The sequence below is a fragment of the Phalacrocorax aristotelis genome, chromosome 7 (assembly GCF_949628215.1).
Source record: "Phalacrocorax aristotelis chromosome 7, bGulAri2.1, whole genome shotgun sequence".
NCBI lineage: Eukaryota > Metazoa > Chordata > Aves > Suliformes > Phalacrocoracidae > Phalacrocorax > Phalacrocorax aristotelis.
In genome coordinates, this window is record NC_134282.1 from 43041810 (window position 1) to 43102757 (window position 60948).

A 60948-nucleotide genomic window follows, 5' to 3' on the forward strand; every position below is an offset into this window, starting at 1 on the left:
TCTCCTTATCACTCGGAGTGCCAAATTAATAACTGGTTTCAACTATCATGATGCATAAAAGCATTTATTTTGGCTACTATAACAATCCAATAAAAAATAATTTTAAAAAATCACACTTGCCAATGCTATCAATATATAATTTCGTTGTTGTCATTGTTCTATATATCACTCCACTCAGCAGCACAAATTTGGTTCAGTTTCTCTATTCTTTCTTGCTGATAACGTCCCTGAAGCGTCATTCTTAGAAATGCACAAACACATAAACACACCAGAGTTTTGCTTTAAACTGTACCCCCAGATCTTAGGCAAAGTCAATAGGATTGCTGCTGGCTAGCACTAGTCTTAGAAAGCCAAAGTGAGCCAGAACTACATTCTCTGCGGGAAATGTAGTTTTATCAAAAGTCTAAACATTTTGCAAGAATAGTTCAGTGAGTGAACTCCCTTGACAAATATCAAAGCAAGAAATGTTTATATTATTTTGTTCCAGTGATTTGATTTTCAGTTGTACCAAAACTGTAAGATTACATTTATGATTTTACATCAGTAAAATGAAAATACCGAATGTCTCAAAAATTATTTTTCATTCAGTGAAAAACCTTAGAACTGATGGGAGAGGGCCAGAGAGAGGAAGGGTCTGATACAGAATGAAAACACATTTAGCAGTGTGAGATTTTCCCAGGGGGTTGTATTTCCAGGCAGCCATATCCAGACCATTGAAACAGGATGAAATACTGCATGCTTATTGCTATTCTAAACATGTAAGGAAAATTTCATAAAAACTTCTCATGTTGCCAACTTTCTTAGGCAAAGCAACACTCTTGACTCATCTGTAAAGTGTTTATATTAAATGGCTAAAACTGTGAGAAAGAAACGTGTTCTTTAATCTCTGTATCATTTTATAACCTGAAAAGAATAAAAAGAATGAAGCAACTTGCCAGTCTAAAAGTGTTAAGGCTCTGAATGTCCTTTCTCATTGTCAGCTGAAGCATCATTTTCCACTTTTCAGGTCTTTAACTTCCTATTCCAATACCCTGACAGTTTTTCTCCTAATCCATTAATGCCAAAATAACGGCAATTGTTAAAGCCAAGCATGTTTTGTACCAGATGTCATTTGACATAGTTCGGTTATTTTTCATTCTCCTGTGCACTGCAATGGAAGGTGCAATGGAAGGTCAGCCAGCCTCTACAGCTCTGCTCCCTGCTGGACACTTCCTGCACTCGCACAGCTATGGACAAAGCACAGCTCACATGCAATTCTTGGTCTCAGCACAAATCATTACGCTGAAACAGAGGCAAGAGACCTGCACTGGATCTGGAAGAAGGCAGCAGAGCCAAGCCAGGAGATGAAGTAGCCGAGGAGAAAGGCAGCAGAAAGTGCAGGGAACATCTAGAGGGGAAGGTACCACCTCAAACCCCTTACTGCTTTTTCCACCCATGCACCTCCTGGCTTGGTGGCACTCCGAGTCCCGTATGAGCTCATGTGACAGAGTGGCTGCCTGCCCCACTACCTCTCCCTGCATCTTAGTCCTAGGTGAAAGAAAAAGTGGAAAATGAAGAAAGCGAGTGACTCTAAAGAGAGAGCGACCACTGAGTACTTTTGGTTCAGGCAAGCCTGGGAGGCTATTCCAGACCCGCCAGACACGGGGAATCAGGCCTAGCTGGATGAGGAGCAATACTCAGGAGCAGCGTGTAACATCCCTCTTCTGCAGGGCACCTTCTATCCTAGCCAGTCTATCAACCACAGCACCCTCTTGCCTGCCACCTTCTCCGAGTGGCTCTGCAACAGTGGATCAACTGGGCACCTCCCACTGCATTTACAAGTCTCAAATAAGGATGGCAATGGGGGCAAGGAGAAAGGAAAAAAGTTTAAAACGTTTGAGAACCAGAGTCTTACTGGTTTCTACAACAACTAAGTAAATCCTGAATTAAATGTTTTCCAAATACTGCTTAAGCACACTTTTTTTTGTATCTCTGAGGATGATTTCATGAATGGCTTGAAAACACCTTGAAAGCATAAAACACTAAGCATTGTTCTTTTTATAACACATTTTGAAAAATTGACAAGGCTCATATTAATCTAATAAATGGCAGCTGTCCAGCCTGATAGCTTCATAATGGGTATCTTGGCCTTTCAAGAGTCTTTTTTTTAAATCCTCAGATAGAATATATATGCAATTGCATGTGAACTATCAGCCTCAGGAAGGAGGAGGTTCTATATCACGTTTTGCTGCTAGCAAGCTGCTTCTCCTAATGAATGCACCAATCTTCATCCTTCCCATTATGACTTTTCAGAGGAGTATTTGTGACAGCAGGCATGAAGAATCACATATGCTTTTGTGTGTATATTGTTCCCCCAGAGTTTTGGGAGAAGTTACAATATAGAAAGAAAAAAATATGAGATTTCTTCTTCAGATAAATAGAGAGAAATATGAGTATTAACAGATACCCATCAATGTAGCCCCAGTAATAGTAATCGGACGAGTTCCACTTGCACACCCTATGAAACAACTTTCACAAGCTAAGTACAGGCTTCAAGACACAAAATTTCACAGTCTTTAATAGTACAAAAAGTCAACTTCAGTTCCTCTTTTAGATGAGTTCTCCTGTGGTGTACTTGTAGCACTGCTCTGACAGATGATTTGAACAAGTCTGTATCATAGAGATTAGGGATTTTTCAGACTTCGTTTCATATGATTGCTCAAAATAATCACGATTTACTTCATTCATACTCCAAGCTTGACAGTCAATAATTTTGACAGTCATCGTACTATCAGCTAATCGTCACTGCCAAACTTCAGCATCACACACGTGAAAATATGGGTGTTCATATGGAGAGGACTAGACGCTCCACACTAGGCTGAAGGCTTTGCTGATCTGCACATGTATTCCTCACTGCAGTGTACTGCAATAATCTAGGTAGAAGCCACTGCAGGGACAAGCATGAAAGCTGTGTGAAGAACAGAGGTTTGGTTTCATGAAAGGTTCTGAGCTTCCAAACCTTTGGCTTTCTGCCAAATCTGAATGGAAATGTATGAAAGTTTCCCATAGAATTATTACAACTCAATCTACATGTCTATTTTTCACTTCAGTTATATACTGTACATACACAAAAAAAAGCTTTAAAATGAAAAGCTGCTTCCCATTTAGAAGAAGGCAGGATAAAAAAAACAGAGAGAAAAAAAAAGTTTCAATCCCCAAAAGGTAAAACGGGGATGACATCACCAGAATTTTCTCTAATTTTCTTCCAAAACAATGTCCCTAATCAACCTAATTTGGCAAGACATGTTGGTTCATATGAAGCACCGCGGGGAAACATGCTTCCGTCAGAGTTTTGGACTAGCTTTGGCAGGCCTACTACTCCCCAGAAAGAAGAGCTGATACACTTACTGTAATGAACACTGTGGCTGTTGGTTACTGGAAAGAAGCAGCCATGAGAGCTACATAAACTCAGGCGAGCAAAAAGAGATTAAAGCAAGACCCTTTATCTAGAAGTTCAGCCCAGACATGATCGTTGGCTGTGCAGCCCTCCTGCTCCACAGGGAGCTTCCAACCACTGAATCAGAAGAAAAGCAAAGTTGTTGGCCAGGATGCTGCGCAGTATTCACAAATGCTGTAACACAAAGGTGTCTCTTAAAGGAATAACCACCGAGTGCAACCTCAAAACCTAGTATTTTTAAGCCCTTATCTACTTAGTAACGGACTACAGCCTCTGGTACTTTACGAGCAATCTGTTATCATTTTACACATCAGATATACAACAGTCCAATTTAGTTACTGTGTCCCACTTCCCCATGTGAGGTAAAGGGTCTAAGACAAACTTCACAAAGGTCTTTGTCCTTTCACTCAAATACCAGCTTTATAGAAACTGCTGCTACTACAAAAGCAAGTCAGACTGGCATCAACAGAAGAAAAAGATATCTCCCTTTAGGATGTTGCTCCCAGGCTCTCCTCACAAAAAAACTATTTCTTCTAAAGGCTTCCTCTTGGGATGAAACAAGTCCAGAGTTTTGTCCCCTGTAGGCTGGCATTTACAGCAAAAGCAGAGGAGCTCATATGAGGAGTCCTCTGATTCCAAAAGAACAGTTGCAGTACTGTCAGCACAGCACATGTGACTTCGCATGTGTCTAAGTAAGAAGGGAGCAACAGATGTGAAGAGCAGATCACTGCAATAGGGAAAGGATCCTGTTTCTAGTCTGAATGCAGCTTGCCCTCTGTCTCAACACTCCTTGATTTTGGTTTCTAACATCACAGGCTAAATCAATTTCCCCCCTTCTGGGCCAGAGCTGGAAGCAAACCTTAAGTAAAATGTCTTTGTCATAAAGGATATTACTCCCTGCAGTGCCAGATGGGTCCACAGACATGCAATTTATCCACTATCAGGAGGTGAATATGGGGTTAGCAAAAACATTTTCTCACTACTCTCTTAAGCCTTTTTTGCTTTTGCTATCCCAGCCTAAGGTTCATGATTTCAGACTTTTCCCATATTGCAAGAATTAAAATCCTGAGCAAGTATACAGGACAGGAAGGGAGGAACAACACATGCTGAAGAATATTAATCTGAATTAGCTTTCAAAATTGAATCATTAAACAGAGCCCCTCTGCAAACATTCTCAAAAGTAAAGTATTAACATACTTGCAAAGAGAACTCAATCAAATTATAAACACTTTAATTCTGAATAAGTAATTAACTAGATTTGCAGGACCTAAACAGCCCATAACTAGCAGCAGGCAAACTGGTGAGAGAGCATCCCGGGGAAGTGGGGGAGGCTTCTCTACACACAGGGAGGGAGACTTTGTTTAGGAAATGGTATGGATGCACATGCAAGGGGTCTGCACCACTCAGAACCTGTCCAGAGGAATCTGGCAGCTTTAGGATCACAGCCATATGCCTCTAGAGAGAACAGAGCAGATGCTGACTGCAAACTGTCCCCTGGTAGCCAGTGGCTTGGGCTGAAATAGCAAACAGACATAATTTCATCCACGTATGGGGAGGAAGGAAAAAAAAACCAACAAAAAACAAACAGGTCAGTCCAGCCAACATCACAGATTTGTGACCCAATCTTTGAGGCACACAAACTGGCTGTAGCCTCTTCTTTGGACAATTTAGAAAGAGAGAGGGAGTTTGCAGAACTTCATGACAGCTAGGAAGAAGTAATTTAAAATCAGATCTCTGATTAAATGCGGCCTCTTCCTTAGCTGCACAACTCCGTCTCTGTTGATAGAGTAAACACAATTCCTTTGCTGGAGTTTGTGTTGTCCAAGTCAAGGGTTTATTATTTTCCAGAATTTGCAGAAGACAGAACACTCATACATAGGGAAGCATGAAGTCTCAGCAGTACCAAGGAACCTGAGCTCTCATCTGCACACAGGAAGAAACTGCACTGAATACTTGATGATATCAAGAACTGGAAAGAAAAAGAGGGAAGAGACTTTCCTTGGACTCCCACTACTGCAACAGGAATACATCATCTATACTGCTCCTACCCCACCTCACCCTTCTAGCTCCTGAGAGCCGAGCAGCTTAACACCTTTCCCAAGCAGGAAGGTAACAGTCTTTGTTGTCTAGAGAATCTAGAAAATTATGGGGATAAAGTAAAACTATTATTTGGTTTCAAAACTGCCACACTTATGGTAATACCAGCAGAGGTACCATGGGAAGACACTGATGGGTCAGACTTAGATTCTGCCCACACCTGGAAGATGTCTCTGCATGTCTAAGGAGCAGATCTGTTGCTGTTAGAGAAAACACACACCCTGTACAGGAAAATAGCACTCATCTGAATAAAACTCCTGCTCCTCATTGGCAGAAAAAATGCTTTTACTCCAGTTATATTCTCACTGTTTTCCTGCAATTTTGGAAGAGCAGTAGAGATTTGGTGCACATCCTGTTTAAGCCCCATTGCTTGCAAGTAGTCAGAATAACATCAGAAATCTCCTGACTACCCCACTCCAGTTTTCCCCAGCCATTACATGACACTAATTAAATGCAGGGCCACATGCTTCAGCCTTCCCTTCCCCATCACAAGAAAATATACTGCTCACACACAATAACATGGTAAGGGGGAAGGACAGCAGAAAGGAGATGGCGAGGAGCAGGCTACCCCAGCTAAAGAACCACTTATTTTGCCTACAGACCTCTTCCAAATTATCCTGGGAAGCTGGCCAGATTAATTACCCTGGTAGACCACACACAGCCCATGGATAAGCAGCCTTTGCCTTGAAAAATTGACTTGAATTACGACACTCTCTTGAAAGCACTGTCAAAGGTGCCAGCCTTGAAGAATAACGCTGCACACACTATCTTCATTCAGCTGCTATGTTTTGAGTTGTACAAGTTTAGGATGCAGACTCTTGTATTACATTAGCAGACTGCTGTTGTAGATGGGGTGCAGAGCTGTAGGAGGGGAATTACAAAACTCACCAGATCCTAGCCTGCTGGCTGGATGACTTCCAGAATAGAGAGTCTGTTTTAATCACAGTCACATGTATGCATTTTCCACCATACTTCAAATCTCCCTGCCAGGTTCACTTTTTATGAATGAGTAAGGTATTTAAAACAGCAAGAATCCTGCTTTCACAAGGTCCAGAAATGGAAGAATTCTTGTGAATCTCAAATCCTGCCAGGTAAAAGAAGCCAAGGGACCACACAATGCACACTGGATGGGGGCTGAGATTACTGTTAACTTGACAAACTCCTGGGGAGCCAGGATTTTGTCAGTCACGCGCTTCAGTGTTCTTTTCTGGAAGCATCCTTTGAATATCATGCAGAAAGGACTATAATTTGACTACAATGCAAAGCTGTGCTTTCTTTGGGTACCCAAAGTGCTAAATGACCTTGCAAGTATCCAAAGCAGCACAGCTGTACTACCTCCCAAGTGCCTTACTAAGGTAGTGATCCTGTTTTTCTACAACCACATAGCCTATGGGCACCATCTGATTCAGTACAGGTCGGAGCTGCTTCAAAGTGGACCTCCCTGCTCCAACCCTTTGTCCTTATATTATAGTTTCCAGAACACCACATATAGCCCTGTGTGAAACACATGGATATGGATTAGTTTGATCTAAAAGTGAATTGTTCTAAGGTTCTGGACTCTGAAACGGAGTGGCTACATTCCCTTACACCAGCTCTGCTGCAGGAAGGCAACCTCTAGCAGAGGGACAGTAGTAAATCACTGCAGGGCAGTGACATCTAAATTGCTGCAGGTATTTGTTCAGGCACACAGAAGCTGTAGCAGTCAGCCTTGTGTCAGTGAACAGTAACCGGTCTGATGACTCAGTAGTGGCACTTCAGGCCACAGATGGAGACTGAATCCAGCTACCCTGAGAAAGAGAAGTATTAAACAAAATCAGGGAAATTTAAGGTCCAAGAAACAGTGTGGATGAGAGGAGGAGATTTAGTCCAAGGCACTAACCTGCAAGTCTGCCATTATTAAAAGGACTTAAATGTCTTCCAAGGTTGCCGCCTTAGACATGGAAGAGGATTGCTGCTGGGGACATATGGAGCACTTTCCATCTTTATTTTCCACACCTTTCAGGAATGTTTTTCCATTGTCTAACTGAATTCAATTTCAAAAAGTACTGGACAGTCTAGCATAAGCTTGATATACTTAGTTTAGTTCTCGATAATTGCCTTAGCAGTTGATTGTACAGTAGTCAAATAAATCCAGAAAGAAGTTATCTCAGTAAGAAATTGTTTGCAGCAAACCAATGAGTAAAACTTTAAATCAATGTTTGTAATACTTTTCTCACTGCTGGTGAAATTGCGGGCACCTTAATTAAGACTATCTTGTTAAAAGCTGAGGAAAATCCTCTATCAGAGAGGAGGATTGAAGGTGGGTGGAAGAAAGAACATGATATATGAGAAAGGCAGTACTGGCTTTTTGGCTACCTAGTATCAGAGGATACCAGGTGGTTCAGTGGAACAAATAGAAATTTCCTAGGAAAAGGAAGTTTCATTTTCTAAAGACAAAAAAACTTTATCCCATGCCAGAAACTTCCTCCAAGAAAGTCTGCCTTAACAAAACTGCAAAAGCAGTGAAAGCCCCTACTGTCTTCCTGACAGGGCAATGAACATCTTAAGTCATCGAGCAGTCACCAGAAAACAGTCACCGCAGTGACTCTCAACTCTCAGCATTTGAGTTAAAATAGCCCCCTTCCATCTGAAAACTTGAGTCAAGGTTGACAAAAGCTAGCCAAAAGGCTCCACAAATACAGAACCACTCTGGAATAAGAGGAAGAAAACAAAACAAAACAAATCAAGCCAAAAATCACCAGGTCAAAACCACAATACAGAGGCCAAACTAAGCAAGACGAGGCTCAGCCTCAACCCTGACAACAGTCAGGCATGACCACTATCAACACAACACACCTTGAACAATTAACTGAAGCATCTGGCATCAACCCACCACTCAAGTAGTCCGCTTTCACTTATCTTGAGTGGAAGATCCAGAAGTGATGAAAATATGAGAGTCTTGAACTTCCAGCCACAGACAAGATGAAGAAACCCAGTAAAGGCACAACTGAGTACAACAGTTCTAAAATAAGCTGAAGATCTGGGATTACATGATTTGTTGTTGCACATCCTTTTAACAATGTAATAAACCTTTATATTCAGAAGTCATAATCAAATAAAAGCCATTTTCTTTATATATATATATAGAGAGAGAGACAAATCTCTCTGATGTGGGATAATTTAGAAATAACAAAGGCAGACACATATGCAAGAAATTCTATTAGAAAATGCACCTTAACATAACTAAGAAATACACAAAATATGAATCTGGCCGTGCAACATACAGCTTCAGCGTTCCTCACAAAGCTCTGAAGAGCTTGACCACCAACTCCTCTGTATCACATTGCAGGCTTAAGGCCTATTTTAAAAATCTCTAAACAAAACAGCCTGTAGTATAAACCCAACCAGAACCAAAATGGAACCAAATTCGGGTTTGAATAGTACAAGTACTTTTTTAGGCAGAAAAAAGGGCAAGGCTCAGTTACTCATTCAGACATGAGATATATCACTACAAATTAATGGTGAGATGAAGTGAAAACCTTTGATAGATAGATAGATAGATAGATAGATAGATAGATAGATAGATAGATAGATTTTTAAAATATATATATATATATATATATATCACCTCTGAACTCTAGGATTGTAATCTCACAGTTAACGCCTGAATCCACATTTGTTGTTTGAAACCACCTCCAGTTCCACACTGTCTGGAGGGCGTAAAGCTATCTGAGCTGGTTTCAGAAATTAACACCAGCAGTGAGAACAACTAGTCCCTAAACTGCTTAGCTAATCTCTTGTTTCCTGCCTTTCCCCCCCCTCATTCTCTCAAATCTGGGGTTCAGAGGATGCAAATGAATCATTTAACAGGCTTCAGTGCTGTTTTCTCCACATCACATTAAAACAGCAGTGTGTCAAGAACTTAAAAAGAAATGTTGTGCAACAGAAAAAGGATGTTTATGCTCTGTTGCTACAAGACTTTCTGTCCAGTTCAGAATAATTTCCAAATATTAAAATATTTGATAGAGCATTAGAGTTTATTTGAAAAAAAAGCCAATGTTTATGAAACATTGCAGATTCAGCTGATGTTTTGAAACAAAATTACTATGTGTTTATAGCACTCAGTATGTAGCATTTCAGAGGGACAATTTGAAACATGCAAGAGAAAACAGCCCAGCACTTACGTTACTAAGCTCAATGCCAAGCACGCATGGGTTGTGAATTTAAAAAAAAAAAAAGAAAACCCACAAAACCAAAAACACCACACATAATACAAAAGCTTTAGAGCTACTTTCCCCTCCTTGAATACTCAAGTCTTCTTGACTTCAGAGCAGTTCAGGGTTTTTCAAACTCAGGTAAGACCTTGTAACAGAGACTGTTTCCTCAAATATACACAACTACTACATAGGTAACTAAGTGCACTGGTAACACTTTGGCCTTTTGCTCAACTTTACAAAAGAAGGAAACTTGTCCATATGTCTACTGTAAATATTTATATAAGATGCACATTCTGCAGGCAACAGAAACCAAACCAATAATAAGGAGCTTGAGCCCTAAAAATCAATGGGCCCTGACGCCATCCACCCGAGGGTGTTGAGAGACCTGGCTGACATCATCGCAAGGCCACCCTCCATAATCTTCAAGAAGTCATGGAGAACGGGGGATGTCCCAGAGGACTGGAGGAAGACAAATGTTACCCCTATCTACAAGAAAGGCTCAAGGGAGGATCCGGGTAACTATAGGCCCATCAGCCTTACTTCAATCCCTGGGAAAGTTATGGAATGAATCCTCCTGGGAGCCCTCACAAGTCAAATGAAGCACATGATTGGGAAAAGCCAACATGGCTTCACTAAAGGCAGATCGTGCTTGACAAACCTGGTGGCCTTCTATGACAGGGTGACTTGCCTGGTTGACTTGGGGCAGGCAGTGGACGTTGTCTACCTGGACTTCTCCAAGGCCTCTGATATGGTCCCCCACAGTCTCCTCCTGGAGAAATCAATGCGTTATGGCCTAGACGAGTGGTCTGTGCAGTGGGTGGGGAACTGGCTGACCGGTCGCACCCAAAGGTGGTGGTAAATGGTTCTTTTTCAAAGTGGCAACCTGTCACAAGTGGGGTCCCCCAGGGATTGATATTGGACCCAATGTTATTCACTATCTTTATAAGTGATCTGGATAACAGGATCAAGCGTAGCCTGATGAAGTTTGCTGATGACACCAAGTTGAGTGGGGAAGTAGACACTTCAGAAGGGAAAGCTGGTCCGCAGGGAGATCTGGATAGGCTAGAAGAGTGGGCCAACAAGAACCTTATGAAGTTCAGCAAGGACAAGCGTAAGGTTTTGCACTTGGGAAAACACAATCCAGGAGTGCAGCACAGACTGGGATCCACCTGGCTGGAGAGCAGCTCTGTGGAAAGGGACCTGGGGGTCCTGGTGGACAGAAAGCTCAACATGAGTGAACAGTGTTCTGCTGTGGCCAAGAAGGCCAACAGGGTGCTGGATTGCATCAAAAAGGGCATCGCCAGCAGAGATAAAGAAGTCATTATCCGCTCTACTCAGCGCTTGTCAGGCCACACCTGGAGTACTGTGGACAGTTCTGGTCCCCGCTATACAAAAAGGATGTGGACAGGCTGGAAGGGGTCCAGAGAAGGGCCACCAAGATGATCAAAGGACTGGGAAGCCTGCCATATGAGGATAGGCTGGGAGAACTGGGTTTGTTCAGCCTTGAGAAAGGGAGGCTCAGAGGGGATCTCATCACCACCACGTACCAGTACTTAAGGGGTAGCTACAAAGAAGATGAAGACTCCCTTTTTACAAGGAGTCACGTGGAGAGGACAAGGGGAATGGACACAAGTTGCTCTTGGGGAGATTCTGATTGGACACCAGAGGAAAATTTTTCACAGTGAGGACAGTCACCCATTGGAATAATCTCCCCAGGGAAGTGGTTGACTCGGCCACGTTGGACACTTTTAAGATTTGGCTGGACAGGGTGCTGGGCCATCTTGTCTAGCCTGTGCTCTTCCTAGAAAGGTTGGACTAGATGATCGCAGAGGTCCCTTCCAACCTCTGATTCTGTGATTCTGTGATAATTCTGTAATATGCCAGAATATGCCTTCACCAAGGCTGCATACACCTTCAAAGCACAATTCTGAGAATACAGTGTTTTTGATAGATTTAAAGATACCAACAGCCATTCAACTATTACAATTTATATTACAATGGAAAAGAAATGCAAATAAAGCAAAAGAATTACTTACCAATACTACTGACTGCTTCTGCCTTAAAAATGAATTACCTTTAGGAACCAGAAAGGGTATTAGGCAAGTTCTGGCATGTATCTACTGCACTGGCCAACTGGGAACTGACAACACTTAGTCATCCACATCAAAAGCAGAATGCATTTTTTCCCAAAGGTAAAGGCCACCATTTAAACAAACTACAGTCACATTTTAGGTAACAGTACCGCTGCTGCTATTTCTGTCATGGTTTTTAATCAGTTCTTAGCCACTTACATCTATAAGGAATTCATAGGTGATAGCAAGCGATGCTCTCCTGGACACGTAATTAACAAAGCCCTGATCCATCAAAGTTGCAAATACAGGTTGTCCAGAGTAGAGAGTGAGAGTGTATGAGGGAGGAAGGGAGGGAGGGGGGGAGGGAGGAAGAGATAGAATGAATTATAAATGCATCTAATTTGGCTATAATATAAACTGCACTTGTGGACTGAGAAGAGTCAATGGCCCACAGTGTGTAAACTGTCACCAAATTGCATTTTGCTAATAATTCAGCCAAAGTGCCACCTACCCAGGTAACTATGCTGACTCTGTTTAGATATCAGTTAAACAGCTACAGCTTGTTTTTGCTTACTATGGCTTCTCTTAAAATTTTGACAGCTGACTGAATGTTCTGGTAGTTTTTGGCCAAATTATTGAAAGGCTTCAATTTAATCTTAAAGCCTGCAGATAGGTATGTAATAATATTATGTTAGTAAATAACCAGTGCTTTCAAGGCCAACAGAAGAAAGGGATCAAAAAATTGTACAAACCAAAAGTATAAAGAAAAGTCTTAAGCAGACACAAGTTCTGATTTATTTCAAATTGATGCTCAACACTGTTGGTCAAATAAATGTTGTTTTGCTTTCATTTCTGCCATTCATTTTGATATCCTGAGGTATTGTCACCAGCAGGAGGAAAACATTAGTTGTGATGGAACATTTGCTTTCTGAGAGTTCTTAAATTCCCCAAATGTCCTCACTGCATATTTGGGTATGCAATGGTAGAGATATACCTGGAGCAAACAGAAACCTCAGAAAAACATCATCTCTTTTATATGCACAACCTTACCGTCCATTCAAACAAGCTAGTTACCCAAGAACAAAATATTTAAGAGTATCTGACAGTGATTGTTTCTCTTTCAAACAGAGTATTATGGTAGTAAGTATCATTTACAGACATAGATAAATTGCTAGATCCACAATGACCTAGAAACTTAAGTATTCTATTAACAGAGTAGAGTATGTCCCTTCAAAACTTGATATATATATCAGAGCATGGTTCTTTCTGCTGCAAATACACAGTACCTATCACTTCAGTTAAAGGTGGATGTTCTCATGTCAGTCTGATGTACGCATGTAGTATAAGATTCCTAAGATTCCACACAACAGAGGACCGCAGTATTCCCACACTAGTCAGCTTATAAATCGTATTATTGTTCAAGATAACAACAACAAAAAAAAGACTTTGCTATTTCTATTAATCCAATATGGTTAAAAAGTCTGATTTTTTTTTTTTACTACTTAGGCAAAAAAATGGAATAACTACAAATGATCATAAGCACAGCTGCTGATTAATAATCACTCTGCTTGCTCCTGAGATTTGCCTACAGTTGGATACGGCTCCCAGGCACCTGGATCTCCACTGGCATCTCCACTTTGAGATTAGGAACTAAAGGTCACCAGGATTTGGCTTGTAAAATTTTCTCTCAAATATTTTAATTTTACAGCATATCAAATTCAGTGCAGGAGAAGAAAACCAAAGTAAGGTACTTGAATGCACAATTCTGATCATCTTTTTTATTCACTATGTACATTTTATCTCTATAAAAATATAAATTTAGAAGTGTGTGTATCTATATAGGTGTATCTATCATCAATATTGGTATGGAACTGAGAACGTAATTTTTTCCTTAAAACTGTTAACAATAATTAAATATCATTTACACATTGCACTTGTATGCACTCTGGTAGGGGATGCAGAATGAGACAGCATGTGACAGCAGCACGCTCTAGGGAGACAGGGTTACTCCACTAATAAATCCACCTGGACTTCAACAGATGCCATCTCCTGTCAAAGCTGTTAGAAATCACTTGATCATTTGCTCCTGTTTTGTTTGCCATGTACAGCATAATCAAGAAAATTACTTCTCAAATAACACTTATCTTTAGACATTACAATTTTTTACCCTTACATAGAACATTGACACTGTCCTCATTTTAGAGTCCACAGATATGGGAGGGAATTGCTAAACTCATCCAGCTGGGCATTAGTAGAGCCAACTAACTATGCTCCTGGGTCCCACACAGCAACGGTCCATTTGTTTATCACAGTGCTCTCGGTGCTTTGCGTGGTCACTGTCTCCAGGTAGCTGTGAAGTGTTCACCTGCACACATGTACGGATTCACACAGCACATACAGCTGTGTAGCAGCTGTATAACAAAACACACAAGGAAGCAGTGTGGTGAGCTGCCAAAAGTCAAGGAGAAAACAGATCTGCTCAGGAATAAAAAAACAGAGAATACACATGCCTGGAGCAAACACTGAATGGCTACTACATAGCACTGCTTTAGAGACCCACTTCCCACCATTCATTTACCAAGTGAAGGCTGCTAATAGCACAGACCCTAGAAATCACAGCAGATGTAGAAGAGTTACAAAGAATGTATGAATTCTTTTTCGCCCCCCTCCAAGTCATCACAAACCTCCAATATAGAAAACTCTTCCCATCTCATGAAAGTATACCAATTATGGTTACAGAAACATTCACTATACACTGTTGCTTCACCTGTCCTAAGCCTCTACTCCCACCACTGGATTTTAAAGACATGCTTGGCATGTCTGCTTAAAAAGATCTGGCTGAAGATCTTACACTCATTCTGCATGAGTACCAGCTGAACAGAAATTGCAGCCGCAGCACTCAGCTAAGCATGAGTCATGCCCATCACACTGAGAGCTTGCTGCATTGAAAAGGACAACATGGCAAAAATCTTGGACCTTTAAGACAACAAATACTAATCATCAGCTGACACCAGCAAGTCCTGCTTTCTAGCAAAGTGTTTTCATTTCTGTACATGTCATCTCAAGAATCATTATATTTTTAATTGCTTCATACATTGCAATGATGGTGCCCAGGACCCTTATACTGAACTTGTAAATCACTGGTCCTGCTATGCAGTAACATCATGAGGAGACATTGCTAACTATCGCTAAACACTACCCACAGTCCACCTGTCAGACAGAAAACATTTCAATTTTTTATATGAAGCAAGAACAAATTTATTGAGAAAAAAAGGAAACTGTAGAATGTTATTGCTTCCATAATCATTTTCTGTTATCGGATTCTTTCCTGTTTGCATGCACAACTGCCTGTAAATGTCAACGGGAATTACATACCAATGACTTGGGGAGAGGGGGAAAACAACCTTCACTAACCTTCCCAAAAGCTTTTAAAATATCCCTTTTTTCCCTTAGTTTTGGATAATCTGTGTGGACATAAGCTATCTGAAAATAGCTGTGGCCTTTAAACTCTCAAAATATAAGCTGGTATGTATTTCCTTCTAGCAAAGGATACTACTTCATTCAACTAGTTTTTAGACCAATGTACATTGATGCCAGCAAATATTACAAAGAGGGCAGATGATGCAGTCAGTGACATTAATGGGCATTAGGGAATTGTACAATATGAGGAAAGAACAACCGCTCTATGATCAACAGATTGCACCTAACCACAAACACCTGGATAAGAGATTCTCTCAACCCTGGGAAAACGATCACAAAAAACCCTCCAAACCCACCAAACAAACAAAAAAAAAGAGCAAAGAACAGGGCAGCTGTTCTACACATGTACTAGACTCAGCTTGATTTATCACAAGATGCCAGAGGAAGGTGGCATCAAAAACACGTAAAAACATAGTCAGAAATGGAGGGTAGTTGGCCTGTGTTGCACAGATGCACAAGGTGTCATGCACTAGTTGTGCAAGATAAAAATTTGCACAGGACACTCTGAAAGAGCATGCAGCTCAGATGATACACTAAGGACATCCACATCACTGGGAAAATTATTCCCCAGCAGGTACCATTTCAGATTGACAACATAGCCAACTATACATGTCTCTCAGAGTTAAAGATAAATCTAACTTCTCAATTCCAATAAAAATTGCACTGTTTTCTATCCCTGTGATGGATATGGGTTTCACATGGGTCCAGCACTCTACAGGACGTGACAAAGTGGGAAATAACTCTATCACTTTATGAATATTTTGCACAACTCTGCTTGACTGTTTGAGACAGATAGCTTGCTGTAGGCAAGATCAAAGAGGGGTGTAGGAGGAGTCTGACAGGAAAGAAAACTTACCGAGATAAGGAGCATCCCAACAAAAATTCAAACTACAACAGACAGGATGTTCATAGAATCACAGAATGGAGGGGTTGGAAGGGACCTCTGGAGATCATCTCGTCCAACCCCCCTGCTTGAGCAGGCACACCCAGAGCAGGGGGCACAGGAACATGTCCAGGCAGGGTTTGAATGTCTCCAAGGAAGGAGACTCCACACCCTCCCTGGGCAGCCTGTTCCACTGCTCTGTCACCCTCACAGGAAAGAAGTTGTTTCTCATGTTTAGGTGGAACTTCCTGTGTTCCAGCTTGTGCCCATTGCCCCTTGTCCTGTCATTGGGCTCTAATGAAAAGAGTCTAGTCCCATCGCCCTGACACCCACCCTTTAGATATTTATAAGTATTTATAAGATCCCCCCTCACTCTTCTCTTCTCTAGGCTGAACAAAGCCAAGTCTTTCAGCCTTTCCTCATAAGGGAGATTCTCCTGTCCCCTGATCATCTTGGTAGCTCTCTGCTGGACTTGCTCGAGCAATTCCCCGTCCTTCTTAAACTGGGGGGCCCAAAACTGGACACACTACTCCAAATGCAGTCTCACTAGGGCAAAGTAGAGGGGACAGATCACCTCTCTCAATCTGCTGGCCACACTCCTTTTACTGCATGCCAGGATAACATTGGCTGCCTTCTTGGCCACAAGGGCACATTGCTGGCTCAGGGTCACCTTGCTGTCCACCAGTACTCCCAAGTCCCTCTCAGCAGAGCCACATTCCAGTAGGTCAGCCCCCAACCTGTACTGGTGCATGGGGTTGTGCAGGACCTTGCACTTGCTTTTGTTGAATTTAACGATGTTCCCCTTGGCCCAGCTCTCCAGCCTGTCCAGGTCTCGCTGAATGGCAGCACAGCCTTCTGGCATATCAGCCACTCCTCCCAGCTTGGTATCATCAGTGAACTTGCTGAGGTTACACTCTATCCCATCATCCAGGTCACTGATGAATATATTGAACAGGACTGGACCCAACACAGACCCCTGGGGAACACCGCTAGTTACCAGCCTCCATCCAGACTCTGCTCCATTGATCACAACCCTCTGAATTCTGTTGTTGAGCCAGTTCTCTATCCACCTCCCTGTCCACTCATCCAACCCACAACTCCTTAGCTTGTCTATGAGGATGCTATGGGAGACACTGTCAAATGCCTTACTGAAGTCAAGATAGACAACATCCACTGCTCTCCCTTCGTCAACCCAGCCAGTCACACCATCGTAGATGACTATCAGGTTGGTCAAGTATGATCCTCCCTTGGTGAATCCATGCTGACTACTTCTGATAACCTTCTTTTCCTCTACATGCCTGGAGATGACCTCCAGGATGAACTGCTCCATCACCTTTCCAGGGATGGAGGCGAGGCTGACTGGCCTATAGTTTCCCAGGTCCTCCTTCTTGCCCTTTTTGAGGATTGGCATGACATTTACTTTCCTCCAGTCCTCAGGCACCTCTCCTGTCCTCCACGACCTTTCAAAGACAATGGAGATTGGCTCAGCAAGAACATCCGCAAGCTCCCTCAGCACTCATGGGTGCATCCCATCAGGGCCCATGGATTTGCGAGGATCCAGTTTACATAGGTGGTCTCTGACCCAGTCCTCCTCAGCCAAGGGGGAGTCCTCCTTTCTCCAGATTACCTCTCTCTCCTGTAGGGGCTGAGATGCCTGAGGGCCAGCCTTAGCAGTAAAGACTGAAGCAAAGAAGGCATTCAGTAACTCTGTCTTCTCTGCATCCCGCGTCACTAGGGCCCCTTTCCTTGTTCAGCAGTGGGCCCACTGTATCCCCAGCCTTTCTTTTACTGCTGATGTATTTAAAGAAGCCCTTCTTGTTATCTTTGACATGCATTGCCAGATTTAATTCCAAGTGGGCCTTGGCCTTCCTCATCACATCTCTGCATACCCTGACAACATTTCTGTATTCCTCCCAAGTGGCCAGTCCCTTTTTCCGCATACTGTGAACCTCCCTTTTCCATTTGAGTTTCTCTAGAAGCTCTTTGCTCATCCATGCAGGTCTCCTGGCTCCTCTGCCTGACTTCTTCCTCCTAGGGACACACCAATCTTGAGCTCAGAGGAAGTGGTCCTTGAATATTGACCAGCTCTCTTGGACTCCTCTGCCTTCCAGAGCCCTATCCCATGGGATTCCTCCAAGCAGGTCTCTGAAGAGGCCAAAGTTGGCCCTCTTGAAATCCAAGGTTGTAACCCGACTTATAGCCCTGCTTCTACCACGCAGTATTCTGAACTCGACCATCTCATGGTCACTGCAGCCAAGGCTACCCCCAACTCTCAGATCCTCAGCCAGCCCTTCCTTTTTTGTTAGTATAAGGTAGAGCAGCACATCTTACCTCATTGGCTCCTCCACCACTTGCATCAAAAAATTTTCCTCAGTGCTCTGCAGGAACCTTCTGGATCATCCGTGGCTCACCATGTTGCTTTTCCAACAAATATCAGGCTGGTAAAAGTCCCCCATGAGGACCAGGGCCTGCAATTGTGAGGCTACTTCCAGCTGTCTGTAGAAGGCTTCATCAACTTCCTCTTCCTGATCAGGTGGCCTGTAGCAAACACCTACAACTGTGTTGCTCATATTTGGCTGTCCCTTAATTTTTACCCACAAGCTCTCAACTTGTTCTCCTTCACTCAAAGGGAGAGCTCAATGCATTCCAGTTGCTCCCTCACATAAAGAGCAACTCGCCCACTTCACCTTGCTGGTCTATCTTTCCTAAAAGCCTGTAGCCATCCATGACCACATTCCAGTCATGCGAGCTATCCCACCATGTCTCTGTGATTGCAATCAGATCGTGGCCCTGCGACCACACACAGACCTCTAGTTCCTCCTGTTTATTCCCCATGCTGCATGCATCGGTGTACAGGCATTTCAGAAAGGTACTTGAGCATACAGGTTTCCTGGAGGGGTGCACGAGGATCCACTATAGCCATACACACCCTTGAGGTGGTTGGTCTCCTGGTTGTCATCTCATGAGGCAGCTAAGGCACCTTTGTCACTGCTCTGGTTGTCCCGCCTTATTCCCCATTGTATGTCATGGCATTAGCATTGCCACTTTGGCCCCCACTCCCTAAGTCCCTCAGTTTAAAGCCCCCCTCACCAAGTTGGCCAGCCTGCTGCCAAAGATTCCCTTACCCCTTCCAGACAGGTGGATTCCATCCCCCCCTTTGCAGGCTATGGTTGCTGAGGAATGTCCCATTGTCATAAAAGCCAAAACCCTCACATCGACACCAGCCACGTAACCAGGAGTTGATTTGAATTATTCGCCTATTTCTAGTCACCCATTTTTCTCCAACAGGTAATATGGAGGAGGAGAAGACTTGGGCACCAGTATTTTTCACTTGCTTCCCTAGGGCTTTATAGTCTTCCTTAGTTCTGCCCAGGCTCTGGCTTGCAGTGTCATTTGTGCCCACATGGAAGAGTAGCAGTGGATAGTAATCTGTGCTCTTGACAAGTTGTGGCACCCTCTCAGTGATGTCTCGGATCTTAGCTCCAGCAAGGGAGCAAACCTCTCGTGACTCCCTGTCAGGTCAGCAAATGGACGCCTCAGTGCCTTTTAACAACGGGTCACCCACTATGAGCACTCGTCTCTTTTTACTCTGTGCAGCTGGTACAGTTACAGTTGCACCTTGCAGACCTTGCTCATGAAGGCTGTTAGCTGTGAAGAAACCACCTGCCTGCAACCAGCAGTTACATGGATGCTTTTCCAAAGCTAAAGGAAGAGATACAAGATAAAAAAACAAACATAACAAAACATTGTTCTGTTAAAGGAAGGGATGAGCAAGGCCAACACTCTGACACTTTCAGAGCATGCAGTAGTCAGCAACCAATCCAAACTACAATGGCTGGAGTCAGCTGGCATGCAAACACCACAGAGAAAGGTCAAAGATGCAGTAAATGCAGAGGGGCCTTTTCTTTGGTTACTTTTTACTATTGGGTGAAGAAACAAATTAATGTTTTAGGCTTTGCATGGGTAAATCACTTTGCTTACCCTACTGGGAACGACTGCTCTAGCAACAGATGGCAACGCACCTAGGCAGATGAGAACGGTAGTCTTTAATAGAATGCAAGAGTGTATTAGCACTACAGACAGCATCATAACAAACATTAGCAACCAGGCTTGAGACCCAGAGGCGGTCCAGCCATGCAGAGAAGAGCTCAGCCACAGTCAGCTAATGTGAAATACTGCACTCACATGCACCAAGGCTAGACTGTGCAAGCCAGTCCAACCCACAGCATCTCCCATGAGCCAGGCAGGAACAAAACCACGGTTTAGGCACCCAGTTGAATCCTTGTAACTCTCCATATGAGCTGTCTTGGAAAGGGGAGAGCAACATTAATCTCATTTCTTACCCATTTCTAAGGAGGTGCAAGAAGCATACAGGTATTAACTGCTCTCTTCCCTACCTGCTTGCCTTCTTCAATGAAAAAAACTTTATGCAATGACCACTTCATGCCTCCCTTAGCACAGAAATAATATGATGACTGTTATCTGACCAACAGGATTAGTCAAACACATCCTAGAAACCTCTAGAGTACTCCGTGCAGTGCAGACAGATGCTGCCCAGGACAGTCAAATGTTTAGCCAGTTCTCTTTGTATGCAAATTTTATAAAACGAAGTGTTCTTTTTCCCCAAAAATATGTATAAGAAGTTTTATTGGAATGTGCTTCCTTGTCATGTACCTCCCTTAACATGCTCTTTGCTGCTGGGCCCAGGGCCAGAATGGTTCTGCTTTCCAGATTCCAATCTCATTTTTCTCTGTATGAATATCGGAGTGAGCAGGTTGGCAAAGGACACCACAGTGAAACACTCTTTAGAAGGAATGAAGGTCAAAACGTTGCATGGCAGCAGTTTTCTGCTCTGCCAGCAGTAACAAAAACAATATAACATGTTCTGCATAGCTAACGATTGCAGTTTATATTCACATACTCACATTTGGAAACACTGTCCTGGTAATTTGATGAACAACACATGCAGCTCCTCTCAATGAACTATGCTTTGAAAGCTGTCTTCTCTGAACAGCTGGAGGAACACTGGTCTCCCAGTCCTCAGGCAGACCATAAAACATACGACTTACTGACAGCCTAAAAAAAGCTCTTTTGCGGTACTACACAACAGAGCCAGCTTCTTACGAGCCACTGCCAGCCCCATGTTGCAGGGAGACTTTTATGCTGTCAACTTAATAATGCAATAAAAGGCAGAGGAGAGCTTTAGTTATAAGTATCAAAATATAAAATTCTACCACAGATAGTGCTGGGAAGATAAAGCCTCTTCTCACAGACTAGAAGTGACAGCTTTGCATTAGAAAGCGGCAGTAGATATTCAAAAGCTCCAGGAAAACCTGTAGTAAAGGCACCAAAAATCAAAGTGCAGCTGCTCTTTTTACTGTTTAAATCATTATATATTAGCAACAAATCTTGTTGTTGGCCAACACTCAGAAGTGGCATATGGCCAATAAAAGGTTCAGTGGAGTTTTCCATCTGTCACTGAAATCAGCTATGGCTCCAGCTCATACATAGTAAGTTTAGTGTCATAATTATTTGTGTACTAGATGTCAACCATTCAGTCTAACATAATCATCTGACTACGCAATTTGCTAAATATACTGCCCAAGCAAAGCACTACATAACCACATAACTGAAATGCATGACATGCATTTATAGCATATAATGTTAGCACTAACAAGAGGTAAGCATGTGGACAGAGGGTGCTGTCTTGCCACAATAGATTATGCAAATAGAAGCACACTAATGTATCCTCTTGATATGTAACAGAGATAGTAAGAGGCAACCATGATCTTATTAAAATCAAACGCATGCAAGATAGCAAGTCACTGAGTGGTCACCATATCTTTTTTTGTACTCCTGCTTGTTCATTACAAATACTAAGCATATGGATTTACTTTGCTGTCTTCACTGTCCTGCCAGCACAAGAAGGCTGATAGATTAAGCTTTAAAGTACTTTGTTTCTCTATAGGTTCAGGAAATACCTTAGCAAGAGCATTGTCTGAGGTTTTAAAAATTATTTCTACAGCATTTTCCATTAGTTTTTAGCAACTATGGAAACAGAAATGGTATTCTTTTTCTCCCTCCCCCACAGTACTCTGGTGCTATGAATCCTGCACTGACAGGTCTTCAGGGCTGTATTTAGATCTGGATTTTCCAGACACTGGGATTTATATTTCAATCAGCCAAGAGTCACAGTCTGCTTGGCCCCAGATTTGGGTGCAGGAACAAGCATATTTCTATCTTCTAGTTCAGTCAGAAAAATCTGTAACATTCCCAAATGCAGAATGTTAACCAAGGGAGGGGGGAAAAAGCGTTCTAAACTGTGCTGAAAGTCAAAAGCAAGAACATTTTTGTTTGTGCAACTTTGCAACAGTAGTCTTCCTCTTCCCTAAGTCTCACTGCTCTGCATCTGCTCCAAGAGAGCTGCCAAAGTAGTTTAGAGCTACTGGACCCAACCTGTGGCTGGCTTTTAATGTTTAGAACCCGGGAATCCGAGAGCACAGTAAAGACGGATGCAGGAATTCACTGAAACTTTTTATAATATTTAATAATCCCCTTGTGGTTTGGTCAAAGCTGGCACAACTTCACAGCAATAAGCTGATTTGCACAGAAATGGGCTCATGGCTCCAACAGATGATAGCAGTTCAAACGAACAATTTTTTGCTGTGAACAAGGTCCTATCCGTAGTGCTGTTTTGCTCATCAGAACACGAAGGAGAGTAAAAGCAGATTTTCTTTAAAAAAAACCAACAACAAAAAACCCACCTCAAATAATGACAATAACTTAAGTGCTCAACTCAGATGCCTAAACATTAGTTATCTTGACTAGCAGTGGATCCTTAGAGTACCCAAGACACTCATGTGAGGCTAGCAGACATAGCAGGACCTATTTCAGGGCAGCAGGTGGAAAGCAGGTAGGATATCCTCAAGTATCCAAAGGTCAAACATCCACAGTTATGGAACTGGACTGGAGTCTATAACACATTCAAATTCTTGGACAGCAGATATCCCATTAAGCAGATCCAAAATTGAATATCTCAAGGACAATCAAATTGAACATTTAAAAAACCTGTTTAAATGTGCATATTTTTCCTTATTGCTTCTGTAAAATTGAATGAAATATTTAAATCAGAAAGCATATGAAAAAGCATTTCCAAGCAGGGCTTTTAAAAGCCTTGAGTCTATATTGCCAATTGTTTGTCCTGTCTTGAAGATTAGAGATTGTGCAAGGTATCTTACTGAGAGCATCACCTCATTAGACAGGCACGAGATTAAACTAGAAAAAACTTCAAGGATGTCCTTCAGGAGGAGACAACTTTAAACAGATCCCAGAAAGGAACTGAATACACAGTTCATGCTGCAAGGACAGTGTCCCTCACCTTGAATTAGGGGGCTCTTCAGAACTAGGAACTGTTAAACTGAGTAGAAGAATCAGAGTGGGCACACTCAATGGTCGCTTCAAGAGAAAAGGGTGGGGAGAGCAGGAAATGACCAGACACTTTATTTACATAAAACATACATAAACACACCAATCCCCTACAGAATGAAAATAAGCATAGTAGGGAGTTAAGAAAGAAAAAAAAAAAACGGTAGCAGTTTCCACTACCTAGAAAATGACCAGTCTGGGACAGCTGAGTATTGCCAAATACTCTTCTACACTTCATTCATTAGCAGAATTCACGTCAGTGTCCCTAAATTTCAAGGGAGCACAGATGTACACATTCAAGTCTTCTCTAGGAGACACTAGTTCCTCCTTCATGCTGACCAGAGGATTGTATTTGATCTCTCAAAGTTTTCACAGGAAAACACAAGAACCCACCTAAAGCCACTCCTTGATTCCAAGTGATTTTGCCTTGTCTTCAGTGGGCATAAACACCAGAAAAGCACAATGAGAGGCTCCACACAATATTAGCCAAGCCCAATCCGAGCTCTTCAAACACTAACAAATAAAAATCTATTTCCAGCTAATGGAAATTATGTAGTTGGGGAAAGTGTGGAGACAGTTCACAAAGACGAAGCTGTCACCACTGCTTCTCCTCAAACAGATGGGAAAATATGGTGGAAAAAGCACCTGTCCATTTAACTACAAACTTCTCAGTGTAGCAGATGAAATTCAGCAGAAATGGACTTCAGAAAAGAAAATACTAGATTTACATTTATCATGATGTCTGAACCAGCTATTCTCATTCAGGTTGAGAGTGCAGAGGATCACTGGTGGACGTAACAGATTACAGTCAAAGCATCTGAAAGCAAATCCACTGGATTCACCAGTTGTCACCCACAGAGTGTCCATTCCATCTCTAGCTGACCCGCTTCTTTATTTCCCCACCATTTTTAAATCCCTGCTGGTGGTTTACAGCCTGTTATGCTGAATCAGCTATTCATTCAGCCAAGCTCTAGCTGAGAAATCTTTGGTTTGATCGGAATGTCTAAAAATGACCCAGGTAAGCTGGAAGTTGTCTATAAAAATGTTTATCAGTAAACCAGTCAGTACTGAAACAGCTTTCTTGGAAAGCAGGAAAAGGACAGCAGCTGGAGACCTGGCTGCCATTTCCATCACCGGCTTACAGGAAGAACTCACGTAAACTTGCATATACTCTGCATATTGTCTCCATGGTTCCTGATTATGTCTATTAGTGGCAACTGACCACAATGAAATGATGTTTCTAGTGGCCAGGGAACAGATGCATAAGCTAAAAGCTTTTAAAATGGATGAGAAAACCCTAAATCATAGAGAGTTTATGATATGTGAGAATATGAGAAAACAGTTTTAGTGACATAAGGATATAATAATTGTTCTGTCCTAAGGGGAAAAAGTTTCAGCTCTATCACATCAGTTCCTCTGTCAGCACAGCATGCTTCTGGTGAAAGATACAGTATTATCTATATATTCTGTGCTAGCAATTAAGACATCAATATGTTCATTTTTTAAGGTCTGATAAAAACTTAAGAGTTGCCTTAGAATATTAAAAACATTATGTTTCAGCATATACAGCAATGACAGAATTACTATTAAATATGTGAGGTTTCAAATATTCTCCATTTCACAGTGGAGCTTTTTAAAGTTAGCATTGTGAAGAAATAATCAGTAGTAACTCACCAGCAGTTTATGTGAGCTTGGGAGAATCTAAGTCCTCTGACAATACACAAACTGCATTTCTGGTGATGAGATACCTCGTGAAGAAGCAGTAGGGGACTGCACCAAAGCTCTCTGAAGAGACACATTCTCAGAGTTTGCAGGAATTTTATGCTTCAGTTGTCTGTACTGCTCAGTTTGAGCAGTACTAGTTCTGTCATCTCCTCAACAGAAGCATAGAATTGATTGTGTTTCTTCATCTTCACGTAAAGGGTACAGTGTTTCCAGAGGAAAGGCAGGCATCTGCACACATGTATAACTTGCACATTAGTCTGGATATAATTTACATGAAATCTACCCAAAGTATAAACTGGGAGAACCAATTTGTCAAGAAGTTCCAGCTGAATTTCAGCTGGTTTTCATAAAGTCCAGGTTCACAGAGCTATCTATCTAGACTATCTCTTTGGCACACAGCTGCTCAGCTATGTTTTACCAGAAGTTTCTGCTCCTCAGTTTGTTGCCCCCCCTCTTCATTGCAGAGGGCACGGTAGGCTTATGCTTCACTGTCCAGCAGGGCTGCCACAAATGCCCCTGCTCCAGCTCCTGAGAAAACTGTTCTCCACTCCCCCCTTTTCCCCTCTTCGGCAAAAGCACAGCCAAAAAGCAACCAACCTGTTTTTTTCCCTGCTGGCCTCACCCCTAAGGCTGCACAGGAGTGAGGGGTGGAAGAGAGAATTTCCAGGAGCATATCACAACATGCACAAAGTAACAAAAGGTTAGTATCACAGATTCTGCACCAAACCCTGAAGGTACTTTAAAATGCAAGGAGTCTCCTCTAGACTGATGCAGAGTAACATAAACCAACATACACAAGTAGTATTTTGCAACACATGGTCTTTTAGCAATCTATTTCTGAAACAGAGGAACATCCTCAAATCCACACCACTTATTACATTTTAAATAACATTAGTACATGCCGATGTTATCTGGTGAAACAACTTGGAAGCCTATAAGATAGAATTAAATGTGTCTCTTCTCTAGTATGTCAATAATAATTATTTTTCTAATGCTTGTTCAGTTACAGGAATACATGAAAAGAAGCAATTGCATTGGAGAAAACATGATTTGATGATGCTTATATACAGACAGGTATGTACTGAGAGTTTGTTTTATCTCCTGAGATATCACTGAGGTTACAGAACTTGCAGACAATAACCATAAGAATACTATAATCATACGAATAATAATTTCCATTTTATTTATGTAGAATGTAAATTCCTAAGTACTTGCAAACTCAAGGTCACCTGAAAGTTGCCATAGCACCTAGACTGTTTCATTAGCAACACAATAAAAAACAACAGCAAAACTTTATCAAAACCAGCAGACTCACTGAAACCGCAGAGGCTGTGCATAGAGCCTTCAATACACATCTTGGTCTCCAAACGGGTTCAAGAGAAGTACACACACCAAAAGGATGGCAGGCAGCAGATGAAGCCAAGCCTCAAGACAGCCAGAGTGAGAGCTAACACACAAAAAAAAAAGTCTTAGAAAATAGGGACTTGAAAGAGTGGGAAAAACAAGCGTATACTCCAGTGTAAGTACAAGCACAAGTGTTTGTTGAAGTCTCTGTGTCAACAGGAAGAGGAAAGAAAACAAGTGGAAGCAAAAGTCAGTGAGAGGGACCAGAACTCCTTGGTGCACAAAACTGGCAGAAAAAGACAGGCTTTGCAGTTGTAGGCAAGGAAGCAGTTTTCTGCTTTAATTCCCCTCTGTCCACAGAAACAAGACCTTGCATAGTTGAGGGTGGGGGGAGGGGAAGAAAACAAGTTTTTATCAAAGAAATATGTGACTCACTCATTGTCAGTATCTACTCTCCAATATGTTTTGTGGTGTATTTACCTGCCCCACTGACACAACAGTGTATTGAAGAGGTGGATGTGTATTTGGTCTATACAAAAACTGCTGGAAGGATGGAACAGAGCAATCTCAAGTGATCATGGTGCAACATTACTGTCATCCATAAGACTACCATCAAAAACCTCAACATTTTGCTCCATTCTTTGGCCATCCTGCATGCAAACACCTGATTTGTGTGCTTGAAGCATGCTGGGTATATCTGCAGAGCATCCACAATTTTCTATCCTTTTTAGACTATGTGCAGCCTTCTGAGTTTCACAGCCCTAAGATGTTCTAAAGGCACGGGGTATATTGAAATACCAGATAAGCACTATACAAAGAAGCTTCTCTGCAGCATTACTGACTAGCAACAGCTCTGCTCTCCTGGTGTACATATAGGTGTATTCATATATAGGTGTATCTAGCCTTTGCGGCAAGATTTTCTGATGTGATCAGTCTAGACAGTCAACCACCATCAGACATTCAGTCTCATGATACCATGAGCACTGACATTTACGACACATTCCAATTGTTTTAAATGAGGACTTTCAATTAAAAGAAAGCAGCTAATGTAGAGGAACATTCAAATACTACTGGAGAAGTTCTTACTGACTTAAAAATAGTTAACCTGGGACACGTTTCATTCTGAGACATTTCTTCGATGTCCTGGACAGATGATCAAACCACCCAGTGAGCAAGCTAAGACCATGAAAACAACTGTAAAGCTTCATCAAAGAGAGAGCAGATGAAGTGAAAGAGGTCTGTGGGCCCAAAGATGGGAGGCACAATTTTGCACATTTGAATTACTGGGAAAATCATAGACTCATTAAGGTTGGAAAAGACCTCTAGGATCATCAAGTCCAACCACCAACCCAGCGCTACCATGCCTCCTAAACCATGCCCTGAAGTGCCATGCCTACACATTTTTTGAACACCTCCAGGGATGGTGACTCCACCACGTCTCTGGGCAGCCTGTTCCAATCCCCAGGCAACAAAATGAACAGATTCAATCTTCTCCAACTAAAAATAGTACATTTTCCTTTCAGCAGGCACTCACTTGAGAACAACCAAGCAAAAAGTCCTGCAAGGAGTTTCTAGCTTTTTTGACATTGTGCGTAGCCCTAAGTCAAGCTATACCTTTGTCAGGCTACGATCCACACTATCACAAGGAGTGACTTTACTCCACAGCTTACATGAAAAATATTCCACAACTACAGTCCCCACACAAAAAAAGGCAGCCTCAAACAACTCCCCACCCTCACTTACCTCCCCCTTGACTACATAATTTGAACGCTTCCATTGTCTGCCTGACAAAAAGAACTTCACCACTCACTCTTAGTGACTGAAATACAGCTGGAGGCAGCCAGACAGCACAACTGAAAAGCTAGAAGTTTCCTGCATTTAGCCTGCAGATGCATTAACACTGAAGTCTAATTACAGACCACTTTCACTGTTCACAACTTCACAGCTTAGAGTCAATAAAAACCATTCACCACACATGCAAGGTCAGAACACAAATGCCAAGAGTCCTAGAATAAATTTGACTCACACAGGCTTGTGCTGGCTACCACATGCCATTCCTTTACAGCTCAGCAGCTTTCCTGGTTGTCACCAGGGATTGCAGTTGAGTTGTATCTTCCAGTGATCTTCAGAGGTATTCAAAGCAAGAGCATTTGGCTCTTGTCTGCTTCAGGAAGCTAAGGGTCTGAAATCAAATCCTTTCCTTTGACATTGTTCTAAAGCTGTTAATTAACCTATAACCCCTTCCTCAAGTCATGAGATCAGCTTGAAAATAATATTGTCATGTGTTTATTTGCCTCCAGCAGTAGATGTTCAGATTCCCATTTTCAAGCTTTCTCCACAACTATTTATTTGAAGGTGAAAGCAAGCTAGGATTCTTGTGTGGCTAACGTACGTCAAGCTGATGCTTTAAGAAAAACAGCAGCCATTATGAGACTCGGCAATTCTCAAATCACTGGTTATGGAGGAAAGAATATTAAACAGCTATCATCAATCTATCTAGATCCAGGAAGTGAGGCATGAAATGCTGACAAAGGGGAATATCTGGTCTGACAGTGACGGTATATTTATCTTTTAAATGAAGAATAATGGAGTTACACTGAAGAGACTCATTTTAACTTTGCAACAGTAAAGTATCTATCTCATCATCTTAGGGTGGTATCTGAACACCTCAGGGTAAGACAATTTATTCTGCCAGCTCTTTTAGAGACCACCATTTTACACAGATAGTTACTCTAGCCTCCAAAGAAGCCACACAAGCAGCACAAACAAAAGAAAGGGCATGTGGAAACTGACCTTCTGAACAGCACTAGAACAGCCTCCCATCGCAGCAGTAGGCCAGGTAGTCAGTTCTCTTTTCATCCTCAGCTTCTTTTCTGCCAAATAGGGATAACACCAGATTATCAAGAGAATGTTGGGGTTTGGGGATCTTTTTCTGAGGGTGAAAACATCTTCATTTATTTTGTTTCCCAGCACATTAGGCCTTGTGACTGGGAGCATACATGCACAGACCATCACACAAGAAAAGCCCACCTGTGCACAGGGTCATGTACTGGGACAGGAGCCACACTCCTATCAGCCCTGGGGCTGTCCAAACACACTCATCCGAACCCAGACTGGTCTAATTTTCTACAGGCCATTACAAAAATAATAAAAAAGAAAAAGCCAAAACAACAAGGAAACAATGACACAGACTCTGAACTGTGATTGACACAGCAGATCACAGCTTGAGCTAGAAGAAAATTCTCAAGTGCACTTGTAATTAAGGAAGCCAGAGGGCATATAATCACCTATACCTAAGCTAGCTGCAGGTCCCTTGCTAGGGTCTCTACCTCCTTTTTCTTCCCCTAGCAAGACTAGAGGCCAGCCCACACAAAAACATTTTTTGTTGTTGTTTTAAGCTAGCCATGGATTCACCCTATCTTTTACATCTGAGGACTGGGTCCTACCAACAAGGACTCACCCTCCCCTTAAATTCTTATAAACTTACCTGCCTTTTTTCCTCAGTATGCGTGTCCTGTCTGCTGACATTATGAAAAAAGTGCAAGAGAAAAACCTCAAACAATACTAAGCAGATTCACTGCTTCTTGGACTTGTACAGAAGCACTGAAGTCTTACCTCACTCACAAGAAAATGAGCACCTGCTATGCAGAGACACAAAAGCTGATCCCAGTGCACATTTTCTCCCACCTGCCCCTGAAACAACACACAGCTGGAGTCAGACCTCTAGAGAGTCCAACTTCCTTTTGCTTTAAGGGACAGCCAAACAGCTCCCTGTCCTCAATCGAATGGGGCATTCAGTTGTACAGTAGCCAGTTGACACAGCATATGGTCACTGGGAAAGGAGCTACAGCTGCTGTAGTTTGATGCTACCTCACCCTCTAAGAGGGTCCTGTTTGGGCAGCCATAGGAGCCTTCCAGCACATCCCCGTTGGTGGCAGAGCATTGGTGCTACCATACTGACTAGCTGCCCTTCTTGCTCCTTCAGAAGCTCTGAAAATTTTATTTCTCTATTATTTTTACTACTAAGGAGAGTAGGGCTTTATCTTAATAGCAGCCAAAAAAATGCAGCAGCACACATTAAATCTGTACTATTAGTTGACGCACCTCAGCTATGCAGCATGTTCTGTTAGACTGAAATAACCCAGACCAGGCAGACAGCCACACTGAGGCTAAAACACGCTCTGGCTGTCAGTACTTTTGTGCTGGGTCAAGCATGCAGATATGTAGCGCGTGGTTCCTCATGCTGAGAGACTATGGTTTTTTTCTGTTTGTTGCTCTGTCCAGGGGTGTGCTTGGCAAGGAGACTGTGAGCCCAGCAACCTCACTCACAACTTCTTAGCAAACTAAGTGGGCTTCAGCTTTCAGTAAAACCAAAGCTCTGGCTTTGCCTCAGCTATGCATGGAGAGGGGGTGTCTACAAAAAGGAATTAGAGCTTGAACACAGAACAAAACCAGAGCACAGCGAAACCTCCAAATCCTGAAATCACATGACTGAGCTTTCCTAACTACACAACAAGCTGTTGCTGTACCAGAGAACTCATTCCCATCAGAATGGCATCTCGTAAGTAATTTAAAGCAATAAAAAAAGACCATGCCATCAAAAAATACTTAAATTGAAATGAAGCAGCTGATACTAGAAAACTGTGCTGAGGTTTTAAGAGTAGGCAACTGATAAGCTGTAACAAAGAGAGGCAGTTGCAAGGACGCTGCTTACCTTGATTACAAAATCCTTTCTGTTATCTATGTAAGGGAAGAGACACTGGTAATTTAGACAGGAAAATTCTTACTCCTTTACTCTGGTGGAAAGTGGGATTCAGAAGAAAATCCTTAAATCTTTAAATACTAGAATGATTTCTTTCCTTCTGTAAAGAAGAAGCAGCAGCTGCCATAACTCTGCTGCAGTATGTATTTCAGAGAGCATGAAGAACTGATTTCTGAAATTTAGTTGTCACTCCTAAGAATCTTGACCATTAAAATCATTCTTGCTCCGGTAAAAAGCATTCTGGGGTCAGAAATAGGCAACAGCGATTGCTGCAGAATTTGTTGTTCCAAAAAATTTTTCTCTGAGAGGCAATGTTCATATTCTAATGGTGGCTGTATGATTCTGTTTGATTCAATCCAGAAGAATAACCGCTTTCTCACCTTATCTCACCTCCTGTATCCTAGATCACATATTAGCCAAACACCATGGACACAGGGAACAGGAAGAGTTAAGGGATTAGATGCAGCAAAGCAAAAGAATATTTTCTAGTTTGCACTTCTATCTCACAAATATAAGCATCAGCCCTGCATATAACAAACTATTAGTAATAACACAGGCACCTCGGAATGCCATCTGACATAATGGGGCTTAAAATGTTTATGGAGACGTGTCTGTAAGTGAATCAAAGAACACACAACCCTTTCTGAGAAACCAGTGACTGGGGAGGAGTGGAGGGAACGACTTCACAAAGCCGTCCTGCTAAAAGACTGTATTTTACTATTTAATCCTCAATTATACACATGACTTCATTGTGGAAAGGTCACCAGACAAAGAAGTTCAGTGAATTGCGTCTGAGTGGAGAGATTGTGTGGTAGGTCTCAGCCTTGCTCCTGCTGAACCCTTCACCTAAATACCACGAACATCTCCCTCCCCAGCCAAGGACGAGCCAGGTGCTCGCACAGCCTCACCGCGGGAATTTTGGTAGATCCGCGAGGATGAACAGGAATTGTCACAGCAGAAAACAGACAGAGGCGAGTAAGCTTACATTCACCTTCTACCTCTCCGAACGCTCGCACAGCACCTGTGCGGCGCGGTCAGCAGCTTCGGCGGCCAGACCCCGCCGCCCGCCCCGCAAAGGCGGAGCGGGAGCAGTCCCCCCACCCCGAACACCCTGCCCCTGTGGGGAGCCCCCCGGCCCGCCGAGGCGGGGCGGCCAGTGCGCGCGGGGCGGGGACGCGGCCCCACGTGACGCCGGCGGCCGCCGCCTCCCGCGCACGCCCAGCCCGGCCGAGCCGTGGCGGGACCGGCACCCGGACCGGCACCGGCGAGATGCGCGCGGCGCGGAGGCGGCTGCTGGCGCTGCTGCTGCTGCTGCTGCTGGCGGCCTGGCAGCCGCCGCCGCGGGGAGCGCGGGCGCAGCGCCTCGCCGCGGACGCAGGTAGGGAGCCCTGCCGGCGGGGCCGGGGGGGGTCGCTCACCCCCCGCACTGCCCGGCCCGCCCGCCGCTCTGCCCCCGCACCAGCTGCCTTACCCCCCCTCCCCAGGTGTGCGGCGTTTTGAGGACGGTGCTGCAGCTGTCCTTGTCCCAGGTGAAAAACAGATCTAGTTGAAAGACAAGAAATCCCCTGAAGCAGTCCTTCCAGTTTTGGCTTTAATCCACAGAACTCCTACAGCCTGAAAAACGGAAAGGTATGAGGATGCGTAACACCTTTGTACTCGATTTTCAGAAAACAGGACGGGCTGTGTCCCTTCTTCATCGTCAGAGTTTCCTGGAGGATTTTTTACACCACAGGAGAGAAAGGATGGAGGAATCATCATCTATTTCATAATCATACTTTACATGTTTTTGGCTGTGTCCATTGTGTGCGATGACTACTTCCTACCTTCTCTAGAGATCATCAGTGAATGTAAGTGACCATCCTGATCTTTCCCCTGTAAAACTAAGCAGCTTGGTGTAGAACGTTCTCTTTAAAAAGCCTCAAAGATGGAGAGCTCTGGAGACAAAACTAAAGTTCAGAGTCTCCCTGCATAGTTAAGACTTATCAAAACAATATTTGATAGAATGTATCAGTATTATATTGAAAAAAACATACTCCAATTACACTCTGCAGGGGCATTCATTTAAAATTTGCTTTCCTTGTGTGTGGAGGAATATCTTAAAACTTCCTCCGTGTTAACTACGCTGGCGATGTAACTTTGCGGTGAGCAGTACTATCAGGGGTAAAAAAGTGTGTGTGTAGCGGGAAACACACAACACCAAACCAAGCAGCCAAAAACTTTCCCAATATTAAAACATGGCGATTAAGTACCTTGCTCAAGTTTCTGTATTCCTCTCAAAGTAGTAAACAAGTATCAGATGAGCTACTGTTTACATACTAAAGGTATGTATGATACAGGAGGGAAAGGAATACCAGTTACTAACCTTCTACGAAATCTAACCAACCTGTAATAATTCGCCTGGCTTCAACAGACCACTGAATTAAAGAGATGGTCTTGCCTAAGAGTTCAGCTTTTCATTGCCAAGATTTAAAAGAATTCCCTAGGGAAACTCATCCATGAACACTGGAAAACATTCTCCAGACCAGAACACTTAGAGAAAATGTAAGCTTAAACATTGCTGTAGAGCTGGTGTTTTTCTTAATTGACGATAAATAAGCCTTTGTCAGACTTTTTCCATAGTTAGCCATATGTCCCTGTTCTTAGCGTGCAGAACTTGATCCACAGAGTTACACGTCAGAAACAGTCAACTTACCAGAACAAAAATCTCATTTCATTCAAGTGAGACACAGGCTCTTACACTTCCATACGAAGTGAAAATTTGATTTTAAGATCATGGCACTGGTTTGAATTTAACTAGTATTTCTGGTATATGAAGACACAGTAGCATGAATTTCCCTGGAAGATAGACAGACTTGACACGGGTCATGTAGAAATATCACCCTAGAGGCCAAGGAATTTCCCCACAATTATCACCCATATGAAACAGAGCTAAAGCCCACATATATATGCCTATTTTACATTTTAAGATCATGCTTAAATCTATTCTATTATCAATACTTCTTTTGTAGTATTTAATCTATGTAATAAAGTTAGAAATAAATCAGGCAGATAAATGAGGCTGTTTTCAGTATATTATTTTACCAGTTTTAAATAAATGCATTAACTGTATGAAAGTAAGCAAAGTTCGTTCTATTAAACTGTAGTGGCTTCTAACACTATATACTAACACAAGTAATGGGTACAGACTATTGAAGGATTTATTGTTTTAAGCAATCCTTTTGCTTTATCCTCAGGCCTTGGCCTCTCTCAGGATGTTGCTGGAGCAACTTTTATGGCTGCTGGAAGCTCTGCTCCAGAGCTCGTCACTGCTTTTTTAGGTAAGAGACATACGTTTTTGACTCCTCAGAATCTAGTTTTCCTTGTATGCTAAACTGAAACATACCAGAGACTCATTTTCCTTATAGGAGTTTTCGTGACAAAGGGAGATATCGGTGTCAGCACCATCCTTGGATCAGCCATTTATAATCTTCTTGGTATTTCTGCTGCTTGTGGGCTGTTTTCCAGTGTGGTACGTATCAACTTTGATAGTTCTGCTCCTAAGAGCCAAATGGTTATCTTTTCTGATTTGCCAACAAAAGCCAAGAGAGACTCACTATGACAACTGTCAAGTTTATTATTTAGTAGCAAAACCAGCATGTAATCAGTTTTAAGATAGCTTGCTATGAAAGTTTTTAAAAACACTAACTTGTTAAATATCATACTTAAGTCATTCCTAAGAATCTTTACTTTTTACATAATATAGAAACAACATATTGATGCAGCATTTACAGCACTTAGTGAAAGTATTACAGACAAGTTTAAGAAAAGTAAATGAATCTGTGATCTGCAGGTTTCGAGGCTATCCTGTTGGCCGCTGCTTAGAGACTGTCTGGCATATACAATTAGTGTAGCGGCGGTCCTTGCGACGATATCTGACAACAGAGTTTACTGGTAAGTGCACAAGTAGTGTTGAATTCATGTTGACTGGAGATTAGTGAGACAGTGTTTTGACAAACAAACCAACTACCCCAAACCCCAAACCTCAAGTAGCCTGAACTGCCGTTCACTAACAGAAATAAACATCCTGTTGGCTTTAAAAGAAAGAAAAGTCACAATGCTTGTAAAAATTATTACCTAATCATTCAAACCCTGCATATTTATAAAGTTTGATCTGCATAGCTCTGTCTGTACCGACTTCACGATTTTTATCGTCACTGTTTTGGCATAGCTATTAGTCTTCATAGTTCACTCCTTTTAAGCCTTTCCTTTGATAGCATCTCTGTTAAGAAAAACACTTGCCTGCCAGAAGCAGATCATGAGCTTCTGATGTTTTAACTCTCTTCCATCAACACTGAAACTCCTGTTGTCTCAACAAGTCAGTCAGGTCCAGCACTAAATCTCTGAAGTTTCTAACTCAAAATAACACATACTATCCCTCTCTTTAACCATCACATGAAGACTGAATTTCGCAAACATCAGTAAGATGTTCATCAGTAAGATCCCCTGGAAAACATGCAGATATACAATACACAAACAAGATTCTGCAGGGGAAGGGAATTAATCAAACTGCTGAAAGACATGGAGGCGCTCAAGAACTTCCATGACACCAGCGATACAACTCGAAAATAGATGCTTTTGTGTGTTCTCCTTTTGCTACTCATGCAAATTTTCTCTCTCTCTCTCCCCCCTCCCCCCATTACACCAGCCATTTTAGCAAGTTAGAGTTGGGGGTTTTTAGATTACATGTTATGTAAAATCTGTCTTTTCTTCTAGGTATGAAAGTGCATCCTTATTATTGATATATGGGTGTTATATTCTGGTACTATGTTTTGACATTAAAATCAACCAATACCTCATGAAAAAGTTCAGTCCCTGCTGTACATGTTTTATAAAAGCTATGGAACAGAACGCTGAGCAGCAACCACTTGTTGGATGGAGGGAAGAGAGTGGACCTCTAATTCATCAACATTCGAGAACAGATAGTGGAATTTTTCAAGATGAGCTGGACTACTCTCAACTCTCAGATAGCCTGCATGGGCTTGATGAAATCTCTGAAGGTATAAGTATTATTACAGTTGTCCCTAGCACTCTGCATGCCTGTCTGCATCAGTTCTAATAAAGAATAAATTCTGAGATATTATTAAGATTTTGTTCACAAAAGAACTCCAGCATAGTATATTAAGTAAGTCGTCATTCTTCCCTGGAATATAACATTAAGCAAAATCAGAGTGGTGGTATTTATATGAAGTTAGTTGCTAGAGGAATGCTAGGATAGTTGCTCATTTGTGTCCCATTAGAACAGCAGACTTCCATCAGTCTCTGCTGTGCACATGTGAAACTTCCCAGGAACGCTGCTTGTAAATGCAGTATCAGTTCACAGACACACTGGTACTGCACTAATATATACTGTTTTCTTATGACAATGGCAGGTTCATAGCCCAAAACATGCATTATATCAGAAGTAAAGGAATAGCTATGATGTGGCCACAAATCATCAGTTTCCTCTTCACTTAGGCAAAACCAGCACTTGGTACTTACTCTTGGTAAACGTTTTATGTAAACCTTTATAGAAAAGTTCATTTTTCATCTACCTTAGTTCTCTCCTAGTAACATGGTAATAAAGAACATTTGAGTTCAGAGTTTTGTCCAGTGTGATGTAGGTACTGAGTAAGACTACAGCTAGAACTCAAGGAAGTATTTTTCACCTTTTTTCAGTATTCTCACAAGTAGAGGCCAGCAATGTGACTGTATGCTGTGGATTCAAACTTAACGCTACAATTAAAAATTGATACTTTTTCTTCAACAGATCATCCAAGCATCTTCACCATGCCTGAAGCAGATATGAAGAGAATTTTGTGGGTGTTATCCCTTCCTATTATTACACTACTCTATTTGACTATACCAGATTGCAGAAGACAGTTTTGGAAGAACTGGTTCATGGTGACATTTTTAATTTCAGCAGCATGGATTTCTGCAATAACTTACGTTCTTGTATGGATGGTAACAATAGCAGGTAGGTACCTAAAATGCTGCTGCTATACAGAATCAACCAATTGAGAATCACTGAAAAATCAGTTTTCTCTCTGAAGAGTTTTCCCTTCTACAGGTGACAGTCAGTTTAGCAACACATACTTTGCTGTAAAAAGAACAAAAACCTATGTTTACTTAGTCTGCCACCTTCTTCCATCTAATGAAAACCACTTTAGAGTTTAGCTGCTTCAAACTGCTTACCATCATATGAATGAGAATTTGTTCACATAGCTACAAAAATCAGCTTATATTTAAAGAGAGACTGTTTAATGAAAACTGCTTCATGTTTTCATTGTGAAACAATTAGATACACAGCAATAAACTTGTCAAGCTGAAGTCTGACAAACATGGAATCCACCAAGACTGGAATTAAAGCTTCAGGGTTCTGTAAAAGATCCATTACTTCTATGCCTATATTTTTCTTGAACACTGTAGTACGAGATTTGTCATTAAATTGACTGCCAAAAAGACCTCTCCCAAATTCTGTACTACTTTAACTACAGCATCATGTGTTTATTAAACATTCTTGGTGTGTGTGTGTATGTATACCTTATACAAATCTGCATCATAAAGTGAAGCAGTAAAAGAATTCCATTTAAGTGAGAGAAGGGGTATGAACTTGTGTGTAAAAACATTCTCTTAAAAATATCTTAAGGTACTAAAGGTCTCATTTCACTGTTTCTCCAGTCAGCTTGAGAAAAATCCAGTTTTTAATTTTAAGAACAAGCAGAAAACAAATCTCTAAACAAGAAAGGTTACAAAGCTTGTCATTTCCGCATTATAGCTCAGTAATCCTGCTGAAGTATTCTGCTAGTTCAGCATCCTAAACTTGTTTTCAACTTATGTTCAATGAATAACTCCTTGTTCAGTGCAGAAACAGACCTCCACATTTGGTAAACCTTTGAGAAATTACTAGTAGATGGCTGGATATAACATCCACCAGGTTCAATCCTTGGTCAAATAATTTTCCACTTGTATCTAAAGAGCAAGGGTTTACTGTCTGAATGCCTTTGAAACAGGATTCAAATGGAAGTTACTGCTGTTCTGCTAGACAAAGCACTAATTCATATGAAAGGAGGTACACTGGAAATTCAAATAATGTATTAGCGTTAGTCCACTTTGAAGAGTCATCACAAGCAGTATTGGGGTCTTCGGCCCACTACTTCTAGGTCAAAGATGTTCTACTTACACATTAAAATGCTAAAAAACACACACACATTATATTCAAGTCCAGGTTTTTTCATAAAGAGTGACTCAAAGATTCTATCATTGCATAAACAGCTTATCAGAATGTCACAAAGTTGTCATAGCTGGGGACTAAATTTTGATGGTCAAAAAACAAAGAAAATTTGTCTACTTAAAGCAAGGTATTGCTACTGATACACAAAATTAGCTAAAGGCTAGAAATATCAGACCATCCTCTCTTTATGGTCAGTTGCCAGAAAAAAAAAATCCTATGCATTAAATAGAAAATAAATCTCTCTAATAAAAAGAAAAGTTAGATTCACCTGAGTTTAAGATTCAATTTTATAACCTTCAGAGGGCTAGAAAGTACTGTTGGGTACATAAGGCTGGTTTATTCATATTTTACCTTGGCTTGCTTGGCATGAACCATTATTTTCCAGCCTGCATGGTTTATAAAAGCTGACCTTGTTGGTTCCCCATCCTACAAAACTCTTACATTAGGAGCGATGGAAGAATAAATACCAGTACAAATTGTGCACCTGGATCACGTTAGTCCCTCTGAACCAACAGATAGTTTCAAACATAAATTTACTGGGCTGCTAGACTATGCTGGCATGTACTAGGGAAGCACTGCTGACCTAGCTTAAGAAAACTGTTCTTATGAAGTGTCCAAATATTGCAAGTAAGAATTCAGATTTCAAAAAAATTTAGATACGTTTTTGTGAACATAAAAGTTTTAGAAAAAGTAATTACTTAATAATTTGAACAGAGGTATCAAATACTTCAGCATATTGATGACTGTGAATGGTACAACTGCTAAAACAGTTCTGAAGATCTGAATCCCTGTATTTTAAATGAGAAATTAATATGCTTACCGGACATGTGAGGCTAAAAAAAGTGGGGAAAAATAAGCTGCTTTTTTAATTAATAAGAGTTTGAAACTTTTCTTAATTTAAACCAGTATTTACCTAAAGAAGCTCATACTTCTGAAGGATTACTTGCACTTAGAAGTCATATAAAAGTTCTCCATTTTGATTCTTCCAAATCCAGCAAAAGAACTTCCTAATTGGAGTGAAATAGTAAAGCCATGTAGTTGAGACAGTATTGTAGTAATGATCTTAATGACCCTCCTCCCTAAGAAAACCCACATGCTTTTTTTCCTTCCCCTTTAAAGAGTGGGTGATTTTAAGTGTTATTGCTTCATGAGACTTTTGAGCACTGAAGATGAGATGCCCAAAACCATAGAAGACTACTGTATTTTCCAGTAATTGGGGGCAGGGGGGCAAGAAAGAATAAATTGTTAGATATTTAAACTTCTACGGTATCTGAAAGAAAAAATTTATAATTGGTATTGTCTTGGCCACTGGAGACATTCCGCTCAGGTCTTTGAGAAACTTGTTAAGATGGTTACTATACTACAATTTCTTTTTTATTTGATTGAAAGACAGGATGACATTTCTTTGTTGTTGTTCCTAACTACTTCATGGTTCAGTCACTTCATCTTTAGTCAAGTTAGCTGACAGATTCCTTTTGAAATTACTGTATGTTTACTAATCCTTTCTCCAGCAAACAAAGTCCAAAGCGATTTCTTTGGATGAAACTTAAACTAAAAACATACTTGCATTTTCTACCATTATTTATCAACTGCAGGTGAAACACTGGGAATTCCAGAGTCAGTAATGGGTCTCACATTACTAGCAGCAGGAACAAGTCTACCAGATACAGTTGCAAGTGTGCTGGTGGCTCGAAAAGGTAATTTTAGTATTCAGGCTCGTTCCAATGGATGTGTTTAAAAGGTTCTATGAAAAAACGAACTCTAATAAACATTTCCAGAAATTCAAGGAGTAACTTCAGAATTTTTGCTCCAGATTCTAGAGCTTAAGTTTACTAATAATAAATAAATAGCTTACCTGAAGAATCTGTGGCTCAGACATTTAAAAACCTCTCAAAGTATCTCAGAGAAGTATTCTAGATTGATCTGTTATTGATCAAGTGTCACAGTTTTACTGCAAAACGCAACTGTAGGTCTTGGTATTTTAAACATGACTGGATTTTATAATAGCCTGTCTAGCTTATTTTAAGTGCAGCTGTGCAGGTGCTGGTGATTTAGGGAGACTTTTTTTTTCTTATGCTTGTGGTACCCAAAACCATGTTCTGTAAAATCACGGCTATAGTTCTTTCCATGAGAAGTCTGAAAAGGTGACAGTCTGTTCCTTCAACATAGTTTGGTGATTTCACACAATGCAATTAAGCAGACTTATTTGTATTTCTTCTTTTACAGGAAATGGAGATATGGCTATGTCTAACATCGTAGGATCCAACGTATTTGATATGCTCTGTTTGGGAATACCCTGGTTTATCAAAACTGCCTTCATAAATACATCGGGACCCATAGAAGTGAACAGCAGTGGTTTGACATACACAGCCATTTCTCTTATCTGTTCTGTTGTTTTTATTTTTCTGGCAATTCACCTGAATGGCTGGCAAATAGATAAAAAATTGGGAGCAATTTGTCTTGTACTGTACTTAGTATTTACTATATTATCAATTTTATATGAACTTGGCATCATAGGGAACAATCCTACAAGGGTCTGTGGTAACTAGTTTTAATCAGTGATTATACTGGTGAAAAAAATAAAAGCAGGAGGGAAAGACCAATTTCTTCATTTAGTCAAAATAAAATAAAAAAAATTCAAAAACTCCCATTGGGCTCTAAATCTTATTTACAGAACTAAGTCACGTCATTAAAGTAATATTAAGTAGAACAAAAATATCACAGCCTAATTGGAGCCCTTTCTTTTAGAGTCAAGAATTACTGTATGACTACAACGCACATATAAAACCAAAATTCTGAAAAAAAGACATCTAGTTTTTACATTGCAATGTTGATACGCAGGGGAGGGGGAGGATAAAAATCAGAAAACACTAAACAAATCCCACTATGCAATCTTGAGATTAACAGAGAAAATGGCTTATTTTATTAAAAACAGTATAACCATTCATTTAAACTGAATGACTAGAGACACTTGGCCTAATTTTCCAAAGGCGCTGAGCATCCAAAGCTTCTATGGTCTACAGGGACCTGCAGGTGCTCAGTGCCTCTAAAAAAAAAAACAACAAAAATCAGGCAAATTGTCTTTAAAAACCAAACATAGTAAGATTCAATTAACAAGTATCACAGTATATTAAACACTATACTGTTAAAGGCTGGTGGGATTTAAAAGTTCCTTTTTACAGCTTTTGTAAGCATACAATGTTACTAAAAATGACTTACTAGGATAGAGAAGCTAAAGAGACATAGGAATGTTCCTGAACACACAGTTTTAAATTATGCATTGCGATCCAAGCGTACATCAATTTCTCTGCCACTGATTTTTATGCCATTCATTATCCTACAGGCCTTTTCAGCAGATTCTGGTGAGTCAAATCTGACTGTTCCACAGCCCTTTGATTTTCCATTCTCCATTTTTATTTCTGCAAACATTACATGACCTGAATAAATAAGTTAAACAGCAGTTATTTCAAGTCTTCGGTGCACTAGCAATGTAAAGAACTCATCAGAAGTGATTTAAAAAAAAAAAAAGGCATTTTAAATTATAATCTAAGGGGACATATGAAATTAGCACTTTCAGACTGATGGTATATTCACTTATTCAGGGAAGATGACACAGGTCAAAATAGCAGTGAAGAATCCAAATTAAGGTCCACTGTTTCAAATCTTTCCTTCACCCTAGCATTAAGATGAAGTATGCCTATATTTGACCTCAAGTTTGAAACAAAGTGCCCTGTAAGGCTACAGGAAAGTTTTGTGTTTCATTTACTGATACTGCCAGAAGTGTGACTACTGACAGGCATTAACCAAATTATAGTTCAATCCAGTCTACCATGTTCATCAGAGCAATGTATCAAGCAATAACACTCAAGCAATTTTGTAAAGAAGCTGCAGAACAAAATTAGAGCCTTTAAAACAGTAAAGTTACCAGGTTAGGAGTAGTGGAAAAGTAGCATGCACTATTAAATTCCTTTAGTGTTTTCCTGAGGTCGGACACACAACTCATGAGGCAACATTTTTATGTAGATGTCTTAGTACCTCAGAAAATGCTCAATGCCTGGAGTGAATGAGCTTTTGCTTATGGTATATTGTAGCACACCACTCCTGAGCCCCCAAATGCCACTAGGAACAAGAAACATTTCCCTAAAATACATAGCTTTTTATTTTTAAATATCATATAATGGAAGACTGGTCTTTCACTGAAAGAAACTGAACATATGGAGACATGGTCTTTGTATTTCCTTAGGATACTGGCAGGAATACAATCTGTTGCTTACATTTGTGCTTATAATTCTTAAAAACAATTCAACATAATTACTACATCTGTTAGTTGCTGAAGAGATAATAAAAAAAATAAATTCTGAGCTATGTGAAAGGTGCACAGGCAGTTATGACTTAATAAAAAAAAACACAACTGTTTTGCTATATCCTCCACCTACAAAAAAAAACTGTGAACACCTGAAAATTTTTCATAGTTGAACTGCAAGTTCTAATTTATATGGAATCTGCAAAAAGCTGTATGAAGACTGTCTTAGGTATCAGTAGTATGTTTAAAATTATTTCTCTTTTCTGCCTCTCCAAAACAAGAAAAGGCATCTGTAATTCAGTTAAAGCTTCCCATTCTGAAAGTGCATTTGCAAAACAAAGCAATCATGTATTTCTACACCCAAGCTTCATTTTTCATTTACTTCTGTGAAAAGACAACTTTTCTGAATTAGATAGGAAGAATTATTGGATATCCGTAGCAATCCTTTATCTTACATAAAAAGGGCCTTTATTTCTTAACATAAAGGGGAAGCATTACAGCCTGCAAATATGCTAATCAGGATCATCTATTTGCATAAAAAACAATCTGACAGTTTGGCAAAATTACTAACTCTGATTTGACACAGCACCATTTCTGGAAGTAATGCATAACCTGGACAGGCCCAGGTCTCTGCACACATTTGTCTCAAAATAAATGCTACACTATATACTCTGTGTTGGCCACAGGATAACTAATACCTGCTCCAAAAAAGAGAAGGCTCAGAGAGTAATTTTATTAATGGAACTGGTTAAAGTTTATAGCAGATGAGCAGTCAGAGCCAACATAGCCCATACTGTACCTTGGTCTCATGTGTTATGTCATGCCTAAAAAATTATTTATATAACACAGGAAAGGTGGGGGAAGTAAGAAAGATTAGGCTAGCCAGAGTCTTCTTCAGGATAAGGCAACACCTTGCCTTCCTGCCCTTATCTAACGAACACCATATAAAACATGAAGTCGATGGAGCTGAGCAGGGATAAGATTCATATACATACCACATTGACTGAATTTCTCCTTTAGCTTCTGCCAGGTCAAGTCAAAAGGAAGCTAGAATAAAAAAGCATTATTAATAACAAAATATTACAAGGAGAAAAGGGGCATGTAATCAAACATGCACACAAAAGAATCTCATGGTTTCTATGTATTCAAATACTTACATTTCTCACAAATATCTGGTTGCCTTTAGAGCCTAATCTCTCTCTCATGCCACTTCCCATTGGGCCAGGCACAAATCCTCGATCAATATCGATGCTCCTGTCCAGGCCTCCACCCATAGCTGGTCCCATACGATCAAAACCAGAACTCATCCGATCCATCCCCATTCCCATTCCTCCAGCCATACTGTTCATACCACCCATTCCACCACCTACACAGAGAAAAGGAGGATAAAATAAAAATCTCTTTTTAGTAATAGATACAGAAGTAATTTGTAAAAAAAAAAAACCCAAAACTTTTGTGTCAGAAGAAAAATATCTTTAATAAAACTGCTGTAATAAAAAATAACTTTATATGCAGTGATTTATCTAGTAGCATGGCTAATATCTTAAGTCAAAGTATTAGAAGATACAAAGTGTCAGTTCTAAAACAAAAGTAAAAAACAAACTGCATCAAGCTATTAGTCACACCATCTAATGTAGTAAAATGTTGAACACAAGTGAAGAATTAAGATTTAAAGGCTGTCCAGTTTAATTAACAAAAACCTGATACCCTGTACCAAAAAGAGATCAAGTAAATAACTGTGGTAATGTTAAGATACAGATAATTTGACCATAAACACTATTGTTTATTTTGTTTCTTGCGTTCACATTCAGCTTTACTTAATGGAGCCACATTTAATGACACAATCTTCTAGAGAATCCATATTTTGCAGAGAATAGATGTTACTGCAAGTGCTGCAAAGAGCATGGACTTTCCTATGAGACATGCAATGAAATATATTAATGTATATTATATAAAGAACTAAGATCAATGCATTCAAATATCCTATTATACTCTTTCTGGATTTATAATTAAATATTTATGTAATGCAAAACTATGAAGATCATTCATGAGGGACCTTCACTAAGCCTTACGCCTCTCAAGATTGCCACACACGAGATTTTAGTTTCTCATCTGCTCTAGCCTGAGGAACTCAGGCATTTGCTGTAATACAAACTTGCCATTGGAGCAAAATTAAACTCAGTGATAATCTAGTGATAATTTAAAATCCAAGGTTGATTTTTTGCTTCAGTTATGAGAGATTACTGAAGTTCAGCTTCATGAAGTTCACACAAATAACTCTGCCTATTTGTCTTTTTTCTGGAACACAAGTTTATTTGAATCACTTCTCCCTCCAAACCACAAGTTAAAACCATTTCAAAACTAAGATTAAGGGAAAGGCTGTATTAGCAAGTTTTCCTCTGAACTTTTACCTCAACAAAACATCTTTAAAACCTATTAGACTGCAGTCACATGCAACAGAATACTACTTATTCCAGCACTGGCAAAACACTACACTACAACAAAAATCACAATAGAATTACATGTACACCGTATCATTACATTGCCTATGCATTTACATTCTATTGAAACAGGTTAACCTACTCATTCCAGATCTTACTGGGCCCATGCTAGGCGCTCCCATTCCTCCTGCAAAAACACCAATCATTGCACCACCTAAACAGAAAAAAATAATAAAGTGACATACACTGAAACCACCAGTTAGCGACAACAACAAAGCACACACTGATAAAGTGCACTCATCTCAATGTTACCTGGCAATTCTCTTCTACACAACAAACTAAATAAGAAACATCTAGTAAGTAACATTAGTTCCTCCTTCTCTATCATGGGATTTAAGCCACTCTGATTTCTTTCTAGCTTTTCTCCCCCCTGACAGTCTACCAGCAGCTCAAACATCTTAAAACTAAATGAGCCATTTCCCACATTGGGAAGAACAGCCTCAAAACTGAAGGGTTCATCTTATTTGAACTTCATAGTACAGAAATGCCCTAGTTACTCCCACTTTTAAGAAACCTACGCAAAAGATAGGAGCAGCTCTCCCAATGTCTGCCTGAATTGCATGTGAAGAGCAAATTGATGGAATTTGGTGGGAATTAATACTTAATAAAGCTGCTTGGCAGAACCGTGGTATCTCCAGAACGGTATCAGAGACTGATTCTAGAGTGGGGTAAAAATAATTCTTTTCACCGAAGTGCTAATATTAAGGAAAGTAATCTCAATGGAACTTCTGGAATTTTAGAAACTCAAAAGAACTACATTCCTGCCACTGCAGAACAGAGTGGAACTGTCAGCTGCATTTTCTTGCTTGATTTTCATACCTAAGAGAAACAGCTCAGTTTTTACTTACAGCAAAATAGATCAGTAACTGTCATCTTTAGGCTAGACACCATTGTTTTAATATCTAAAAGAAGGTCACTGCTGAGTCTTCCATTAAATTCATTTTCTCCACACAGTTCAAAACAGCAACAATTGTTCCCTGCCAGTCTCTTGTGGGAAATATTTGTCTCCTCTCAGACAACATGTTGTCATAGCCATACCAAAGACCTCAAAAAATATGGACTAGCCTGTTGAAAAAAACTACCAATATTTAACACCAGCAGGATTACTCTCAGTACTTCAGCTAACAGTTTGTGTATGAGAAAGATCTTAATACTTATTCATTAGGCCAGAGAGGGTCTTGCAATGAAACATCAAGTTAAAAATTGAGATTGCTGTCACCATGACTGGTTTTTGCCCTTAAAACGAATTGTGAAGAAAAAAAAATCCCCACCTTTCCAGAGCTAGAAAACCTCAGTTGTGAGGGCATCTCAATTAAACCCACTCTCCTTTAAAAGGGAAAAAAAAAAGTCTCCTAACTGTCTAAGATGCACTTAGGGAAAAAAAATAACCACCCACCAACACAACACACACACAACCCCACCACACATGACCTGAAAGCTCAAATAATCCTAATAAGCAAGATTTCAGCTGTCTCTGGCCTTAGAAGCATCCTTTACCCGTACTGTCCCCCCCCACTGGCTTTTCACCAACAAAAAAATTATATGCTTGGAGATGCTCTATGACACAACCTTTGATTTTTCAGATACTTCAAAATTCTGGCAATTTAAGTGGCAACTCCAACAATTCTGTTGCAAATCAAGCATCCTTATTTTCACTAATTGATGGCAGAGCCCAGTCAAAGACTATGGTAAGTTGCCCACCCTGAAACTGGCAGGATACTAAAGCCAAATGCACTCACAGCATTCCCTTTTAAGATACCATTAACCTAAACATTGTAACAGGAGGACACTAGGGTCTTCCCTAACTAAACACAGTATCTATTAACTATTATATTTGTAAATCCCTACAATTTCCTTCCATTACTTAGGGATAAATTGGGAAACTCTTATCTTGGCTCTCAGAACAGTATTTAAATGTTAAGATTGCTGAGAGGTTGTAAGGTGAAGCTTGCTGGATCTATTGAATGAATGACTCCCACATCAGTTTCTCACAGTGGTGACGTTCATGCATTTCAAAACCAATGTGTCACCAGAAGACTCAGAAATCTATTGGTTGCATGAACATTTATAACTGAAGTGGCTTTGGATTTTCACTCAGGAAACAGATGTTTATCCTGTATTGCAAGTAGAGAGAGTGAGAGCATACACGAGGTTTCCAAGACACTAATTCCAAGACATTAAGACTAACTCAGCTGACAAGCTTATTACATTCTTATCACTACTACACAATTACCAGTGCTTGAAGAGAAGCACACAAGAGCTACCCTTCGTTACGACTTGCCCAAATTTTAAAAAAATAATTCAATTTTTAGACCAGATGAACCTTATGCTCTTAGCACCTCTCTTCTCTTTCACAGTGAGGAATTAAGAGAGGGGGAAAGAGAGAAAAACAGGGAGGAGGGGGAAGAAAACCCATCTCCTATAACACATTCATCCAAGTAACAGTACAGTAATGAAGTACAAGAAGGCTCTACTGTTAAGCACTTCCAGGCCTCTTAAGAGAGAAAAGTATCTCATTTGAGGGAACACAAAAGTAACAACATGAACTCTGTCAACAAGACATCATCTATAAACAAAACAAAGCTGGGTCAGTTACAGAAGAGGCCAATAAATCCCATTCCGAGCTGCTTGAGCTCAGAAGTCAGGAAAAAAACAGAGGGCACCAAAATTCACCTTTCCTATCCAATGCTACCTGGTTTGCAGTAAAAACAATTTTCCAGCATGCATTTGCAAAGGAAAACTCCTGGAAGTTACGGAGGTCATACATGGGCAGCTTGCTCAGGATTACCAGAAGCATATACTTTAATACCTCACAAAGTTAACAGTATGAAGCTAAATGCTTTCCTTAAATCATGATTCTGTTTGTATTTTACAGATGGAAAAAAAAGGCCACACTTCAACCTCTATCCTAAGCAACGGCTATAATAAATACTCAGACTACATCACTACAGTAATGACTGGGGAGAGGGGACAGTGGAAGATGCCCAAATGAAACCAGGTCTCTTCTTGATTTTTCTTCTAGTAGAACTCTTCCAATACTATGTTGCAAGCTGCCACAGGAAATTTAAGTTACCATACCCATCCTTCCAAAAGAATCTCCAAAACCACGGTTCAATGCCATCTCACTACGACCAAAATCTCTGTCCATGTTTCCTCCCATTCCACCACGGAACATTTCTGTAGAGAACAAAGCAGAAAACCCAAAAATATTCTGTTAGATACACATGCAACACTTGTTTCACAGCTGCTTATTTAAATAGAAGCGGGTTTAATGCACAAGCCAGAGGTACCTATTAAACTCCCACACCAGTTCCTATGCCTCCACTCGTGCCACTGACTGTATTTCCTTTCACCTCATCTACATTATCCATACCTGAAGGAAGGGCTTTTAATAAATAAATATTAGAAAACTAAGTGTACCAGATCAGTGTTCACCTACCTCCCATTCGGTTGACTCCAAATCCTCCCATATTAGGCATTCCTTCCATTCCACGAAATCCAGCAAGTCCTGTAAGATAAGGAAGAGTGTTTTCTATATAACATTAAAAAAATAATTAATGCAAAGAACTTCACTTCACGTACCGCCTCCCATTCTATTCATTCCACCGAATCCCGGACCATCTATTCCCATACCTTTAAACCAAAGAGAGACAAACACCATTTAGAAGACGGGTAAGATCCTAACGGATTTAAAAAATGCAAAGACAGTTAATATCTCAAAAGCACACTACACAAGGCTTGCTTTGTCAAGAGTATGTCATTCTTCCAAGGACAGAAGTGACAATTTTAAACTTAATAATGTAACAATGTAAAACAACTGTAAAACTTAACAATGACGACCAGACATTTACCTCCTGGACCCATGCTCCCCATTCCACCACCCATGCTCAACTGTGTTGCACTGATGGGCTGTCCACCTGGTCCAAGTCCCATACCAATGCCACCAAGACCACCTTGAAAACAAAACTAAGTATCACCGGAAGAAAGATTTTCTTCTGTACCATAAAGAGACCACAGCAAGCAAAAGTACTACTAAACTGTTCCAAGCCTCTCTATCAACATATATTAAGTCCAGGGAGTAGAAAACAAAGTGTGCACTCACGAGGTAATTGTGAAGTTTTGCTCTCTGCAACACGGAAATCTTCATGAGGAATTGATTTGTCATCCTGATAAAAGACAAGGATGTTACGCTATGATCCTTTCAATGTTTTGGCAGAGACATGTAAGGTAGAAAGAAATATAAGCAACTTACCATTTTTACATGCATGGGTCTATCGAACAGGAATTGTCCATTGAACATAGCTGAAGAAATGCAAGTAAAGGAACCTAACTACAGAAGACAATTTAACTATTTCAGAAGAACCACTGGTTTAGGAGTCTCATCCTTCCTTACCTAATCTTTAGAATGCCAGTTCAAAGGCCAGAAGAGGCTATATAAGCTGTTAGGTATATAAAAGTCAGTTTCAGACGTGTCACATTCTCACATATTTTAGGTTTGTTCAACATTATCAGGAACACCTTTTCAGACTCTAGCAGAAAACTTACTATTAAAAATGTAATCCCCACTGTATTGCACTCTAGTCGCTATATACTAGCTACAAGGCAAATAAGCACCATTTGCAAAACTACGCTATCAGAAGCCATTAAAAACTAATCCATATTTGATCAATTATTTTTCAAAACCAAGGATACATATTGCTTGAACAGCTTCAATTGCTTGTTCAAAGGTGACTGTTCCCATCCCTCGACTCTTGCCATCTTTATCTTCTTTGATGTCTGCACGCTTCACAGTTCCAGCAATGCTGAATACCTCCTTCAGCTTCTTCCAGCCAACTTTAAAGTCAAGCTTACACACAGAAATATTTTAGTGTTTTGAGCGTGCATTTCTGTTCTGCCATTACATTTGGAAGAGATTTTCTGCATTGTTGTAACTCTTCAGCTTCACAAAATGCTCAATGTACGTAAATGACCAGAATTTTGTAATATACATAACACTGCAACCAAGTCCAAAAATGTCAACTAAAATCAACAATTTATACTATATATATACACCTTTTACTTCAATAAACACACTAACATTGAGAAATGGATGGGTTCTGGTCAAGAGCAGCTGTGCTCCCGCAAGTCCCCTTGCAGACATAGTACTCTTGTGCAAATAAAGAATTTATGAAGTAAGCACCTCCAACAAATACAACAGTTTAAGTTAAAGTAACTAGCAAGATAAATTGAAGTGTATATTTAATTAAAAAGAAATGCAATTGTAAATAGATAGTGAAAAGATGTATAAAATCTTATTTTGAATCAACAGATGACTGTACAATAATTAAAGTGCATGTCAGCCTCAAGAGTTTAACATCTTTTTCATGTCCAAAATCTGAATACATATCCAGCATTTTTAGTTGAATATACTCATTGTGAACTATCATTTCCCTTTTCCTCTTTATATTGTAACTGTATTATGCAGGAATATAACATGTTTTACAAAGATCAAATATTATAGTTATAAAATACAGTTTTAAACTTACATTAGCAACAAAAATAGTGGACCCAAGCCTGCCTGCCTGCAAGTTACTGATAACCTCAGGAGGAATGTTTGGATTATTGAGAATAGAAGGTGGTAAATTCATTATTCCAGGTGCCACATCAGGTCCATGTCCTCCTGGAAACTGTCCTCCTACACGCTGTAATGCCCTACGAGCGTGTTCACCTTCAGGATCCTGAAACACGGGCAAAAATAAAGCCAACTTAATAATCAACAAGAGGACTGGCACAAACAGAAAGGTACTATTTGAAATTCTACATAAACCCATCAATATTATAAACTAATATCCTTGTCCATGTCAGAGGGATCAAAAACTGAATTAGCATGGAGACCTAATTCCCTCACCTCTAGAGGTGGGTCCTTTCAGATGAGGGTTGAGGCATATTGGCAAAGCACTTGTTGAGGAAGCGTGCACTGCCACTTCACATGCTGTACCTAGCCTATGGACAAGTAGAAAAGATTTCAATCTAAAGGACTGTCAGTCTAGCACCTTCTTCCAAGAACTGAATTAATTTAATTATTTTTTATTATTGTTTATTAATACCATTATTAAAGTTGCAACAGGACAAAAAGAACTGCATCAGACACCATCATACAACACTACAACAGAAATGTTGACATTAATTTCACTTTCCAGTCTGCACAAGTTCTCTACTTCCAGCTCCATTTTTGCACATGTGGAAGTAGTCTGATACTCAGCTCATTCTGCATCATATTTTGAAGCAGATAAGCAATGTAAACATAGAATCATTTAGGTTGGAAAAGACCTGATGACACTAAGTAAGAATATGAAATTAAAATTTTAAAGAAAAACAGTATTATATTATTTTGACTTTAGGACACAATTTTTGTCAGTTCACTTGGCTAGTATCATGACCTTCTGCAAGCCAACAGGCACTTTAGCCCATTAAGAAAATGTCACAAAAAAATTGAACTGGAAATTACACAGCTAAGATGCTCTAAACACTGCGTTGCGGTCTCAGTAGTTATAGTATCTTCATTGTTTCAAATAAAAACCAGCAGCAATAACCATACCTCTTTAATATTCAGGGGTCTTCCACTAAGATCATATTTGTTCATGGTTTCTAATGCTTTCTTAACAAATTCTTCATCTTTGAATTCAACCACACTTAGAGGGAACAAAACAAACAAAGTTTAGAACGTTAAAATTAACAGAATGTTTGGATAGTAGTGTGTTTCTACACACATAGAAAAAGAAACTTACCCACAACCCTACATCCATGGTAATTTGTCATCACATGTAAAAAGAGAGAGAGAGAGGAAAAAAAAAGTCAGTCAGCACATATGATAGACCATTTCAGATTCCAGTTAAAGATCCCAGCTCACTGTTAAACAACTATTCAAGTTATTTTCAGCTTCAAAATCCGTAATATATGCTCTTTACTGGTAGTCAAGCTGAATTTCTCCTAGTTTCTCAACATACATACCTTTCAAATGCAAGAGAATACATTTTTTTTTTAATTCTCTTTGAGCCAAACCAGAATTGGAAAAATGCCACACAGATCCATGTAAGGACAACTGGGGAGAGGAGGTGGGGGGGAAAGAGTGGAAAGGAAAAAACCCCAAAAACATAACCAAAAACCAATCAAGACACTCATTGTGTCATAAAAGCTGCCCAGTGACTACAAAATTCAAAACTACCTACATCAGGTATACCAGTACGATGAACAAGGAGTCTGCATACCTCTTCAGTATTACTAGCATAACTGCGAAATTATTTTTAAGAAAATAACCTTATTAACGGCACCAGAATCCTTCTAATAAAGCAAAGAGTTGAGGATTGCTTTAAGTAAAGCAAAGCTGACAGCATGTTTTAGTCTTAACAAGTGTTAAAGAAAGTCATGTACAACAATTGATACAACCTCAGTTAAGACTCAACCTGCATTTCTCACATTCTCAACTGCAGGTTCGGAGCTACTATTGGCCAAACTTTTGACTATTTTTAAGACAAAGGAGCTTTAACAATCTTCACTCTTAGTGCCTCATTGCTGGCACTCTGTTGGCTACCAACTATCTCCATCCATTTAGTTTTAAGGAAACAAATACATTAATCCAGTGTTTAGATACCAACCCTGCAAGCTGCCAAATCAGGCACTTCACACAGTATATTCTTAGCTAACGTTTTATACTCATAGGCCCCAAGAAGAGAAGACTACGCTAATAAAATTTAAGTAAAATCAGTGGCTTATTGAACACCCTTTATATGAAACAGATTTGTACCAAAACAAAGATAAAAAGAAGAATTAAGTAAATGCCATATGTTAACATTACAGAAGTATTTTGTCCTTTACAGCCAGCTAGTCTGAGTTGCATGAAAGTGTCAGACTACTTCTAATACAAAATCCTCAAGGCTATCTTAACGAAAATCGGTGTAAAAATGAAACTTACTTTCCAATAACTGGTACAGGTATTATACAAAAATAAAACTGCTGAGGAACTTTTAAACCTCTAGCAGATTGTTGCCCACGGCACTTACCCTTGATTTTCCTTCAGCATCCTTAAACAGCTCCACGTATGTAACCTCACCAACTACATAAGACATACAAAGGGAAAATACCAAGAGACAATGCATTTAAACACCAGTATCTTTCTTTACTGTGTCCCTGTGCACAACTCTACAGAGAAGCACCTATTATTCACCAACAATCAAAACCAGACCAACGTACCTCCTGTCAATGGCTATATAATTTAGCTAATTTTCAGAAATATGCAGCAGCCACATTCTCAAAAGCTAAAAACAAACAACTATATTTAACCTAATTCATACTACAGATCATATTTTGGCCAGTATGATATAGTTGGTGAACAAATTCAGATATACACAGTCCCTTAACCTAACAAATGAAACTTCAACGTTCACTGGAAAGTGTTACATATATCATCCTACTCACAACACCTGTTTTAAGGTGACTTTCTACCTGAATGTCTTCAATCATAAGTTTGCCTTCAATAATAACCAAATTTACACATCAAATATTTCACAGCAAGCCACTCACTTTCTAAAGGAGGAAGTTTCAGTAAATAAACCAATCAAATAGTCATGTCACCTTACAACAGATAAACCAGCAGTTACAGAAGCGGGGTTTTGGCATTTTTCACAGCCTAAAAGCCAAGTGTGCTTTGCATTACTTTTGAAGAATCAATTTTTTCAAGGAAAACACAGAACTAACTTTTTACAGAATTCACATATTAGCATTATTTTACCCCAAACTTAAAATAAAACATTTGGGGTAGTAAGATTGCTCTATCAGAACTGCAACAATAGTAACAAGCTTTTAATACAAATCTCCAGACAAACAGTCATGGCAGTAGTGACAATGCAGACAAAGTTAATTCCACAGCCAGATTCCAACAAAGAAATACAAAACAACTTTTGAAACACGTCCTTTATTATTCATGTTAACACACTAAATGTGTTGCTTAAATACAACAGCCCTTAAAAAAAAATCTACAGAGACTACAACTAGACGAAACACAATCTCTTTAAGAAGTCATGAGGTCATGCATATACTCTCTACTGTCACACTAGAATGGCAGAAGATTGTAAGCACTTCATTCACCCATCCTACCCTGCAATGCAATTGTCTCGGATGAAAGAGGGGGAAGGGAGATAGATGTACCAAGTAAAGGCAAAAAAAAAAAAAAAAAGTAAAATCAAATTTGTGTGGCTCAAAGGACATATACATTGCATTTAAGTTCCACCCCTTTCTATGTGAAGTGTATTATAAGGAATAAGTTACCTTTCTCTCTCATAAGATCTTTAATAGCTTGCCATTTCATGTCATATGGGATGTTGCTAATAAAAACTCTGTTACGATTAATAGTCTTCTTCTCTCCAGTGCCTGCATTCTTGTCCTTTGAATAGGGGTGGAATCTATTCTTGTTTCCAAGAGAAGGGATTGCCTTTGGTTTTGCAACATACTTCTCTTTTACAGGTGCCTTCTCTTCTTTTGCCGCCTCATCATTATCCCTATATTTAAAAAACAAGCAAACAAACAAATATTAGCCTTGTGTTGGATCATTAGACTGTTATACCTCCTATACATATATAGCTGAACACCTCCTATGCTATTAGAACTCCCAGGACGTCAAATGCTGCTTTTCAAATTAGGAAAAATAAATTCATGCTACCAGTCTAATTCCATAATATGTTGCTTTATCTAAAACAAAAAGTAATGTATTCACTACTGTAAGTAAAGCAAGCACATCTTGCTACTTCACTTACATTCCATTTCCATTATGTCTGTCAGGATTCAGCAAGATGGTATTATGAAACTACTACAAATACCAAAATACAACTCATCTGAAAAATAAGCTACAGCACCCGTGCTTTGATCCTTCAATAATTTTCACATCAGATTTGGTTAAATTTCACGTTATTCACCACAGAATTGAGAGCTGAAATGGTCTAACTTATGAAACAGCTTGGTGTACTTCATTCAATGTAATAATAATAATATATAAAAATCAACTCTAATAGGTTGTAAATCAAATTACATTTTACCACATATTTTTTATAATTTATGCCAGACTGCTTTTAGACCGAAATTGAAATTTAATTGAGAACAAATGCTCTTTTACTTTCTTTGCTTGTAACACTACTAGAGTTTGAAAACTTGCTAAATGCATAGGAAATAGGTGTATTAAAACATGCTCTGCAATCTATGACTAATTAAGTCATCAGAAACAACAACAAAATAGACTTCTGGCCTTCAGTATTACAAAAATTTAGCAACAGCAGCTGCTCTCCTTTTAAAATCTTTCTAGTTTTAGATTAAAATGAAGGAAAATTTGCTTCCTTTCTTTTAAAGCAGCCCAAATCTCAACTTTGATAAAACTATACACTTTGAACAGTTTGATGAACTATCCAAAACTCTTTAGCACTCTTGATAGTGTTACTATCACAAGGTGATTTAACATGCTAACGGAGGATCAAGGTGCCTGAATTGTTACTTTAAAAAAGGTAAACTGCTGAACTGAAAGAATCCAGTGATAAAGCCACCAGACAGATGCTAGAGATATAAATAAAAGTGTAGCTCAAATCTCACCACAGTTAATAAGAAACTTAAAAAGTACTTTTACACAAACGTTTACTTAAAAAGCCAGCATTAGCCACTCAATTTAGAACAATTAAAATGAAATGTTCTACCAGACTGCCAGAAGGGATTGATTGCGAACCCTCCTTAAATTACATCACTATCTTCACAATTTTTCCCACATTTCAGAAGGATTAGTTTTTATCTCATTTTGACACTTTGGAAGGCTTCTGGTGTTAAATTAACCAATACAGGCATTTCAGTTTTACAACCACAACATATGCCAAGATCACCAATTTTGATTAATTGAAATGAGCATTTTCAGCTCTCTGCATAGTTACTAAAACAGTGAGTAAGTAGCAGTCTTGCACTCAAGAGCACATGCAAGTAGTCCTTCACGAAGCTAAACATATTATCTACTCAAGCTTGGGCACTTTTCAGGGAGGAATAAATTCAAACATCTTCATATTTCTCCCATGACTTTTTCCCCATATTTTGAAGTACTCATATGAACTTCACGGTCCTTATGTTTACAAGTGGATTAAAGGAGGATTAGCAACTGAGAAATGCATGGACACTCCTCTGGGCTAAGTATTTGTAAAATTCAAGACATTCAAAGTCAACAACGCATCCTTCAGCTTCCCTCTGCATCATCCTTCCTCCACACCACCCTGTCTGTTGTGGCAATTCAATTCTTGTGTGGCTATGTAATGAGCCAAAATGGGGGTAACAGTTGGAGGAAGCAGGGAGGGAAAGACCAGAGTATCAGGTTTTCTAGTCAGATCAGTTCCTTCTAATTCAATCTCATTTGCGAATGCAAAACTCCTGCCCAATGAGAACCCTAGTAAAATCTGAGTTCTTCCTTAAATTTTAGGATTAGAACAATGGATTCTCTTTAGCCTTTTAAGCTCCTTCCTGCTTAAAGGATTATGAAAACAGCCCCTGGGTGCTGAGGAAGAGCAAATATGGAACACACAGGCTCTACAAGACCTGGCAGTACAAACCAGTAGAGAGCACAGAGGATATGAGTCTGGCATAAACTCTTAAATCTGGGAAACAAGAAGACACTTCACTTAATCTGGGGATCACAGCCAGTCTCCTGAAAACAGACGATTAATTAAAAAGCAATCATTGTAAAACTCATCTGCCAAAACCAACAGGCCAGTGAACAAGCTAGAGGCAGAGAACCTTCTGTGGATGTAGCTCTTACCCTCCACCCTGAATATTAAAAATAATTTTAATCAAACAATACATTCAAAGCAATGTCATGTTAGTCACCTAAAGACAACAGAAAAAAAGAGTCCCAAACTATAAATTGTCTCAGAAACTATGAATTGCCATTTTCTTGGGGGGAAACCAAGACTAATTTCTACTCTTTACCTTTGGTATGAACTAATCATCTGTATATTTAATTAATATACAAAAGCCTAAAAAATAATCACAAATCAACATGAAAGCCCTAAAAGCTGACTTTTTTAAACTTTACCTCTCTGCTCACAAGTGTCCATACAAATAAGATGATCAGCAGAGACAGAAATGCAAGACATCTACAACACATGATTCTAAAGCACATAGATCAGTTCAGCTTTGTTGTGCTGAACAGTTCCACTGCTCAATAAAATAAACTTAGGGAAATGTGCAAGTTGAGATCAGGATTCCTATCCAATTTAACCTGAGTGCTAAGCAAATCCGGTTACTGAAATACTTTTTTTAAGTCGTACATTTCACCTGCACACTAACAACTTAATCCCTTGTACACGTGTTTTGGGGAAAACTGGAAACTGTATGCAACAGAATGAGATTTGAAACTCTGTTACCAAGAACTTTGCATTATTTTCAAACGTAAAGTTGTGATTTCTACCATGCAGAATGACTGGGATTTTTAATTTGCTTGTGATTAGTTTTGGAGAGAAAAGAGGAAAATTGCTGACAGAATGAGGGATACTGAGACATTAAGCCATTATTCTAACAGCAGCAACCCCAAATAGCAATAAAATATTATATGCCTTGAAGGTGCAAAAGGGTGACAATCTTCCTGCAAGAATTCAATCATAATTTGTGTAGTTTGGGAGCTGAGGGCCAGGCTCAGGAAACAAAACAAAACAAAATACCCACACGGCTATTTTATGGTAATGTGAAACTTGTAACTTGTAAACTATTTGAATGTCACAGGGAATCAAGTAAAGGCATGAAGTATGCCTTTATTCCTCCAGCTTTATATTGAACTTGATCCCATGTGCATTTTTCAAACACAACAGTATTGGACCAGGACTGCTTAGAACATGTCAAAACTTTACAGGTCTCAACGGCTTTACTGTACCACAACAGTAGTTCTACTATAAATGTATTTTCCTTCCAAGATGCGAATAAGATTAGATCTTGATATTCCAACGATATGAGGCCAAAATCTAGTTAATGTAAAGAACAATAACCCTCGAAGCCTGACATCAAGAACAACCAAACCCATAAAAGGTTACTCACGGTATTGTTCTAGAGAGCCGGTACTTCTGGCTCCCTTACACTATGTTCCTTTTAGACCTGCTACATAAGGCCCTGTTTACATATTCCATATATGATAACGCTACTATTTACAAGAAAAGTTTGTGCACGTATGCGGGGGTTCTTTGTTTGTTTGGTTTTTTCCTTTTTAAAAAGTAAATCACTACAGGGCCGTCTTCCCACTCTCACGTAAACAAAGATTAGCTCAAAGGTTTTACCAAACACATCGCTACGGTACGACATGAGCACGTGAACAAAACCAGGCACGGAACCTGCGAGTGCTGGCCCCACCAGAGCCCGCCGCCGGGGCGGCTTCGCACCGCCAACACCTGCGGCTCCCCGGGCAGGCGCCCAGCCCTCACCCTGCGACTTCACCACGAAACTTCACCTTCCCCCAGACCCGGGCCCCGGCCTCCTCCGTGCGCCCTGCAGGAGCCTACCGGGCCGGGAAGCGCCTCCTCCGCCACCGCGGCCCCGGGGGGCCTCCGCGCTGGGTCCGCGCCGCCCGCATCCGTGCCCCGGCGGGGGAGGAGCCCGGCGGGGGGGAGGTGGGGGCCGGCCGCCTACCCCCCGCCGCGGCCTAGGCGGGCCCGCCGCACCCCGCGCTGCCCCGACCGCGCTGCGCTGCCCCGCTCCGCCCCGGTCCGGCCCCGCACACACATTTTGACGCCATTAGCGCTGCCCCCGCCGCTCTCTGTTGCTGCCGCCGCTGCCGCCCCTTCATCCCGCGGCGGCTGTTGTGGCTGTTGTTGTTGCGGCGGCAGCTGCTGCTGTTGTGCCGCCGGCGGCGGCTGGCCGGCGGCGACGGCGTCCTCGGTTGCGCGCTGCGGCGCAGCTGCCGCAGCCTCCGGCTTGTCGTTCTCCGCCATTTCGTGGCCGGGCCGCGGCCCCGCTACCGCTGGTTTGAAAAGGGCCCCGAGCGCCTCGGCCTCGCCGAGCCGGGCCGGCCAAGTCTCGCGAGAGCAGGGCTTGCGGCGGCGGGGGGAGGGCACGCGCGAGGAGGCTTTACGGGTTGCCATGGCGACGCCGGCGGGCTGCCGGGCTTGCGGCCGCCACGGCAACCCCGCGGTCATCCCACGGCCGCTTCGCCCGCGTCCCAGAGGATCCGCCGCTCGGGTGTGTGGCCTCCCCGCCCCGCGTGGCGCCACACCCTGAGGTGCTGCTGCCGCCTACCTCTCACCGCGGGGCAGCCCTGCCCGGCGCTAAGGCCCGCTCCCAGGCACCGGGTAGCTCCCACCCCAGGCAGGCTATCTCCCTGAGCGGCGGCACCTGCTCACTCCCGTTTGAAACTAGCCACCTCCTGCGGTGGCCAGGGTCCCCTGCCCAGAACAACGGCAGGCCAGCTGAGCCCCAAGACAAGCGGCTGGTGCTTGGCAGCTCACAGGCACCTCACAAAAGCCAGCAGGCCTAGCACCGAAGGCATGATGCCATTTTCATCAGCTTAGGAATATCTGCAAAGCTGTAGGGTGCTAACAATAAATAAGCTATTGCACGTTTTCAGCTCTGCACCTTTATGCTTCCATCAATACCATCCACTCCAGCAAACTGCTGCTTGACCCTTAATTTAATTGGGGAGCATCGCGCCTGTTGTTTGGGGACTATCTGCATTCCAAAGCAAGTCACTGCGGTCACTGCTTTCTCTCTACTTCAGAAAATAGACTATAACTTATTATTCAAATTTTATGCTCAGAATACTCAATGAATTGAAGTCATGATCTCTCAAAACAAAATTTGCCTTGCATTTTTCCTCCATTTATAGTCTCCTTATTCCTTCAAAATCAGCGCAGTCACAAGTACTCCTCCTGCCTATAAGATGTTGTATGGTCTTTTTCCAAACATCTCAGTACTTCCAGTGTCAAGAAGAGCCCCACATTCATGAGGAAATGAAGGCTCCAGAATTCTGTAGACCTGTCACCCCTTAACCTCTGTTGAGACAGCTCACAGACCAAATATAGGGACAACTCTATACCTAGCCTGCTTAGGGGTGCTGGGACACCCTTCTAGTACTGGCTAAAAGGCTATAAGCTTACACGTAAATTCTCCTCCAACTGCAGATTTCTGATTATTTATAAATATATAAAGCTACTGGGCAGGCTAAGCTGAAAGTTCAGTTATAGTTAGAGCACTGGAAGCTTATAGATGGACATTTGCTTTATTCTTAAATATAAATAACAATTAAATATTAATAGTTGTAATTATGCTATACTATTTCAAAATTACATAGGTCCATGCCACACACACCCCCCTAAGCATTTTGCATTCTCCATCACTCATCTGGAAGATATTAATTTACTTAGGAGGTATAGTCTGCAGCATATTCCTCTCAGCTTCATCAATCCCAATTTCTCTTTATCACTTGGGGGGAAAATAGGTTTTA

The 60948-nt window shown here is 40.7% G+C and overlaps 2 protein-coding genes and 1 long non-coding RNA gene across 3 annotated transcripts; 1 reads left to right on the top strand and 2 right to left on the bottom strand.

Annotated features, from left to right (window-relative positions):
- Positions 1 to 26474: 26474 nt before the first annotated feature.
- LOC142059537 (uncharacterized) lies at positions 26475 to 29634 on the bottom strand. Its single transcript, XR_012661398.1, has 2 exons — positions 29452 to 29634; positions 26475 to 26761 (listed from the first exon to the last, which is right to left on the bottom strand). It is a non-coding gene; the product is annotated as an uncharacterized LOC142059537 (long non-coding RNA).
- A 2986-nt stretch (positions 29635 to 32620) lies between these two features.
- Positions 32621 to 41218, top strand: SLC24A5 (solute carrier family 24 member 5). Its single transcript, XM_075100394.1, has 9 exons — positions 32621 to 32798; positions 33088 to 33267; positions 34654 to 34737; positions 34825 to 34928; positions 35250 to 35350; positions 36173 to 36456; positions 37206 to 37412; positions 40265 to 40366; positions 40896 to 41218. Exons 1-9 carry the CDS (start codon positions 32690 to 32692, stop codon positions 41216 to 41218), a joined length of 1494 nt encoding a protein of 497 aa, XP_074956495.1. The 5' UTR covers positions 32621 to 32689.
- A 351-nt stretch (positions 41219 to 41569) lies between these two features.
- On the bottom strand, positions 41570 to 59529 carry MYEF2 (myelin expression factor 2). The gene is made up of 17 exons (XM_075100398.1): positions 59232 to 59529; positions 54777 to 55006; positions 53513 to 53565; positions 52241 to 52248; positions 52051 to 52144; positions 50999 to 51190; positions 50166 to 50319; positions 49726 to 49775; positions 49576 to 49639; positions 49325 to 49426; positions 49056 to 49106; positions 48913 to 48981; positions 48552 to 48650; positions 45556 to 45627; positions 44130 to 44338; positions 43968 to 44019; positions 41570 to 42106 (listed from the first exon to the last, which is right to left on the bottom strand). The coding sequence occupies exons 1-17, from the start codon at positions 59438 to 59440 to the stop codon at positions 41943 to 41945; spliced, it is 1872 nt and encodes a 623-aa protein (XP_074956499.1). The 5' UTR covers positions 59441 to 59529; the 3' UTR covers positions 41570 to 41942.
- Between the last annotated feature and the right edge of the window lie 1419 nt (positions 59530 to 60948).

Coding starts and splice junctions, on each gene's coding strand:
- SLC24A5 (XM_075100394.1), top strand. CDS start 32,690: ATGCGCGCGGCGCGGAGGCGGCTGCTGGCGCTGCTGCTGCTGCTGCTG. Junction 32,799..33,087: donor GCGCCTCGCCGCGGACGCAG/GTAGGGAGCCCT, acceptor CTCGATTTTCAG/AAAACAGGACGGGCTGTGTC. Junction 37,413..40,264: donor ATGGATGGTAACAATAGCAG/GTAGGTACCTAA, acceptor TATCAACTGCAG/GTGAAACACTGGGAATTCCA.
- MYEF2 (XM_075100398.1), bottom strand. CDS start 59,440: ATGGCGGAGAACGACAAGCCGGAGGCTGCGGCAGCTGCGCCGCAGCGC. Junction 53,566..54,776: donor AGATCTTATGAGAGAGAAAG/GTAACTTATTCC, acceptor TGTCTTATGTAG/TTGGTGAGGTTACATACGTG. Junction 49,640..49,725: donor GACCCATGCATGTAAAAATG/GTAAGTTGCTTA, acceptor GTCTTTTATCAG/GATGACAAATCAATTCCTCA.